Genomic DNA, 72,089 nt, shown 5'->3' with positions numbered 1-72,089 from the left:
CATATGAGTATGTCCATCTTCCAATCTTGTAGGTGTCATATCAACAAATAATGGATCAGAATAAGCAGGAATATATGGCATCTCTTTTCAACGCCCACAACAAGAAGTACACATTATATAAAGAGGACCAAATCCACATTGTAACCATACACCAAAGCTGGAGATCCATGAACCTAGCCTATGAGTTGTGTCATCAACAGCATATCCACTCATTGGGACAAAGCAGCAGCTGGAGTATTCAATATCTGGGGCACACCTTGTGTAAAAATAAGAACATACCTTCAAGAGAACATGGCGTGAAGCATTCACTATGCCATCCCTGCATGCCACCCATGCCTATATATGCACAGCTTCTACTAGACAAGGAAAGTGTCATATCCATAATGACTTACCCAACAAACAAGGACCACGGATAAACTCATATACGTGGTGTTAACCATATATCTGATGATCCCTGCGGCCAAAACGACCATGGACAGTCATTTATCTGTTAATACTCAGTTCACAGTATCCTTAGTACCAAGAGGTTACCTTTCCCATCAACCATGCCATATGGTGTCTCCTAAGTTTCCAAGATTATACAATTCCTATGAGTTGCAGCAAGTTCTCGTGATCCTAATTCCTACCATGCTTATCCAGCATATGATTTGAAAATGACTTTCCCAGGATTTTGTGATGCTTACTACATTTTTATTTTGTTATTATTTATTCATGACATACAATATCTTAAATTATCCAATAAATCCAAGAAATATGAACTCAAGAAGGTACCTCCACACGGGTTCTAAAGATGGAAGATCAGGCCACACATTCAGATTGCAAAAAGACCCACTTGAGATAGCAAGATTACTTTACCCTCTAAGGATTGAAAATTCTTATTATTGATAAAGAAAATAAAAGAGGCTTTCCAGACGTGGAGATTTCACTTGTCTACTAACTTGATACTTGGAAATTCAATTTCTGTTATCTAAAAGGCATTAAAATGCTTGATATGTTTTTTTAAAAATAATGTCTTTATTAAATAATTAAAAGTATAAGAAACTAAAATATTTGAGCTGTTATAGTGATAAGTTTTCAATCTTAATGTGACAAACACATTTATAAAATATTTGGCATAGGAAGAAAGGTTTGAGGCATTGCTATCTTGGAACATTGACATGGAAGAAGAAAGGAAATAAAGAAAGAAAAAAAGAAAGGACACATAAGACTGAAACCAATCAAGGAACATGCCCTAATGACTCCAAAAAAGGAAATCTTTAAAGAAACTATGGTGTTAAACCAACAAGAACAATCTCACTTGATCTTTAAATCATGAACATATTTTAGTTCTCAAGTTTCTCAAATTTTGATTCTCCCCTTCCTATGCCTTTCCCCATAAAACATGTCATATAAGCATGAGATTGCATGTGCGCAACTAAGCTCATACATTGTTACTCAAATCATGTGTGGGCGTGTCCATGCACACATTTATATATAGCTATTCAAACCTTCCGAAGAAGTTTTACAGAAATACAAATGTTAAGTACATCACTTGGAAAATACAGGTGCATGGATTTTAATTTCCTCCTCCATTCACTCCATCAAACCCCTCTTTATTTTTTTTATTTTCTCTTTTTTTGACAAGTTAATGGGTAGGAATGGAACCTTTGATGTCAAGTTGTGGCTCCTCCACCCTGACTGCACACTCAGCAACTAAATATTTTCGTAAGAAGCTCTTGGAATTTCTAGTGAAGCGATTTTCCTGGATAGTTTTACTTCATTTTTCTTTCTCATGGGTAAACCCTGAATGTCAATAACTTCTACAGTGGATGGAACTCAATGAGGTTCCACCTAAGCACTAAGAATCAACTCAAGTGGCTAATAGATTGGCAAATCAAGAAATGATTCTATGGTTTTCCATGGATCAAAAAAGATGGACCACATATACCATTTGAACAAAGACCATAAGATAAAAAAGCACGATCCAATAAAAAACTAAAATCCAATCCGGTATTGCATATTAGAGTTCAAAGATTCAAAGATCCAAAAGAAGTAAATAGAGTTCTAAACAGAAGACAACAAAGTCTCACCAAAATTCAAAGAAAAAATCCTGATAAGTAACCAAAAGCTCGATTCACCAGCTTAAATTCAGTTCCTAACCAGATGCAAAATGAAAATAACTTATAATTTGAAAAGGAAGTGAAAGCATAGAATAATTTTACAGATGAGAAAAACCTCACCTCAAGAAAAGTGGAAGAGATTCCCACAAGAAAGGTAGCAATAGCCCAGAGAAAAGCACCAAGGGCTATCACATGAGCTCGATTGTGATGAACAGCTAAGTAAGCAGCAATAGGATAACAGGAAGCCTGAACAATGGATCGAAAAAGAGTCAGCGATCCCAGACCCGTGGGCGAAGTGTGAAGAGCCAAGCCTACTTCTCTATACACACCTGGAAGCAGGGCTTCATCAGCCCGCTCCATGATACTAGCCAGGTTGACAAGGACCAGAGTTAGCGTTCCTTGCTTCATGGCGACTTCCGATCCTTCAGAACCAGACGCAAATCTGGCTATGTAAGATTCAGAACCAGGTTTCGACCTTGATTGAGCCTCTCAATCTTTTTGATCCAGAGGGACATCTGGTCAAGGGAAGGAGCAGAGTAAGGGTTTCTACCCTCATCGAGCCTTTTGGTCATTCCAAACCAAACTCGACTTGGTTATGGAAGGAGAAAAATTAGCGTTTGTTTGATTCTCCAAAAGGAGGAAATGAGAACGAGAGGTTCATCTGGCTATGGAAAATTCAGAAACAGGGGTTTTCTTAGACTTTTTGAATGGACCAGGGGTTAAACAACAAATTAAAGAAGAACAGGCGAATATGTTGACTCAGACAGCACACAAGGGATGGGTCAGGTCGGGTCAGGTCGCGTCAGGAAGGAGGAGAGTGTTGAAAATTAGAGAAAGAAGGAGGGGAGAGTTTAGAGATCGTTTTGAATACCCTTTAAGCTGGAAAGCCAACGGAGAGAGGAGAGGGGGTTTGGAGGGGAGAGTTTAGAGAGGGAAGGAGGAGAGTGTTGAAAATTAGAGAAAGAAGGAGGAGAAAGTTTAGAGGGAGAAAGAGTTAGATCGAGAGAGGGATTTGATTGGAGATTGATTGGGATCTGAAAGATGCGTATAATCTTATACGGTTTTTTTGCTGTCGCTTCACGATTTGTGCGAACTGTGCACTGAATTTTTGTCGTGAATTTATGGCATGGCATGGCATGGCATGACACTAGGGGATAATAAAATACCCGCAGAACAAAAACATCCACAACAAATCGATTTTCTTTCAAAAAGTCGGACCAAAAAAATGGATCGCCATAAGTTACATAATCATAAATATTTCCGATTTAGTTAAAAAAAAATGTAGTGAAAAAATTGTATACGTAAAGATGATAAAATATAAGATTATGATTTACAGTTATTGTATAAATATACTAAAGCCACTAAACAATAATTTTATAGCCTTATTAGCTTTATTAAAATAATACTTAATAATTTTTTGTTGAAACTTTAAATAAATCCAACAATAACGCTTAGTTTGTTGTCACGTCACAAAACATAACGTAAATCTATTACTAGCACATAATGAAACAACAACAGCAATACTAAACATAAAAACTAATTAGTAAATAACAAGAATCGTGAATCAAGGTATAGGATTATTTCTAAAAAAGACAAAAAACGCAGTCAATATAGAATTACAACTAATTAAAAAAAACGAAAAAGACCAAAATATGTAAAATAGTAGTCCATCCATAATGCTATGTTGTATATACCAATAAAATACAAAAAGTAAAAAATAAAAGATAGAATTAATCAAACATCTTTATGCAAAAAAAAAAATGCTTAAGAAAATTCAAATCTCGCACTGAATAGCTACCTAAATATGTAGTATCATTGAATATCACTTGCTCTTTGAAAAGATGCCATGGGTTTGAAGAAAAAGGAAATAGATTTTTCATTAGGTTGGTTTTCTTCTAGTTTTGCCTATTATTTTAAGATATACAATTGTTTTAATTGTTTTTTTTTTAGGAATATATTCCTTGTGTTTTTTGTACAATTTTTAAAGATAACTTGTTGGTGAATTTTTTGTTAAATCAAGAATCTTAATTTACTCCCGCCGTTAATGTATTTATCTTTAAATAAAAATTCAATAATATTAAGTTAATGAAGAAATAAAGTTCTAAGGAAGAAATTTTTTTGAAAAGCTTTTTTGAAAATAGATAAATTATATCGGTTCCATGAAAAAGTCGTGATTTGAAACAATCGGAGTTCTAAACGCATTAAAATAAAAAGAAATTCTGTTTTAATCATAGACGTGCTAACTATGACCTTGATTTCATATATGCCACGATGTGATAAGATTGGCCTTGAGCGTCATATATTAATCCGACGGCTCAAAGTTTTTTATTTTTATTTTTTTTATAAATTATTATGTAGCGATATTTGGGGGTGTATATAGTAAAAAATATTTCGTAAAACTTTTAAAGATATTTTGGTCATTTATATTAAGAGTGCAGTTTATATAAAATTGCAACCTTAAACAATCAAAGTAAATTCTACTTCCAAAGTTTATTATGAGATACAATTTTGGTGTTGAAAATTATTAGGATGGTATGATAATCTATTTTTATCTCTAATTATAAAATTTTAAGCTAAAAAAGTAGTTCAGATCAAGCAGATCTATAAACGTATGAAAATCTTGAAAATAAAAAGTCTAGATAATGTGTTGTGAAATGTACTATTTTTAGGACTTAAAATCTCTTTTTTTCTCCACATCTAGATGTCTAGATGATCAATTAGATATCTTTCAACCATCAAAACAACCTTTTCAAAGGACTTTATAGGTGCCGTTTAATTCTACATTCATTAAATTTTTTCCTTATTTTAATAAGGAACATTTTCTTTTAATTTTTGCTAGGTGCGCCCTATAAAGGAGATGGGAGGCCGCAAATTTCAGCTAAAAGGGCTTTTGTATAAAAACATTAAAAACCAAACAGTGTTTTGGCTTGATTTATGACATGAACAATCCTAGCCGTCAATTTAAATCAGCAGTGGATCACATATAATTATATGTAGTTGGAATCACACATAAATCCTTCCCTTAAATGACAAAAAAAATTATCAAATTAAGAGCCGAACAATTTCACATCTTCCCCATGATTTAATTTCAAAATGCCAATAAAAATATATGCACCGAGGTGAAATAGGAGGGGTCAGAGAGACAAGAAGTCGTCAATCGTTATGCGAAATTTGTGCAGCCTGTAATTTAGGGGATGAAAGCTTTTGTAACTTGTAGAACATGGAGCGGTTGCTTAGATTATTTCACCATTATTTTATTTTATTTTAGTTTTTTCAATTATTAGTTTGATTTATTTATTTATTTTTTTGGATAAGTAATTTTTTAATTAATTGCCTATATAGAAACACATATATAGGCTGATACTGCTATTGTGGTTTAATTTCACACTTTCTTTCATTGGATTCACATGATTTACATTTGATAAAAGTTTATACAAGGGTGGGGCCCCAAACAATCAAAGGCACATCTCAATAATTCATTAGAAGAGGTTTTGATGAGTAAACTATTAAATTTAATCATCTCAATCTCAAGATGCGTGAACATGAGAAAAAATAGATTTCAAGTCTTGAAAATAATGCATCTTGTTGTGTATTATCTAGACCGTCATATTTCAAGATTTTCAAGTGTTCATAGATTCGCTTGATCTATATTGTTTTCTATTATCTAAATTTTATAATCAAAGTTGAAAATAAATTTTCAAGCCATCATAAAAAATTTCGATGCTGACGTAATACATTTTGGTACTATTTGAAGGTGCGCCTTACTTTGATCGTTTAGGGCCTCCACCTTATACAAACCACATCCTTTACATTTAATTAACATCTTGACGGGAATCCTAAACGTGGGATACAATATTACAAGAAAAGATGGTTGGCAAAATTACAAATACCCCTCAAGACTAGATTTGCTATGCAAGTTACCCTAAGCAAACTTTCTTTCTCACGTTTTTTCCCAAAATGTACTTTTCTAGTAAATACACCTCCAACTAAAAAAAAGTACATTTTTTTTGACAAAAATACCCTTTTTCGTATATAAAAATTTAATTTTTGTTGGAAATTCACGTGGGCTTACATGGGCTACCGGACCGCTCTTTGACATTGCCAGACCCTGTTAATCTAAAAAAATGCTTGACCGCTCTTTGACATTGCTAGACTGCACTTTGGCCCTGTTGTTGGACCGCATGGGCCAGTTGCTGGAGCGCATAGGCTTGTTGCCGGACTGCTCTTTGGCAATGCCGAACCACATGGGCCAATTATCGGACCGCTCTTTGTCAGTGTCGAACCGCCACTTGTACTGCCAAACTGCAACTGTTATTTACTAGACCGACATTACACTGCTGGACCACCCTTTCGTGGGAAAGTTGAGAGAGAGGCATGGATAAAAATAAGGGTGAGTAGTTTAGACTTTTTTTTATTATTTATTTTTGGGTTGGGGGTATTTGCTAAGAAAGTATATTTTGGGGTAAAACGTGAGAAATGTTTTTTGGTTAGGAGTAACTTACAAAAAAAAGTCTAGTCTTGGGGGTTATTTGTAATTTTCTCAAAAGGGTTCTTTAAGCAAATATCGTAGGTAACATTTCTTTCTTGTTGATTTTTTAATGAAAAAGGTTTATATAGAGTCGAGGCTCAAAACAATTTAAATTAGAACACACCTCAAAAATTTCACTAGAAGAGGTTGTTTTGATGTCCAAATATCCCTAAATTGATCATCTCGACATGGACATGAGAAAAAAATGGATTTCAATTTTTGGAAATAGTGCATCGGCATTTTTGGATCGTCAATTTTCAAGATCTTCAAGTTTTCGATCGTCAATTTTCAAGATTTTCAAGTTTTCGAAGATTTGCTCGATCTACAATATTTTTAAGCTTTAACTTTTATAATTAAAAATAAAAAATAAAAAATATATTTTAAGACTATCCTAAAGATTTTTAATATTAAAACCATATTTTTCGACACTATTTGAAAGCACGGTTTGCTTTGATTGTTTAGAGCGTCAGCTCTATACAAACCGCACCCTTTTTTTAATTTTATTAACCAACTACAAGTATATACATGGCCCAATGTTGGGGTAACCTTTCTTTATACGATAGATTTTCTTAATATATGCTTAAAGGCTTTTAATCGTCATGTAGTTTGAAAATTAATCACGTTAATCCGTAGATTTAGACGACCATTGAGACTCTATAATTGAAAACATCACATGCTAATGTCATAGAACACCCTAGAAGCTCTTTATAAAAGTAATATAGTCCATACTTTGTGAGGTGTGAGATGGAAAGAATGTTTGTATTTTTATTTCTATCGTGTTTATAAATGCCTTAATTATTACGAAGAAGACAACTTTTTTTGTTTCCTTACTTGTTCTCGTCTAAATGGATTAAAATTTATTTTTCGATAAATATGGAATGGCTAGAAGAAAGAGAAACTCACATTACTATACCATTATTATTTCAATAATCTCATTTACCTAACATGACCGATATTTAACTAAATTTATTCCCCTCTAAAAGAGACAAAACTTCAAGGCTAAGTTTGTTGGTCAATTTATTCAAATAGAACCAGTCAACCCTGCTTTGACGTTAAAGCGGATGCAATATTGCGTTCTATAAGACCATTTATACATTTTTTTTTTTTACAATTATTTGAAAGTTTTATTAATGACTAAATAAAATATATTACAAGAGAAGGCAACGAAGCACCTCCCTTGGCCAAAGAATCGGCAATGCAGTTTGCTTCCCGGTACAAATGATTGAAAAAAAACAAATATAGGTTCAACCAAATCCATAATTTGTAACCACAATGACCGAAGCTCCTACGGAACCTTTTGTTCCTTATTGCACCACTTAATCGCATTCAAAGAATCCCCTTTAATCCACACATTAGCTCTTATTTTATTATCAATCATAATTTTCACCCCACATAAAAGAGCACTCAATTCAGCAAAATTCGTTGTTTTTACCCCAATCGGACCAGCAAAGGAGAAGACAATAGAACCCGAGGAATCGCCCGCAACACCACCAATTCCAGCAATACTTGGGTTTCCCAGAGAACTCCCAACAAAATTAAGATTAATACCACCAACTACAGGTGCCACCCAAAAATACTTTGATCTAGTACGTATATTCCCAAGGAGAAAGAGATTGCTAAGATTTGTCATGACATCAACTATTGAAATCCCCCATCCTTTTTTAGTCACAGACAACCACAACCACATAGAATGCTTAATTTTGGTTAAAATCTTCTCAAATGATAAAGAGTTCCCATCGAAGGTTCTTTTATTCCTCTCCTTCCATATTTCCCACAAGATAACCCCTTTAGATATCTTTCATATAACCTTACCAATCGCAGACAAATGGCCAACAGACAACTGAGAAACAATCCCTTCCACCGTTTGAGGAAGTACCAGATGTACCCCAAGAGTGGAAACCAACCAAAACCAGACACGTGCTGTAAAAAGACAATGAATCAACAGATACGCCCCTGATTCCCCATCTTCTTTGCATAACAAACATACATTGGGCAAAATTTTTCCCCTTTGCGTACTTCTCCTCTCTATAGCATCACGAATAGTCAAGTTAGGCTGGGTTACCAATCCAAAAAGATCAGGAAATGCAACTTTCAAAGGAAATTTCGTTACCTATTTATGATGCCATAAAGATACTTGACTGCCACACCTAATGTTCCACCTTGAATACCTTGAAACAATCGGTTTGCATCTATAGATTGCCTTCCACACCTGTGAGACCTTTCTTATATGCCCATTACCCAACCACTTTTGGAATCTATCAATCCAATACTTAGCTAAGAGAACTTTGAACCAAAGATGATTTTTTAGCTTTAAATTTCTCCACCACCACTTACATAAAAGTGCTTGATTAAAAATCTTAATCCTCCTTAATCCCAAACCACCTTCTTTCTTAGGCATACACACCTTATCACGTCTAAGCAAGTGAGACTTCCTCCCATTTGAATTAGAGCCCCGAAGGAAATACCGCATCATTTTTTCTAACTTTTGAACAACTGAAACAGGCATATTAATCAGAGACATTTGGTAAACTGAGATATTTGATAAACACGATTTTAACAAAGTAACCCTTCCACCAAAAGAGAGATACTCATACTTCCACAAATCCAATTTAGTTTGAATTCTTTCAAGCACTATATCCCAAACTGTAAATCGATAGCCATGAATCAGATATGGGAAGACCCAAATAAGTAACAGGAAAGGATCCAACCTTACAGCCCATAATAGCTGCTAACTCCTCTATCACCCCTCCATCACAGCTAATCCCAATCATGGAAGATTTATGAAAATTAACTTTCATGCCCAAGGCAGCTTCACCAGAAAATAAGGGTATCAACAACATATTGAAGATGAGATATTTGCATATCAGAATTAGCAAACCCGAAATCCATTAAAATAACTGTCATTCTCCACCCTATTTAGCTAAAGCATTCAACATAGATTATATAGAGAAAAGGAGACAAAGGATCCCCTTGTCGTAACCCTCTAGAGGCATTAAAGAAACCCATTGGACTACCTTTAAATAAGACTCAGAAATATGCTGAGGAGAGGCACCAAAAAATTCAGGAGCTCCATCTCTCACCAAAACCCATACCTTTCATAATTTCCAAAAGAACCCCCCATTTAACCCGATCATATGCATTTTCCATATCCAACTTAAAGAGGATACCTGGCTTCATACTAATAACTCTAGAGTGAATGCATTCTTGAGCCAACAAAACACTATTCGTAATTTGACGATCCTGAATTAAAGCAGATTGGGTATTAAAAATGAAAAAAGGCAAAACCACATTCAGCCTCTCTGCCAACACCTTAGCAACAATCTTATATAGGCTAGTCAACAAGCTTATTGGCTTTATATATGAGATATTAAAAATCATCACTTTCTTAGGAAACAAAGCCAAAAAAGTAGAATTTACACCTTTAAAAATCTGACCCCTGATCATAAAGCTTTTGACAAATTCTAAGACTTCTCCTTTAATCACCGACCAAAATTTATAAAAGGATGCCAAAGGGAAGCCATCAGGTCCCGGTGCTTTGTCACCAAGTAAGGAAAAAACCGCTTTTTGTAATTCCTCACTTGTGACCTCCCTTTCTAGTTCATTTCTCAACTGTAAAGAGAGCTTTTTGAAGGGAACTCTATTCAAATATGGGGTAAAATTAACTTCTTTGGTAAAAGTCTTTTTAAAATAGTTCACCATAGCATTTTCAAATGCACTTTCATTTTCTTAATCAATACAACAATTGATAAACCAAAAACATCATTTGGCCTCTTTCTAGCACTAGCAATTGCATGAAAATACTTGGTGTTGAGATCATTTTCTTAAGCCATTTTGTTCTAGATCTTTGCCTCCAATAAATCTCCTCAGATTTGCGTAGCTCTTCCAACTCCAAGCTCTTCAAATTATGCTCCAAAACTATTTGTTCAGAAATCACCTCTGACATTCAGATCTATCGCTTCCAATTCTAGCAAAACCCCATCTATTCTTGCCTTAACATCAAATATGTTTTCTTGTTTCCACCTAATCAGTTTCCGCTTGATATTTAGTAGCTTACTATGCAGTTGTAAATCCATGGAGCCTTCCACCACTGTATTCACCCAAGCACTGATAATAAGGTCAACCACCTGCTTTTCTTGCAGTCAACTCAAATCCAGCCTAAAAGGTTTAAGACCTCCTTTTAAGATCTCCGAATTAAGAAGGATGGGACAATGATTTGAGGATAATCTCGACAGTGCCCTCACCGAAGACAATGGGGACTCATACAACCATTCCATCGAGAACAGAAACCTATCTAACTTCGACATTGCCAAGTTAGACATACTATTATTGAACCAAGTGAACCTGGCCCCAATAATAGGGGGATCCATTAAAAAATGGTTATTTATAAACCTATTAAAACATCTCATAAAAGAATTAATACGATTACCCGATAAGCTCTCATCATGCCAACAAATCAAATTGAAATCCCCACCAACCACAACCGAAAATTCAAAAAAATGAATAAGAGAACTTAACTCCAAAAGAAAACCTTCTTTCAAAGCCACACTAATGCCCCATTGAAACCCAACTTTAGGACCACAAAAACCCAAAAGCAAAAAGAAATCATGTTTAAATGTGGCAAAATTTTGGATAACTGTTGGATCCCATAAGACTCACAAACCACTAGATGCTCCACAAGCATCAATGCCATCAAAAGCAACATCACTAGAGCCCCAAATCTCCCTAGCCCCTGCAACATTAGGACTAGGGAGTTTTGTCTCCTGGAGAATCAAAACCACTAGTTTAAACTTTGTAACAAGAAAAAGAACATCCCCTTTCCTAAACTGATTGCCAATCCCCTTACATTCCACGAAATTATATTCATTAAAAATGAGGGGGGTTAGAAGAAGAACCTGGTCCATCAAGACCAAAATCAGGGTGCAGCTCATCCACCATGAAATCAATAGCATGTTCGTCGTCACTAGAAGAAGAACTTGACTCAGTGTCCACATTGACCACTTAGTGATCACGGAAGACAATCGTTCTCGGTGGGCCCTTCTTAATAATACCTTTAGCTTGGAGTCTGGCTGATGAACAAGTATCACGAACATTTTTTTTTGCCTCCAACTTCTTCTTTTTGCCCTTGTTTGAAATTTTCACCGGCATTATGAGAGGACCTTTCAAAGGACAATCATCATTTGAAACCACTGAACCCCTGACTCGCCGCCTCTCCTTAATCCCATCCATCACATCTGAAAGTGGCACATCATCCATACCCATGTCGAAAAGCATCTTCTCAACCAACTGCGTATCATCCAGAGACTTCTGAACCCCAAACAACAGTTGAGTAGGACCATCCTCCAAAAGAAGAGGGGGAAGGACCTCGTCATCATGGGGCACCACCTCCTCAAAAGGAGTGGCTTCCGTTGAGTCTGAGGCCACCAATATACCATTTGCTACTTCATCATCAAAGCTTGGCTCAAGCGCCAAAAGAAAAGGAGAAGGCTCCGGCATGAAATCCTCTTCAACAACAACTATGGCCAAGGGATCTATATGCAAAGGATCAAAACGAGATCGAGGTTTCTTCCCCACACCCTTAGCAACAGCCAACCTAAAAACCCATTGATGCATCTTCGGTTTAAAAAGGATACCAAGGAACAAAGCACCGACCTTCTGTCGCACGCACCTCTCCAAGATTTTTCGTTGAACCAGTAGGCACCACAGGCCGTACAACACCACTAGGATTTGCAATAATTGACGAATGAGTTCAAATTCCTTCCAAAGATGCACCAGAGGCAGAGGCTATTTGGCTATTGAGGCTTTAATGTCTTGGGACGAAGAGTTCTCCCTTACAAGGCAGAAGAAATCAAAGATATCAATCCCATCAACTCCAGGGCTTCCTCCTGCCACCCCATCTAAAGTTTTGGAAGCAAATCCAACTGCTTGACCACCACAAGAAATAGGTGAACCCTCAGATAAATCACAGTTACGCGTAACCGCCTATCCTACTACTCCATAATTTTTTAACCGATTATCTTTATCATCAAAAAACATGTCTAGTCAATTATGAAACTCATCCGACAAACCTTCCGATGATTTAGGAAACCTACCAACCTGAATCCAGCGTTTTCTATTCTTGGGTCTTTCAAATTTTTGAAATTTAAAACTCCCATTTTTGCGGACATTCCAGAACCGTATACCAAGACTAGGGGTGCCAAAAAATTTTCCGGGCATCTTCTCCAGTTGCCTGGCTTGCTCAGGAACTCTTTCTCCAATCCATTCTCACTCCTTAACATCATAAAAAAGAGGGGCATTATCATCAACAATAATTGAAATTTGAAAGAAATAATCATTGATAACGATCACGAGAGAACCTGGTATAAACGTCTTAGAACCAATGTCTACTTTCACACAAACAAACCGGCAAAATGGATTGAGAAAGGAATTCCAATCCAAATCTCAATAAATACCAAAAGAACCTGTTATTTTCTTAATAATAGCTAAATACTAACCTACTAGAGGAATACCCCAAAACTTGATCCAAACTAACTTCTTCTCAAGAAAGGTAGCATGGTCCGAGGCCTTCCATAGGTCCAAAGAAAGCATGCTCCCTCTGACTCTACAAAATCTATTAGAAAGCGGTGTACGAACTTCCCCATAGGATCAAAGTTTGAACACCACTTTGTTAGGGCCAATAATCTTAACATCGGGCTGATAAGATAGCCTCCACCCCCGCTGGGCCCATTCAGCTAACCCAAAGAAATCCTTAATAGGGGAGGAAAAAGAACCAGTGACAGAGCGTAGTTTTGATCTCATATGCCTTCCATTCTACCTAATCAACCAAAACAACCTTGGGGAAGGTGTTTTCAACTCCAACACCTTTTTGAACATTATCTTTTGCAACAGCTCCACTCCACTCCATAATCTTGTCGAACATCAAATTCATAGAAAATTGATCAGCCAGTAGCTAACCCCCGTCCCAAAAAATATCGCCATATTCTTTTCTCTATTGTTGTGGCAGAAGATGACCACTTACACACTCTCTCTCTCTAACCACCCATGAACCTCTCTTTTTTTCTCTCTCTGGTGTATAGAATCAAAGACCAGCACTATCTTCAACCCTTTGATAATCAATAAAGGCTTTTTCGTATGCAGCCCAAAACTAGGGTCAATACTTCATACTTGTTAGGGGAGCATCATTTAATAATTTCATAATCGTATTTCAACAATATCTTACCTGCCTTTTATTATCATCCAATTTGATCTGACGACAGAGGAGAGGCGGCGAAAGATGGAGGAGAGGCATCAATGGCTTATGAGAAATCAAGACGGTTCACTAATCTTTTGACAGATTTGCAAGCTTCCTTGATCGAAGCAACCAAGTCCCGCAGCTTCTCAATATTGCACACAAACCCTAGTTTCGCCGTTTATGCAAAAGTAACTACCCTAGAATAAAGACCAACCGAGAAAAAAAATAATAATATTATAAGCACTCAAATGTGAGCCCTTCATATTTACTTATGTTATAATGAGGTTATAATTATTCTTAGCCATTAGATATCGAATTGGATGACTTGGGTGTGTCACAAAGTTCGAGATTTTTGTGATTAGACTTTGAGTCTAGTGAATGATATTCTTTCAACCATCCCGATTTGAAATCTGATTCAAATCTGATTCACACGAGTGATTTGTGACTTTCTTGTATCAGAAGTAAATATATCTTTGTATGCTTTTCCATATTATAAACAAGACCTTAAGGAGCTATTTGGTTATGCATAAGTAGTCATGGCCTTTGACACTGGCTGATAGCTACAAAGATGTGGATGCAAGTATAAATTTTCAAAAACTCAACTAGAAGGTCTCCTACTCCCATGGGAGTATACCATCTATCTGCTCTCTCAGGCAAATATTAAGCTAGGAATATATTTTATCTCAAAATTTTGGGATGCGATCTTTAGAACCTGCAACCAAGTTCGATGAAAAAAAAAATGTAAAACACTCACTCTCTATATGCCTTAAAAAAATGGTACCCTAAGATCGCACTATAACCATCCAATTCTTGTAGGGAATGATCTAGATCTTCAAGATCTCAAGATTTAATTTTTCATTAAAAAAAATTATCTAGTTATAATAGGATGGATCCCAAAGTTCCGAATCAAACAAATTCTACCATGTTTTTCTCCATAGAGTAAATGTATGGTATGTCTTTGAGGGAGCATACTATATGCACTCAAAAGCTATTTAGCTCCCAACTCAATAAGACTGGTTGGTGTGGCGGATTTATACATTACATGTGGACTAGGCCAAAGGCATTAGCGAATAATGATATATAAGTTAATATGGAAAGAGATGAGTGAGTTTTCAGCGACAATAGGTCTACATCAAGGGTCAAAATTGAGCATGTACCTTTTTGTCTTAGTTATGGATGACTTAATAGGCACCTACAAGATGAGGTACCATTATGTATATTGTTCACAGATGATATAGTTTTGATTGATGAGACTCGACACGGTATTAACACAAAGTTAGAACTTTGAAAGGATGCTCTAAAATCCATAGGTTTTAAAATTAGTCGAACTAAGACATGGTACATGGAGTACAAGTTTAGTAGTAATAAAAGTAGAGATGAGGAAGTAGTTAAGATTGACGGCCATCAAGTACAAAAAAAATTGTACTTTCGATATCTTGGGTTAATAATCCAATAAAATGGAGAGATCGAGGAAGATGTCACATACAAAATTAGAGCTGGGTAGGCGAAGTGGAAACGTGTAGCTGGAATTTTATGTGATCGCTGCATACCAATGAGGCTGAAGCGTAAGTTCCATAGGACGACAATGAGACCAGCTTTGTTCTATGGGATAGAATATTGGGCAAACAAAAAATAATATACACATAGAAAGCGTGTAACAGAGATGAGGTTATTGAGATAGATGAGTGGTAAGACAAGAAGGGATAGAATTTGAAATGAATCAATTTGAAAGAATTTAGGCGTGGCACCAACATGCGATAAAATGAGAGAGAGTTGACTTAGGTGGGCTGGCCATGTGTAGTACCAACCAAGTACAAAACCTGCTAGGAGGTGCAAGTTAGTCTTACTTCAAGTGGAAGGATTGAAAAGGGCAAGGGGTAGGTCCAAAATGACGTAGTTGGAAATGGTCCGAAAAGATGTGGGAAGTTATAGCCTCACTGAGAATATGATGTTTAATAAAGTAGACTGGAGAAACAAGATTCATGTAGCCCACTGTAATTAATTGAAAATAAACTAAAAGGATGATGATGATAGAAAGTATTCAAAGTGAAGTTTCCTGCAATAATTTATCAATACTCTAGTTGGCAGATACCTATTAAATCTGATACATCATAGCATGTGATGTTTTTGCTCAAAATCTGTCAAATTTGATGGAAATTTCAAGTACAACATCAATATTTAGGTCGATTTTAGCTGACTAGAAACTTATTAACTCCAAAGGATCACCATTAAATTTGACACGGATATCTAGAAAAGTCAAATCCCACACCCATGTGATAACTTGTTTAGAGATATGTGCCAAATTTAATGGTGATCCTTTGGGGTCTTACAAACATGGGTGTGAGAGGGTCTTATAGGATCATTTCTCATTAGATCAGCCTAAGAAAATTCTATAGCTTTAAAAAGACCTGCCAACCTGTCGAATTTTGTCAAACATGGGTGCGGATTCCATGCGTTATATTATTTCCCACTATATATGAATTAAGAATAAATTTTTGCTTCCTCATCAATGCAAGTGGAGCACCATACTCTTGTAAAAAAATAAAAATAAAAATAAAATAAAATAGTACAACACCATGTATTTCAAAAACATTTAACTAACTCACAGATAATTACGGACCTTTTGATAGACTTGAGTGACTTTGTATGCATGCTGGTATTTCTACTTCTGGGTAGGGTTGGCAATCGGTCAAGGCAGCTAAGGCCTACCTTGAAAAATTAGGGCCTCAACCACAAAATATAGCCCAAGGGTATGTCCCTAGCTAGCTACCAAGGACATGGATGGCTAAGCCAGGGCCTCCCACCTTGGCTTGGTACTTCCCCTTATTACAAATTTTTTTATTTTTTATTTAATGTTCACTTATTATTTTCATCAATGAAAGAGTCAAGCTCCGTAAGCACAACAATAAGCAAAGGGTGCAGTTTGTATAGAGCCTAAGCTCTAAACAATCAAATCTTGAAAATTAACGGTCAAAAAATACGTTACAAAATACACTATTTCCAAAACTTGAAATTCATTTTTTTCTCGTGTCCAAGCATCTTGATGTCGAGATTTCAAGTTTTGGAAATAGTGCATCTTGTAATGCATTTTTTAACGGTTAATTTTCAAGACTTCCATGTTTTCATAGATCTGCTCAATCTGCATTATTTTTTAAGCTTTAAATTTTACAAGAAAAGATGAAAAATATATTTTAAGGCTATCACAAAGATTTTCAATATTGAAACATCATTTCTCGACACTATTTGAAGGTGCGATTTACTTTGATTGTTTAGAGCCTCGGCTCTATACAAACTGCACCCATAGAAAAAAGAACTCCCTACTTCGGAGAAAGACCCATTTACACCATAGTTAGCAAATCACCGTTTAATCAGCGATTTTTTCAAAAATTAGCCATTTTTATGGAAACAGTTTTAAACGGCGACTTTTTGAAAAAGTCGACAAAAAATCGTGTCGTTTTTACCTTTTTTAAATCAGGCAAAAAAATCGTATCCTTTTTTACCTTTTTGTTTTTTGAAAGATTTTTTTTTTCCTGTTTTGTGTATTGCAGCCATTGCTACGTTCATGCTTTTGAAAAAAAATATTATTTCAAAAAAAAAAAACGTTAAATAGAAATTTTTATCCCCGCTGTATTCTTCAAAGCCACAGTTCTAGATTAATGGTATGAATTTTTTAAAAAAACTTAAACAAATAGATGCATATTTCAGTTGTTATTTTAGAAAATCATTGTGTAAATGAAATACTGTTTATGGCAAATCATTTTGTAAAGTAAATAATTGTGTAAAGAAATCATATACATGCATATTTCTGTGATTATTTGTGTTGATTGTTTTTATGAAAATAATGTTTATGACACAAATTAGAGCTCAAAACATATTCTTTTACTGACGAATGAGAGGCGAAGAGTGTGACTACAGGACCAAGTAATCAATATTTTGTTTTTGATTGTGTAAACTGTATGCTTACAAGAGGAAGCAATTGTATATATAGGATTAGTTCCCCAAACTTCATCTTTCAGCTCTGCTTGCTGTTTCCCCAAGAAATTGAAAAACACTCTTCAAACTATCCTAAATCAAAGAGAAAAACCCGCTTCAAATTATCCCAAATCAGCATTCCATCTTCATTTTCTCTCTTTAAAAATCAGTTAGGACCTCGTCTATTAGGGTTTTTCCTTTTCTCTCTCTAAAAATCAGGGCCTCTTCTATTAGGGTTTGTAGAGCCCACGAACGATTTCTTTTTCCTTCTTCTTCTCTCTATAAACCCAAATGGCTATGAGCCCAGCCCTATTTTTTTCTCTTCCTTCTTCCTTCTGCTTTCTTCTCTCTTCTCTTCATTCTTCCTTCTTCCTTATCGTCTCTAAACCGTAAACACAGATGTGAAACCCAAATTTCTACGAGCCTTCTCTCTCTAAACCGTAAATACAGATGTGAAACCCAAATTTCTACGAGCCTTCTCTCTCTAAACCGTAAATACAGAGGTGAAACCCAAATTTCTACGAGCCTCTTTTCAATTAAAGAAATTTATAGAATTTTAACCATAGTTATGGAGTGACCATAGTCACCCTACCATAGTTAAATCATTGTAATGAGAAAGCAAAAATCGTGTATTTTTTTTTTTGTACCTGCTAGTAGGTATGATGTTTAAGTATTTAATGAATAAATTTATATAGTATATTTGACACTATACCATAGTTAAAGTATTTTAATGAATAAATTTATATAGTATATTTGTTTTTGTATGTAATAAGTAGGTGCGATGTTTCTTAAAGTATCTAACGGGTAGATTTATATGGTACATTTGTTTTGGTATATAGTAGTTAATTATGTATTTAATATTGGATGATCGAATGAGAGTCACGAGGCATCTAAATTAAATGTCTTAATTATATTAGTCTAGTAAAGTTTTTATAGATAAATTAGTAATTGATGGCTTTGACATAATTTTTATTTTTTAGAATTTCAAATTTTCTAATGTTATAAATTTATCTAATTTTTTTACTTCGATTTTTTGAGCCTAATCCAATATATTAGCGATATCTTTATATGAAGTATTTTTACAAATCCATATTTTTTACCCGATTTTTTTAAAATAAAAAAGATTGTTTCCGATTTTATGGTGAGCTGATTTATTGATAGTCCCAACTTGCTAACTATGATCTACACTCCCAACACAGCTCTAACCCTACACCACCTACTATCTAAGAATCCCTACTTCCCAGAGGCTCGTCCTCTCCAATGTCCTCAACCCAACTTAGATTTCTCACCGTCGTGCTGCAGCATAACCATACAGTCCGGGTTGGGGTCCCCTTATTTTTAACATTTCAAAATAGAAAAATCTACTATCCTGCCCAGACTACACTGGATCGAACCACGGCCCTTCGATCCCATCCGAGACATACCGGGCCACGGCTAGCCCTATAAGGATTCAGCCTGGTTCAGTGTAGGGCCGACCCTGCCCATTGCTTACCATACTTCTGCACGTACACATTTAGATGCGATTTTCAAGCTGCTTTAGGTATTTCTTAAATGGCCGTCTGTATAAGTTTCAAGGAATTTGAATGTTGGCTTCTTACAAAGTTGAATCATGTGACTGGCTTTGTTACTAAAATCAGAATTATGCTTGAAATCAACCAAGGTACCATTGATGATGCCCCTAATTGCATCCAAATGAATAGTACAAATCTGCTAAATAGTCGACCTGAACTTCGTGAAGATGCTATGGTGATGAGCATCCTTACGCATATATTGTTTTTTCCATTCTAAAAATGGTGAAATTTAAACAATAAAAGTAGGGCCCATCTTTTATTATAAGATGTAATTCTGATCTGAAAATCTATTTTTACTCTTAATTATGAAAATGAAAGCCCCAAAAACACATATCAAGTAAATCTATAAATATTAGAAAATCTTAAAAATGGACAATCAGGATACTATACTATAAAAATACTATTTTTAGGACTTGTATTCATATTTGTATATCTCTCTCGAGGTTGAGATGATTGAAGACTTTTTAGCATTGGATGAACCTTTTCCGGTATCTGTTATCGTATAAGGTTGATGCCTGATACAACATTTTTTTCTTTTGAAAAGTCTTCTTGGAAGGAAAGTCCTTTTTTTCTTTTTAAGATTTCTTTCAGATCCTAACATTATTGAAAACCACGAAGGGCGTATGAGGGACGGGACCAAACAAAAATTTACCATATATCGATCATAGTACGTGCTCGTAAATCAACAAATGTTTTTCATATATGGTAGTTGTAAATAATGCATTGTATTTATGCCACAAATAAAGAAAAAAGGATTGTCCGTTCAAGACGACTCTTTAGAAGAAAAAAGTATAAAATGTAAATAAAAAAGAGAAATGAAGAAATAAGTCAAAATAGTGGCCCATCAAGTGCAACGCATAGGGTCGATCCGCTGAATAAATGACAAGCGTAGCAACCATTGGTCATTGTCAACGTAAGTAAAAGTAGTCTTGGATATTGGTTTAAAAAACTGATCGGTGCCCTGGATCTAGTATCCCAAAAACTCATTCAGATCGATGAAATGGCATTTTCGGATCAAGAATTGGTTGAATCGGTCGGATTCGTCCTCAAAAAAAAGTATTAAAAGCAATTATAAGTGTTATTTTTTTACGAATTCAATAAGGAATGAGGGTACTACATTAATAAATTTTATTTTTCTTCATCAATATGCGAATATTGATTTGTTCTTTCCCTATATGATGATTTTCATCAAACATTTATTAAAACCTGGCTAAATACAATATTATACATTGAAATTAGAATTATTGGTTTGTATTTTATTATTTTATGATCATTTTACTATACAAATAAAAATAAATTTGAAATTTGTTTTATAATATCATCTAATTTAAAAATCTAATTTACAACTACAACAAAAAATAATACATTATATAATTTATAATGTAAATAAATTAATAAATAAAATATAAAATTTTATTATCATTATAATTAATATAATTATTAATTACAATATTGTAATAAACATGATTCAAAAACCAAGGGTACGACCCGCACAATGAAATTGAAGGCCTCTTTTACTTACAAGATTTTAACCCCCTAAACTCATTTCTCTTCATATTTTCAAGGCAATGAAATTGAAGGCCTCTTTTGCCCCTTTCTCTGTCTTTCTCTTCATATTTTCCTGGCAATGAAATTGAGGGAATTCAGAGGATCTATAATGGAAAGTGGATCTCCTGGTACAGTATGCGAGAAATGTCCAATTTCTCAGTTAGTAGTGAGAGAGAGAATGAAATTTTGATCTTGTTCTTTTGTTCAATTTCTGCATATAAAAAAAAAAAAAATTCAATCTTGCTATTTTGTTTCTTCTCTGTGTCAGAAAGAAAACTTTCAATCCTGTTATTTGAATGCTTGTCCTCATTGCCCATTAATGTAGAGAGAGAGAGGCGAGAGAGATGGAGTTTAGAGAGAGGGAGAGATTGAGTTTAGAGAGAGAGGGGCGAGAGAAGAGAGAGATAAGGAGAGATGAGTTTAGAGAGAGGGGCGTGAGAGATGGAGTTTAGAGAGAGAAAGAGAGGGAGAAACTGAGTTTAGAGAGAGAGAGGGGTAGGTGGTTAGGTTTTGAGGGAAGCTAATTATTTCATAAGTTATTGAGGTCAATAATACATGGTCAAATGAATTTAGAAGGTTGTAAGATAAAAAAGATGGAAGCTTTTTGCTTACAAATAATATTTTTAATTCATGGGTCTCATGAGATAAAAGTTAAAAATAAGTGATAAGGGGATATTTTCCCAATAAATAAATCTAACAATTAATGTTGATAGAAATATCGAATTTAGTAACATAAATTTGCAATCATATTTTAATAAAATTTAAAAAATAAATAAATAAATTTATATTCACAATGTAAGATAATTGATAAAGCAACTTGAAATAAGTTCTATAGTGGTATAAGCTAGTGTTATTTTTCTCTCTTAAATATACTATAAACTAGTATTTTTTTTTTAATTTCAGTAAACCAGTATTAGCATTATTTTTTGTTTTTTTAATATCCTATGAGCTAATTCTAATTTTTTGGGTGAATGATAAGGGTGGTGGACCCTATCAACCAATTATTATTTTTAATAATTTTTCTCTTTTTTTTGCTGTTATAATTTAATACCACCATTGGGTGTACACCCCTCTTATACATACCACGCCCATCCCCACCTAAAAGTACACCTAATAATATTAGTTTATTAGGTATGAAATTTATTCAATGCAAAAGTTGAGAATTGTCCGACATCGAAGAGCTGTAGGAGGAAAAAGTTGTATAAAATAAATTGAACCAATGTGGTACTGTGATGATTGTTGGGGTGCAGGGCACGTGTGAAAGATAGTTGTGCACACTAGCGTTAGAAGTAGAGGGGTTGACTTCAGAGGCCAAGTGGTGACAACCTCTATTCTAGTTAGAGAATCATCCGAAGCCCGTTTCTTTCCCGAATCCGGGGACGGGCTGATCATCGATTTTTAAAACACTGCATCAAAGTATCAAACATTTATTAATTTTTTTTACTTATTAAAAATTATCACGACCTAACTAACTATAATATTACATAATTACATTGAAATTGTTGGTTTATGTTTTATAATATTTTACAATACAAATAATAATAAATCTAAAATATCTTATAATATCATCTAACTTAAAAAATCTTATTGATAACTATAAGAAAAAAAAAAAAAAAAACACTAAGTACTTAGAACCTCAAAATATTTTTTTTTTGTTTGTTCTTTTCATAAATATTGATATATTGTAAAGTGCAACACAATATTTTAAATCTTTTTTTATTGTTCAAAAAGAAAATATTTTATATCCAAAAGCCATAAGGAAGACTTTTCACCTAAGGGATTAAATGTCCATTGTAACCTACAGAACCATGATCTATACACTATTTGTTATGTCCCCACGACCCTACCACTTGTGTCATGTCATTCTTGAGTTATGCGCTTTAATATATTAGTCTGGTAGTGCTCCTATTTAAAGAAGCGAAACAATCCCACATCGAAGATTTAGGACTTAAACAAGTACATGTAAAAGAATTGATACATTATTGGGAGTACGTGCAAGAGGTGGGGGTCGTGCGCTTTTAAATTGTACATAGTATTATAATAAGTGACGCATCCGATCTGTGATGTCATGAAACGATATTGTGATGTCATCAAACGAAAAAAACGGCCGGATCCGAAACAGTCTAAACCAATACCCGATCCAGATCGCTCAATTCCGGATTAAACCACCGATTTTTAAAACATTAATCTTAATCTGGCCCAGAACTTGCATACCCCTATGAGGTGATGACACGAAGGTCCCCAACTAAAAATCGATGAATTATGAGATAGTTGCATGCTCAAATTGGCGGCCGCACTTTTCATAATAGAGCAATGGTTAAACTTGTCAAAAGTACTCAAGATGGCAATCCGAGCGTTTTGATATCATTTGCATAGCCATGCAAAATTAAGGCTATAGAGGGGTGCCCAAATCGGCCCTCAATTTACAAAAGAGCTCTAAAAGGCCGTGGCTAGGGGTGAGAATTGACTCGATCTGGATCCGAAATTTGAATTTCGGACCTTTTTTGGATCTAGCTATGGATCCAAAATTTGGATTCGAAATCCAGATCCGGACACAAAAGTCATGTCCGAATTGAACTCCGGATCGGATATGCGTGCAGGTGGATTCGATCTAGATCCAAATCTGTATCCAACCTCGTGTTTTTTTAATAGAAAATTTTTATTTTATATATACAATTTTTTTAATAGCGTATATATAGAGTAATCTGGATCTGGATCCGGATCCAATGTATACGATTCAGATCTAGATCTGGATAAGATGCATATTATTCATATACAAATCCTGTTATCCAGGATTCGATTCGGACCCGAACAGACCTAGATTCTATGGATCTATTCAGATCTGGATTTAAATCTAGTTGGATCCAACCCCGACCGACTCATTCTCACCCCTAGCCGTGGCCAAATTGTCTACAATTCCTTATGAAAGAAAGGAATTGTTATAAAAAAAGTCTCAAATTTGAACCCATTCCAACATCATAGGACCAATATACAACCTCTCGAATCTTTGTTTCGAAGTACAAAAGGGGGTTTCCCCTTTATAGGCCCCAAATTTACAAAAAGAGTTTGGTTCCTCTCAACTTCAAACTTCATAGTACTTCAAAATTCTAAGCCCCTCCAAATGTAATTCAAACTTCTAAGCGAAATTCGAAATGCTGAACGGTCATGCCAATGGTTTGAAATAGAGTTTTAAAAATCGTTGAGCCGACTCAAAATCGTCCTAATTAGTTAGGAATTCGTTGTGGGCAATTATGCCTTGAAGAACTCTAGACTCACCTGATTCCCTCAGTTTTTAAATTTTTCCTTTCAGTTTCTATTGTATTCACTATCTGACATAGAAATTGCTCGAGTCATATCAGTTGACTCAGAAACGAGGGTGTCCTATTAAGCTGTCGATTGAGAACTAGCTTCAAAGCCATTAGTTAATTAACCGTTCCCATTTAGTTAATGAACTATTTAGTAACTCTACCCCGTATTTTAACTACTAGAGCTTAAATCATCATCATCATCATCCAAGCCTTATCCCAACTACGAGAACTTAAACGAGACTAATAAATAGATTTTGGACACATCCTTGTAACAAAATGTTATGCAACTAAATTAGGCATTATGCAACTACCATAAGCAAGGCATTTCCGTAAATGACAATTGGAGCCGTTACAACGGGAACAATGTTGCAAATCAATGTTTAAAAAATCATCAATCTGATTCAGAATCCGAGTGAAAGAGAATGTTCCTACATAACAAAATAAAGAAATGAACAATAAGATGTATGCATCATTATTTACATGTGCGTGGACTGTGGAGAGAAATGCTCAAACATCATCCACGATATAAGTCTCCAATATCATGTAGAGGGGGCATATTAGGAGGCTATCGCTACCACCTAAATACATGGTCAAGCTCCCTCTCCGAGAAAACTTTTTGTTTAAAAAATTTCGGATCATCTTTAGTCAACACTAAAATCGATTTTATCAGAAAAGAACATTTGATTTGGAGCCCAAAAATTGATCACCTAAAAATTTTTAGATTAAAAAAGTTTCCCTCAGACAATGTGTCCTGTGGGCTAGGCCACCTAATATGTGGTTGGGCCAGATCATCTCATCTTTTTGAATCATAGATAACAAGGAAAATTATGGCACTTTTGCAGACCGCCATCAATAAATGTCATATTGTAGTTCTAAACAAAAAAAGAAGAAAGAAGTCATCTTAGCCCGATGAAGTCCCTAAATCTACTTGGGTACTAAGGCACAACCTCAATAAAAAAAGGATGCAATTTCTATAGGGCCTAGCTTTATGAAAACAAAGGAAAAGTCTCACCTCAAATTCTCGTCTGGAAAGCGCTTTGGGCATTCGAAATCGTTAAGATGGCTCCAAAATCAATTCTAACACCGATGATTAAATTCGAAGCTAAAACAAATTTGTACAGATCTTGTGAATTTATGAATATTTATTTTTAGGGTGAAATGGATGGTCTACATAATGTGTGTGTTACAATATACACCAATTTTAGAGCTTGAAATCCTAATTTTTTTTCACAATGATAATAGTCAATAATGAAATGGTTGATTTGAAGCTTTTCCGATGCTATAACTACAATTTCAGGTGAATTTTAAGGTGAAGCTTTAGTTTTTTTGAAAGAGCTGCAGCCCTATCAAAATACTTTGCATGAGTAAAAAACCATAAAAAGCTAGAGTAAGGACACATACGAAATTGGAAATCCGAATTTGCTAAAGCCAGGAATGACATGGAACTTTCAAGGTTATATCTAGAATTCGAGCAATCGTGGCTATAACCGAAATTCCAATAATTGTCATCGCGTTCTATGATAGGTTTTTATTGTTTATCGATTTGGGTTAGCTAGCTCGACAAGAGGAACAAGAACAAGGATTTTAGCCAAGTTCCAATTTGGCTAGCAAGAGTAACCAATTTTCTTGCCTTTGGACTGGACTGAAATTTCATTGTCTGTTGTATATTTCTTCTAGGGCGTGTTTCATTGTGGGAATCCATAAAAAGTGGAAGGCACGGGCATGGAAGCTGTCCCTTCTTGAAACAGAGATTTTAAGAGGAGCACGACAGCGCTCGCAAAACCGGCCAGGTCGAACCGGACCTAGCCAGGTTACCCAGAACTAGACACTGGCTGTGGCTGATTTTGGCCGGTTAGTGTGGTCAAGCTAGGAACTACAAAAAAATCAAAAAAATTATAAAAAATTCAAAAAGTAAAAAATGTGCAGTATTAAGATGTTTTGAAAAGATTGGGCATTATTTTGGCCATAAGTATTTATTTTTATATTTTATTTCTTTATTATTATTATTTTTAAAATACCCTTGGGTACTAATTTATTTTTCAAAATTAAATTTTCACTATTTTTGTATCTAATTTGGATGTATTTTGTTTAATTATACTTTAAACATACTTTTCATATTTTTCGATATTTTGCTTAAAAAAATTTAACCCTTTTTAGCCCGGCCAGGACCTGCCCAATTGGGGCCGTGATGAGGACCGGTTAACTGTTACCTTGACCCGGCCCATGGCCCAATTCCGTTCCTAGGTCAAGTTTTCTAACACTAGAGCATGAAACACCACACTTCCATATTGCAGCTTCCAGGCGATATTAGACGAACTTGGACCTCTTGCTCCCAAAAAAATTCTACCCATCAAACACGCCCTTAAGGATAAATTTAGAAAATTAGGAGTTTCCATTTTTTATTTTTTTTTAACAAGAGTAATATATTTTATTAAGATAAAAAGAGATTACAATGAACCCTAAAATAAAGAAGGAGATACAATCAAAGAGGCCAAAGCGACGCCTTTATCAGCCATGTCATCAACAACGGTATTAGCTTCTCTATAAATATGATTAAATGTAAATCTGCTGCCTAAAGATAAATCCCTCACTTTATGCGATAAAGAACGTAGCTGCCAGGGAGGTTTTGACATGCCTTTACTCCAATTGATCGCATTGTGAGAATCAGCTTCGATGACCACATTGTTTTGGAAGCCCATGTCTCTAAAGATCACCAGACTTTGTAATAATGCTGCCAATTCAGCATGATTATCAATCACTAAACCACAAGGACCTACATAGCAAAACATGAATTGACCTTCTATCTCGACATACACTCCCCACGCTTGACTCTCCTGGGTTCCCAACAGATGAGCCATCAAAATTAAATTTCATACAATCCTCATATGGCGGTTTCCACCTACATTGTGGTCTAATCTTGATAACACTATGCATAAATTATTTAGAAAAAATTTATATAAGGTTGCAACCTTAAAATGTAGAATTAAAGGTGCAGCTCAAAAATCCATCATAAAAGGTCATTTGGATGTTGGAAAACCCTCTAATTGATCATCGAGATGTATGAATATGTACAAAAAAAGATTTCGAATATGTGAAATAGTATATCTCCCAACATATTATATGGACAGTCCATTTTCAAGATTTCCAGGTGTTTATAGATCTACTTGATTTGAACCAACTTTAGAGTTTAAAATTTTATAAGTGCAATTTGTATAGAGCCTAGGCTCTAAACAATCAAATTAGAGCCTACCTTCAAATAGTGTCGATAAATGTGGCAATACTAGAAATCTTTGTAATAACCTTAAAATATATTTTAATCTTTATTTATAAAGTTTAAAGCATAAAAAGTAGTATAGATCGACAGATCTATGAAAACTTGAAAATTGACAGTCCAAAAATGAAATGCATTATAAACTACACTATTTCCAAAACTTGAAATCTATTTTTTTCTAATGTCCATACATCTTGATGTCAAGATGATCAATTTGAGAATATTTGGGCATCAAAACAACCCCTTCTAGTTAAGTTTTTTAGGTAGGCTCAAATTTGATTGTTTCTATATAAATTTTTCCCATTTTATAATTAGAGATAGAAATAGGTTCTTAATCCATCCTAAGAATTTTATATCTCAAAATTACATTTATGATAAAATTTAGAGGTGCGCCTTCATTGGATTGTTTAAGGTTGGCAACCATATGCTAATCACACCCTCTAATTATCCAAGTTATCCTTAACATCATGTCTTGAAGTACTCCAACCTTCCTTTGTAACTTTAAACCAACTCCAAGTACAAAACACGATTTTATTTTTTAGTTCATCGATACTTATACCCACACCACCGTCAAAAGTCCTTCTATTCCTTTCAAGCCATAATTCTCATAATGGTGCACCTCTTAAAATATCCCATAACAAGCCACCTATCTTTGGAACCCAGTGGTTTCCATTTTTATCAAAACTCATATCCAACACCTATCTTTGGAACCCAGTGGTTTCCATTTTTATCAAAACTGATATCCAACCTTTTTTTTTTGGAAGTCCGATAACTATTAGAATTAGGAGGGTAGTGGCTATAAGTAGGGGTTAGGAGTCTGGTTTTTTTATATCTTAGATCTTTTAGATTTGTATTGAAGTGAGAGCAGCACTGAGCCCTGACAATGAGGACTTGAACATTTCTTTACCTCTCGAATCATTTGTCTTATGATTTCCTTTCGTTCCGTGGGGATGTTCATATTCCACCTTGATCACATGGTCATGTGGGGTTTTTTAACCTAAAAGTTTTCATATTATGTTTACATATTCTTGAAATCAATTTTGTTTCGATAAATAATTTATATTTCAAGAAAATGCTCCCAAGTCCTATCCGTCATAAAAATCGACTCTGGCTTATCCACTTGAGGGAGGATCAAATGTAGGTTTGTAAAAGGCTCCCATCTTATACTATAGAAGTCGAGTACACCTCTAAATTCCGTGAGGAGATGTAATTCTGGTGTCGAACCTTGTGATGGCCTAAAAATTTATGTTCATCCCTAATTATGAAATTCAAAATTTAAAAATGGTCAAGATCAAGCAAATCTATAAACATTTGAAAATCTAAAAAATAGACACTTGTTGCAAGATACATCATTTTTTGGATTTGAAATTTTCTTCTTCGTGTTCATACATCTCAATGTCGAAACGATCATTTGGAGGGTTCTCCAACATTGGAACACAATCATCTAGATGATTTTGAGGTGCATCTTACGTCAATAGCATAAGATTGATACCTCGAATGAACCTTTTCCTTTCTTTTTTGTTATGAAAGAGTACATTTGATAAGAGATATTATTATGGTCGAAGAACAGGTTAGTAGCCATCGCAAATTAAGGTAAAAAGAAAATAATATTGAAAAGCACTTCCTATCACCTTGAAGTTGTTCTCATGGGTAAATAAATAGCACGAAAAAAATATAATACAGATGAAGCCAAGGGAAAGTATGATGACTTTAAGGTAAAGGTACTAGATCTTCCCAATACGAGCAATGAAGTAAGTAATAGTCCTCTTAGTCGTTAAAAATGTAGAGTTACCCCGTCATTCCTTTGCAGGGGGTCATTGTTTTGGGTACAGAAATACGGGTTAATATTAAGTAACATTGAGTTACTTACAATTGCTAACCCTAATAAAAAGCCAGTAAAATTGAGTTACTTGCTTTGACAAGTATTTACCTGTTTTTTCAAATAATTTAAGAAATAGTTTTTTTTGAAGTGTAAGTAGAGAGGTGTTAGTGAAAATGAAAACCACGATGTGGTGATTAGGGTATGGGGTACTACCACCACAACCCCATACCCTTTCCCTTGAGTTACTCACAATTGCTGACCCAGCTAAACATATCATTTGATGCATTGTGTACCAGGCATGTGCATGGCAGCCAAATACCAATAGTCCGTCACGCATATATATTGAGAAGGCCACTCCGTTGCTGACTATCCAGCAAAATATGGGGCTACATCTTTTTGTGTGTTACACCCCCTGATTTTTTAAGCCTCTTTTCAATTTATGGTGTTGCGAAGATCCTTTTCCTAAATTGGCCGAGTTATTCTGGCCCAGGCAGTGGTCGAGCCCGACTTGTCCCAAGTTTGGGTCCAATCGGGATATTAAAAAATCATAATATTTAAAAAAATCTCAAAAAAAATAAGAATTCAATTTTTAATATGTTTTTTTTTTTTTCCCTATCATTTTGGCAAAGGTTAGAAAGTAGGTTGCCATAACTACTTATTTTTATATTTTCTCATATTTTAAAAAAATTCAAAAATACCCCATTCACGAAATGATTTTTTAAAATCTATTTTTTTTGCTACTTTTTGTTTTTAAAAACCACATTTAGATGTGTTTTGTTTACTTTTGTTTTACATATATTTTTCCTCTTTTAATTTTTTTTAACTCGCAGCCCTACCCAGGCTGAGTTATTCGGATTTGGGCTGAGTACTCACCGTCGAGTAGTGGTTTCAAACATTGAATGTAACTTTATTTTGTTATTAATAAAAATGGGTAGGGGATCTTTTTTCCGCCGATTCACCCAAAATAAGAAAAAAAAATAATAATAATAAAAAAAAAAATTTCCTTTGGTGCAATATAATCTAACAATAAGGGATTTAAAACTGGGAATGTGTGGCCTCAATACTGCATCATCACGATTAACTCGCTTCATGGCGTGTGGATTTGCATTCGCTACAGTTAACATTCAAAGAAGACCCCGAACGAGCTTAGCCAAATAAAAACCAGAACTCAAAAAAAACTGAAATCTTTTAATAACTTCGAGGGGTTTTCACTGGTCAAACCGATTTGATGACTGGTCAAGCAGCTAGTAGCACGGACTTTTCGCATCTGCCTGTTCGTGATGACAATTAAAATCTTATTCCCATGAGAAAGCTAATCTTCTTTTTCCAAAGCTAATTTTCCCTCTATTTACCAGACTTAAATTGATACCAGTAAAGGAATGACCTCCAACTTTTAGCTAGTTACTTGGATTAGCATGGAGCGGAAAAAGAGCCTCAATTAGAGATTCCAGACATTGCAAGTCCCACGTGAGAAGCGATAGAGCTGAGAATTTACCCACTTTGGATCTCAAACTCTAATTTCAGATCCCATCTAGATCTAGGTATAGTTCCAAGATTTGGATTTGAATAGTAATTTTGATTTGGTCCGGGTATAGGTGGATCCAATCCCCATCCAACCTAGTTATTCATATATTATATATTATTTTATATGTATACATGTATGGTATGTATACTTTTTTTTTGTTATGTATTATTTATAGGATTATGTTAGGGTGCTTACACTATGGAGTAATTTACCATTGTACTCAACAATTTTTAAACATTTTTATACCCTTGTTTTATATATTGAGCATTTTTTTAAAAATATTTTTTGTCATTAGGAAGAAGTTATGTCATCTACATGAAGTGTAACATCACCTACATGGAGCACACTAATCGCATTTAATGCTCCATGTGGGTGATGTCACCCTTATGAAGATGACATCACACCTATCCTAATGACAATCGAAAATACCTCCGCTAAAAAAATTCCATGTACAAAATAAGGGTATATAAGCGTCCAAATTTTGTTGAGTACAATAATAAATTACTCTATAGTACAAAACTAAAGATACACCTGGAAAATGTTGTTTTAATGTTGAAAAACTCTTTAATTTATTATCTCAACATCGAGATGTATGAAAATGAAAAACAAAAACAGATTTTAAGTTCCATAAATAGTGCATCTTACAACACATTATCTAGACCGTCTATTTTCAAGATATTCATATGTTTTAGATCTACTTGATTTTAACCATTTTTTTAGTTTAAAATTTTATAATTAGATATGAAAATAAACTTTAAGATAACCCTATAAATTTTTACACCAAAACTACGTGTTATAATAAAATTTGGAGGTACGCCGCAATTGGATTGTTTAAGGTTGCAACCTTATAGAAACCACGCCCTTTATATTATTTTGTAGATATAAAATATATAAAATAATTTCCTTGGATATGATCGTGTTCGGATCCAGATTTGAATCCCATGTATACTTTTTGGATTCAGATCTAGATCCAAATATTTTGGATTTGATTGGATTTAGATCTAGATCCAAATCTCATATACTTTTCGGATCCAAATCCAAATCCATCGATCTGATTCTGATCTGACCCATTCTCAGCCCTAAGAAACGACGCTGCCTCCCAATATTTTAATTTAAAGTTTTCAATCTATCAATTCTTTTAGCAAAACCTAAGGAAAGAAGGAATTTAACCAAACTATTAAACAATATTTTGCCACTTCGTGGCATTCATTCATGTTTAATAATCCATCACCATTGAATCTCAACAAGTCCAAAAGAGGACGCTACGGAAAAACTTTCTAAGCAAAACATGGGCATCAGCCAAAGCATTTTGAATAGCGAATTTAGAGAGGTAACGCATGAAGGAGTTTGAAATCATTTTCTCTAAGACCGGATTTTGATTATTTCCTTAAGGGGCCGTTTCGGTACCTGAAAATCTATTATATTACAATATATTACTTACGTGGCAATAGATTACTTACGTGACAATATATTACAAGAAAATATGCATTGTTTTGACAAACTTATCTATGCACTTTCCATAATGTTGATGACACATCTATAAAATAAATAGCTCATATCTCTCACCCCCAAGTCACCTTGATCAACGGTCCATATTCAATCTCAATAAAATGGCAAACTATGAGAAACCATAAAAAACTCTAAATCTAATTTTTCTCTATAAATAAGAATGCATCATCTCCCTATTCTCTATATTTCTCTCTCTCCCACAACTCTCTCTCCTCTCTCTCATATAAGCACACCCCACTCTCTCTCCTCTGAGTCTCTCTCTCCAACTTCTCTTTAAGCCTCTCTCTCCTAAACCTCTAGAGGACACGCTCCAACTCTAAGTCTCCCACTTTCCCTCTCGTGCTTTAAAAATACTAAGAGTTGAGAAATTAAGTGTAAGCCAAAAAAATTTTGGAGGTTAGAGTTTTTCAAGATTTAAGGGTGAATACGCAGTTTAACCGAAATTTACTTTTTCTGTTCGAGATTGAAACTAAACCATTGATCCCACACTATCAAATATTAGTGACTCGTTGTGGAGTGTAATAAACCCGTTGTGAAGTGTAATAAGTTCGGTTGAGATAATCTTCGATACTCTTTTTTTTTTTTTTTTCTTGCTATATTTAATTATATTGATTTTATATTCAAAAGCATAAAAATTGTGGATATTTTCTTTGTTTAAAAAAAATTGGTTTAATAACATCAAAGTTTTTACGATCTTGGATTTGATAGTTTTATTTTCTTTGAAGCAAAAATTATTGTAATAAAACTACCGGTAAGTGATCTTTGTCAAAAGAAAAGAAAATGAGTGAAAAGAAAAAAAAATTAAAAACATGTATTCCCCCGCGAAATGGCCTTGGACTTTCTTTCAATGCTGGCATAACCAAATATAGACTGATAAATGAGTAGGGGAGAAGATGACAGCTAAACTTTGTTTTCCTATAAAATTTATGTGGGTTTTGTAGCTGACATCATGATAAAAGTTCCACTCTTGCATTTGAAGTCAATGAGGCCGCATGCTGTACAGATGTCTTCTAATTCACCTTCGGATAGATAGATGTGGCTGTTTGAGAGTCCCTCTATATAATGTAAGAGAAACCTATTCTTATCAATCACAACAAGAAATGTATCCATTTTTCTGAAACTACTATGAGAGGCCTGAAAAAGAAGGAAAACAAGGGAAATAGAGACATTTTGCTTAAAGGTCATGAGATCTTCCTCCCCATTTCCTATCTTTATTTCCACAATTAAAAAAATATTTAGAAATAAATGTAAATATAACTTCACAAGGCAGTACAAGTTATAGAAAACAAGCCAAAAGCGACGAGACAAAAGTAAAAGTTATATACATGTAAAAAAAAAAAAATTCTTTACTATAGGAAACATGAGTTTCCTTGTTTTTAGTAAGTTTCCCACTAAAATTAGCCAAGTGAATTCAAAATTCGTAAAGACCCCCTAGAGAGTAACTCCCAAAGAAGTAGAGAGTAACTCCCAAAGAAGATCACGAAGAATGGGATTTTTCATTTTTATCAGCAAGAGTTCCTAAAAATGCGATGTTAATTGGGAACAAAATCGAGTATAAAGGCGGAAACCCACGACTATGAACTTATGATCTGGGCCTGGGCCTGGGCCTGGGCCTAAGCCAAAATTAGCTCTTTTGTTTTATTTTTCGAATTATACGAATAAATAAATAATTGGACTTAAACCACATACCCGGCGTCACAACTTTAAAATCTGAGGTGGAATGAAAATGTTATCAAGAATGTACGTGGTTGCGACAAATACACCCCCAGGCCTTTGAATTCGACTGATCTCTGCAACCAGTAAATGAGTAGCCCCAAAATCGTCAAAGAAAAGCATAAGATTTGCGGAAGAAAATATATGCTTATCAAAGGATAAAATAATAACTACCCATATACACATTACTATGTATATTATACACTTTCCAACGTGTCTTTCAAGGTACTCTAATTCATTAGTTTTTTAGGTAAATATGCATCTCAAAAAGAAGGGCTACTATATAATTGGAAAAATTGGCTCAAACATAGTGAAAACAGGAAAACGGGTCAAAATAGGTTAGGAAGGGCTACTATGTAATTCTGGAAAGCAGGGAAGAGTCAAATCGCAACTGCAGGTGCCCATGTAATTTTACAAAAGTGGACTACAAAAACACAAAAAAAGAATAATACGACTACAAAAATTAGGAAGCTTACCTTGTCATAAATTTAAAGGATAATAAAACCCCATACCCCATATGTCCAATAATATAGTTTATTAATATCAAAGGCCCAAATCTCATTGCCGATGTTATAAGTATAGCGAACTTGAGACCCTGCTGCTTTTATTCAACCACATTCTTCACAAACTCCCCTAAAACTATTCAGTCATGTGGGGCCATAATACATATTGTAGAAAGGACAATTTGTTCCATTCACTATTAAACTAAAATGTAGAATGTTTGACAAATGAATAACAAGTACAATAAGACCACTGAATATATATGACTAATTTGAATAAACAGTTCAATTAATATGCCGGCCACAACTTTTTGCCTACTTAGACATTCAAAAAAATCAATTGCTTAAAAATAATCACTCATTTGAATCGAATATGATTGAACGTTTATGATACATAGAGGAAGTTTTAGCTTCTATTTACTAACACTGCCACTATAAGTAGTGCTATTAACGGGTTGTGCCTGCCCAGGCCATACCCCAGCCTAAATCCATGTACCCCGGCCAGAATTGTCGTAACAAGGCTCAAAAAAAAAAAATCTTGCCAGGCCGGTGTTGAGTGTATTTTTAATCATGATACAAGACTAAATGCATCTAGAGAAATATGCAAATCTGCCCAAGGGTGTAATGCAGGTGATAAGTATTGAACAACTGCCAGATCTATATACCTTGATAGACAATGGGTCACTATACAAATCAAATGTATATGATTCTTGGAAAACATTCACGAGACATGCCCCTAGTATGATAGTGGAGTATGATGTGCCTAGGACTCGTCATATGAGGGCCCCACTATGATTTAAAAGTCCTTGCCGCATGTTAACTCATGCACCTTAGCTAACGACCAATGATAACAAAGACTATCAAGTAATCTCAATTCAAGACAAGCTATGGGGCATATATCCCCGAGGCCACAATATGCATCTCTACACAATATTAGAAGAGTTTGGATAAGGTATGATACACCTTCAAACATATCACCGATCAAATATGTGCATCTTGGCTAACAACTGGTCATAAAAGACTATCAAGCTATCTCAATTTGAGACAAACTCTAGGTCATATATCCCCAAGGCCACAATATGTCTTTCCACACAATATTGGAAGAGTTTTGGATACGGCACGATACACCTTTAAACCGGTCGTTAGTCAAATATGTGCATCTTGGCTAACAACTAGTCGTAAAAGACTATCTAGCATCTTAATTCGAGACAAGCTCTGGGTCATATATTCTCGAGGCCACAATATGCCTCTCTACACAATATTTGAAGAGTTTGATTAAGGTATGGTACGTCTTTGAATCCGCCGTCTGCCAAAGAAGGAATGTTTGACAACTAGATGATAAGGAAACATCATCATACGAAATCACATTGAGGTGTGCCCTTGCATATATGTTCAATGAGGCTTCATATGCCTCTAGCCCAATAATCATACAAGTTGGACATCATTTGGCTCATCATCTGTAATTCATCAGTAGTTACAATATGCCTTGATTGACAGCGTCAAACATGATATTCTAAGGATTGGTCCAAAACTCTTGGAAAATCATATTTGAAGCATCATATCCCTCGTCCCAAAGTTCCAAGTCCTTTGGAGATGGTTCAACCCCTCATCAATATTCATTGGTAGCTAGATCATTATATATTGTTTGCCCCACAGATAACTAGGATGACCTCTAATCACCAAATTTGATATTTCTCCTAATCTATAAGTTTTCTCATGGGACTTAGACCGTTGGATTCCTGACTCAATGCCCTATCAGCCAAATAAGTGTCCATCTTATCAATCTTTCATATAAGAGTGGCGAGCTTCGCAACAGTAACCATAAAAATATGCAAAAGTTTGACCGTCGTTGCATGATTTCTCCCAATATATGGAAAATCTTGAGCACAAATTTTGTTAAGTTGTGTGTCATTGTCCTCTCTACAAAATTATCATACTCCCATGGTCTATAATCCCATGTGGTTAGAGCAATTGAGCTCACAATCCTCAGATCTTTTGTCGCAATCTGCAGCAGAAATATATTAACTTCGATGGGCCATATCTCCCTCATCTGTGATCCATTTAAGATGAGGTTTGAACCACTGTATTTTACTTTGATTCCTCTAGCACTCCACGAAATGTCATGGCCAAAGGATTCGTCATCAGAGAGGGGTAGTGACAATTATCGAACATGTTAGTATTGTTCTACAGACTGGTAGACGACGAATAAAGAATAACCAATTTCGTTGATTTTCTCATGGAATATTGCAATAATCTTTGCAGTTACACATTCAAATTCAAACATCAGGTCAATAACGAGATCAAACATGGAGAGGACGAAATTTACACACACCCCTTTTATATTTCCCATTTCGTACGTGATACATAAAGAGAGGAGAGATAAGAGAGTGATCACATACTCATTGCACCGGCAGTCAAAATACAGTTCCCCACTAATGTCATTTTTTATTCTATGTGAAAATCATCAAAGAGAGAAAAAAGTTGTTAATTACTTGACTCACTTGAAGCCTCAGTTCGAGAAGAAGCAGATCCGTGGACAACACCTCTATATATAGTCAGGTATACAGGTCCCTATATACCCCTCGGTATACTCTATTTGTTTGTATACTTTCTTTTAGATATGTGAATATGTAAGCTTCAAGACCCGAATCAAGGGTGTTTGACCCCGTAAAAAGGATTAATGTAAAGGGTAATAGGAATTAGAAGTCCCTGGAACTCCTCACGTACTCGCTATATATGTAAAAACCCTTCTTGTTTCCATAATATGAAACTTAGGGGCGAATTTAGCTCTAGTTGTGTTAGTTGTTTGGTTTATTTCTTTGCTAAGGAGTCAAAATATCATAAATCCCTTTCCTAACACATTTTCGTGCAACCAGCCAGGCCAGGCCGTATATATAAAGACAGGAAAAGGTTTTCAAAAAACTGTGCAAAACAAATTTCGGGCATCCCAAGGACCTTAAGAAGTGGCCCGAACCCAACATGAAAGCCCACGGGCTGGCCCAACCCATTAAAAGCTTTAATTGCAAGAATCCCACGTGTAAATTTATCTTTCCTTTTTTTTTCTATTTTCACCTTTTATTATCTATGACCCTTGTTAGTTTATTTTTCCTATTTTTTACAGCGGTGTACTTCTAAACAAAAAATATTTATGCCATATGACACAACTCTATCCAAAAATCTTTTACCCCTCACTTTACTTATCACAACCTTGTAAAGGACTTTATTGCAGATATACGGGGCAATATCGATCGAAGAATAATCATGAAATGTCCATAGTGAAAATCTACGAGATTGGAAGTAGGATAATTGACCGTAAGAAATCATTATATACAGGGTGTGGTAAGGTTGCAACCTTAAATAATCAAAGTAAGGCGCCCCTCCAAATTTTATCATAAATATAGTTTTTGTGTTAAAACTTCTTAGGATGGTTTGAGAATCTATTTTGATTTCTAATTATAAAACTTTAGACTCTAAAAATTGTTCAAAACAAGTAGATCTATAAACACATGAAAATCTTCAAAATGGATGGTCCAAATAATGTGTTGCAAGATACAATATTTTTGGGACTCAAAATTTGTTTTTACTTTCATATTCATACATCCTGATGTTGAGATGATCAATTAGAGTTTCCAACATCAAAACAACATTTTATGATGGATTTTTGAGGTGCACCTTAATTCTACATTTTAAGGTTGCAACTTTATATAAACTTTTTCCTAATATAAAAGACATCACTATATACAAATGAAAAGACTTTGTGCCCTGATGAATAAGTATAATGTTCCATCCCTTAAAAACCACTTTTGAAGTGCATGAGAGACCCTAAACGATCCATATCACTATCCTATACTCTGAAACAAACACCTCCAAAAACGTTGATATGAAGCTCCGAAAACTCAAATTTATTGCCACTGACAAACTCAAATCTAGGACATCCATTTGAATGGACAGTGGATCTAAGGGATTTGGAGCTCCAAATCAAATCTTGTTTGGAGAAGCCCCTCCAAAAACAAGCTCCTCAAAAAAATACATGGCTTAGGTTCCAAAAGTGCTCCAAATCGATTGCCAATCCAAAAATAAGGATCTAGGCCATCATTTGAATTGCCAAGCGACCTAAGGGATTCGGAGCTCCAATTCAACGCTTCTTTGGAGAAGCCACATTGAAAGCAATCTCCTTTGGAGAAAATGATAAAGGCTTAGAGCTCCGAACTATTGCCACCCGAAAATCAAGTCTGGGTCCTCCATTTGAATGGGCAATGGATTTACGAGATTTGCAGCATTTTGGAGCGCCAATTCAAAAGCTGCGTAGATAATCCACTCCAAAACGAATCTTCAAATGAGAAGAAAAAAAAAGGATTGGAGCTTTAAAAATGCTACAAATATTGCTACCCGAAAATACAATCCAAGCCATCCATTTGGAATAGAACGTGGATCTAAGGGGTTTGGAAATTTACTTGGAGCTCCAAATTAAATCATATTTGGGGGATTATGATTTGGAGGTGATTCTGGGTCCCTCACTCGCAAAAGTGGTTATTGAGATGGGGGAACATTATTGTCTAGTATTCATGAGGATATAGAAAGTTTATTTTAAATGAAAGGAAGTCTCACAGCAGTAGAAGGTGAAAGGCAACAGTGAATTGCAGCACCGGCATGTACAGCATCAACAGAACTCGTAACAAAAGGAAGCCTAGAAATATCAGCCCTCACCAACACAAGGTTCCTGGGAAAGAGAAAAACAAGTATGCTTTAACTATTTTTGCAAAGAATGTTTACCACAAAGACACTACAAGCAAAAAGGAATGGACGCTTCATTTATTCAGGATAAGATTCCATCCATGGAAAGTATGCTACACTTCAAGTAGGTTATGGGAAACATATTGGGTCATCTCCATCCAATAAAATGATGGATGTCGACACGGAGAGAGCAAGACAATAAAAAGACAAAGACATGATCCTGATAGTTGTCCCACAGTTTCTTCATTACCATTCACATTCTGATTTTCCCACCTGACCCATTTAAGGAAATTAACTTTCCATAAATAAATTAGAAAGCAAACCGTGAAAGAAACACATGCAACTTCTAATGCATTGTGACACATCCAATTCAGTTTATGAAGCAAAAGTAATTACCTTGTGGTAATGCTCTCCTGCTTCACAAAACCATAGCATTCTTTCAACATATTTTCTGCGAAGTCTAGAGCAACCGCCACAGAGTACATGCCATTCTTTGCGAATCTTCTTGAAAACACACAACTGGCGTCCACAACTGGCGTCCACAATAATACCACCTAAAGTGGGCTGAAGGTATTTCGTTACCGTTTCGAACTACATCCATATCAGAAACAGGACGTTAGGACTTGAACATGTAAAAACCATGTTAACCAATATCATTTTTGCTTCAAAATGAAACTGAAGCCAGCAATAACACTCTGCATTTTCAAACTTTTATACAAGAAACATAAGAAACACCAAATAACAATGCTGAGAGCATGCAGCACTGAACAATTTATACCTCAACCATATCCACAATACTTTTTGTTTTTTTATTTTTGGCTAGTTTAGTTGGAACTTACAGACCTTTATTGAACAGTGTGGTTACACACACGCACGTGCTCGTGCGTGCCCTCGCGCGCACACACACGCACACATGTACGCACGTACGTGCACACACACACACATATATATATAGAAAAAGTCTTCCCAACGCCTATAAGCAAAAATGAACAGTGATTTCGCCTACTCTCATCACCGTCCAAAGCAGCGTTTTAAAAAACGCCGAGTCGAACCGGACTCGCCCGGTTCGACTCGGAAATAGTAAAAAAGGAACCGGATCGCCCGAAAATCGGAAATCGTCCGGTTCTAGAGAGAACCGGACGATTCTGTACAGTGAATCGCCGATTCACTGTACGGAATCGGCGAGTCCGAACAGTGAATCGGCGATTCCGTACGGAATTTTTTTTTTTTTTTTTTTTTTTTTTTGGTAATCCATGATAGATTTTTTTTGTAATCCATGATCGAATTTTTTGGTTTTTTGTAACCCATAATAGAATTTTTTGTAATCCATGATTGAAATGTTTGTTTTCTTTTCTTGTAATCCATGATCGATTTTTTTGTTTTTTTTTTTTTTTTTGTAACCCATGATAGAATTTTTTGTAATCCATGATCGAATGTTTTGTAATATATGATCGAAATGTTTGTTTTTTTTTTGTAATCCATGATTGAAATGTTTGTTTGTTTTTTTTTAATCCATGATTGAATTTTTTGTTTTTTGCTTTTTTTGTAACCCATGATAGAGTTTTTTGTAATCCATGATTGAATTTTTTGTAATCCATGATCGAACTATTTTTTTCTTTTTTTGTAATCCACGATTGAATTTTTTGTTTTTTTTGTTTGTTTTTTTTTGTAATCCATGATCGAATTTTATGTAATCCATGATCGAATTTTATGTAATCCATGATTGAATTTTTTGGAAATTTGTGATTTTTTTTGTTTAATCCATGATCGAATTTTTTTTTGTAATCCATGATAGAATTTTTTGAAAATTTGTGATTTTTTTTTTAATCCATGATAGATTTTTTTGAAAATTTGTTTTTTTTTTTTTTTAATCCATATTATTCAAAGAGAAAACGAGAGAGATGATGATTCCGAGGCCACCCTATCCCAACCATATTATTCACATATCGAGTCCCAACAGCAACAGTGTAGGGATGAGCACGAAATACTGTAAATTAAATGCTGAACGGCGGTTCATGCAGGGAAAGAACATATCAATATTTGCATATTCATTCAAAAACATGAAAATTCTTAATAGAGTACCCTCATTTTTTATTGAATTCCTAAAAACCAATATTTATAATGAATTTTAATAATTTTTTCGGATTTTTTTGAAGCTTTATTCTGACCGATTCACCCGATTCCGATCCGGATCGCCGATTCGCCGATCCGGATCGCCGATTCGCCGATCCGGATCGGTTTTTGAAAAGCCCGATCCGGGTCACCGATCCGGTTTTTAAACCATTGGTCCAAAGTTTATCGCACAGCCATGATTGCCCGGTAGTGTTTTATTTTTTTATTTTTTTTTTCTCTAAATCGGAATGACCTGAAATTTGGAGCGTTTGTACATATTAGTGAGATCTTAGTGAGGCGCACCTAATAAAAATATAAAAAAAATAATTTGCCAAAAACAAATTGACCAAAATACATCCGAAATATTTCGGGGGTATTTTGGTTAAATTTTTCATGTAAAATATTTTTCTGATATTTTTCGTAGATTCGCTATTTTTGATGAACACACGCTCCAAATTTCAATACATTCCGAATTGTAAAAAAACAATTAAAAATAAAACACTACCAGACAATAGTGACTGTACGATGAACTTTGAACGGTGATGAGGGTAGGCGAAATCACAGTTCATTTTTGCCTCTAGGTGTTTTGTAGTATCTTTCATATATATATATATATATATATATATATATATATATATATATATATATATATATATATTGAGGTCAGCTCCTGAATCGATAAGGGCTGATGTTTCAAAACTATAATTTTTGGCAACAATGATTTTGACTTGGACAAACCATTTTTGTACAACTATTTTATTTATCAAATTAACCGAAGGATTTGGTATTGTTGGTACTTCTGAGGAATCAATAGTTTCTATTGGATCAATAGTTCCCTAAGCGGCTCTCCTGGCCTTGGCGGTACTTTTCGCATCGGCGTTCACTTGTCTCTTGTCTTAACTCTCGGACCAACTTTCTTGGTGGTCAATCTCACTTAATTTCTTATGGTAGAATGTATCTTTATCTTTAACTTATAAAATAGAAAGAACAGTTTTACAAATTCTACAGGTGTAACTGTTTGCACAGTTCCACTGTGGAATAGTTCTACTGTTGTAATTTGTCAGACAGTGTATCACTGTATGGCTCTGATACCACTTTGCGCCAGGATCTACAGCACTGTCTTTTTTATTTGTTTTGACTAAGTTTTATTTATTGGATTTTATGTTTCAGGTGTTGAAGTTTATTTGGAAGCGATTTTCAGGTCTTATAACAAGTATGTGAACAGTAAGCTGTTGTAAGTTACTATTGATTGCAATATTTTATAATAATTTAAACATAATAATAGAATTCCTATAAACGGAACTATTGATATATCAAGTACTATCCACTGTGCGTAACTAGTGTTACCTATCTTAATATTGAATAAAATTTTAAACTGCATAACGAGTAAGCATGAAATTTTACAGAAAATCACACTAGCATCTTATTTATATTCACATGTGCTTACAACAGGGAAATATTACAGAGGAAAGAAAGATATGAAATATTACAGAGGAAAGAAAGATATGAAAGTAAAACAAGATATTGCCTGGAAATATTATAGAGGAAAGATGAAAACAGGAGATGAAAAACAGGAAATAAAACTGAGAGTTGACAAAGAGATGACCGGAAGGATAAACAAAAAGATGAAGAACTTACTGAGCACACATACAGTAACTGGAAAACAGTTTCCAGTGATGAGGGCAGTATGATGGTAAATTTGTGAGATTACAATCACACATAACTACAGAGTGAGGTAAAGAGAGAACCTGTTTTGAGCTATGAGGGCGAAGGATAGCTTCAAAGATTGCTGTGATGATGATGAGTATGAATTCAGATCTGGGTGCAGAGGTTCAAGTCTGGGTACAGAGGTTCAAGTCTGGGTACAGAGGTTTGGATCTGAGATCGGAGGTCTGAGGTATGAGTTCTGAGATCTTAGGTTCAAGGTAATTAGCAAAGATAGACTGCAGAGGTTTCGGGTAGAGGCTCAGTGGTTTTCAGGTAAGGACTCAGAGGTAGAGGCTCAGAGGTTTTCAGGTAAGGGCTCAGAGGTAGAGGCTCAGAGGTTTTCAGGTAAAGGCTCAGAGGTAGAGGCTCAGAGGTTTCCGGTAAAGGCTGCAGAGGCTTAGGAATGTTAGGATAGGAGAAGATGAGAGAAGAGGCCCTACTTCAGACGAGGGAGGAGCCTTCCTTTTATAGGAGTTGAGGCCTTCGAAAGGTATCTCCATTATGGGCCAGCTGGCACGCATTAAGAAGAGAGGACAAGAGAGAGAGGTGGCAGATGTGGACAAGAGAGAGCGTCGGCACATATGGACAAGAGAGAGAGGTGGCAGATGTGGACAAGAGAGAGTGTCGGCACATATGGACAAGAGAGCGTCAGCACGTCTGGACAAAAGAGAGGGGCCTAGGTGTCGGCAAATGCGACAAAAGGGAGTGTCGGTGGAATACGACAAGAGAGAGAGAGATGCTAGTGGACAAAACATACGAGCATAGGGGGATGCTCTTTGTACAAAAAGTTAAAAATAAAAAGTAAAGCATCTAGGCTCTTTTGGCCTTATTACAATGAGTGCAGTGTTTGCTGTCTGTGATGGAAGCTTGCTATTGTCGTTATCATTATTGCTCCTGGATGGTGATGGATGATCAGTTCATGGTCTCTGGCTGAATTCGTCTGGATCATCTTCTTCCGGATCCGTTTCGTCTGGATCTGTTTCTTCTGGATCCTTCTGGCTGAGTTGGAGGTATCTATTGATGTGTAGTGGAGAAGACTGGACTGTTTCTTCGGAAGAGGTGGGTTTTCTTCCTGCTTCAGCAAAGATCTCTTTCATCTGTTTTTCCAGTTCTTCCTTGGAAGCATGTGGGTTGGTTTGAAGCATATTTCTCAGGTAGGTAGGAAAATCAAAAGAAGTGTTTGGAGTATTTGGGTTTTCCTGGTATATAGGTGCTTTGGGGGGTATTCTTTTTGGAGTGGCTTTGGTGAGATCCATTTGGAAGATATCTCACCATTTTACAGAGATGGTTTTTCCCAAACGAGGGATGTATGTATAATCGTTGGCAGTATTGGGTGAGATGGTATAATCCCATTTCATAATCCAAGGGATTTGGTATAAAGCCATAAAGTAAAGGTGAGTATCAACTGTATTATTGATATTATTGTATTGTATAAATTGCTCCTGCAGCTCCTTAAAAGCAGGAGGTAAAATCATAGCAGTTGATCCCCACACGAAATACCAGTTTTGAAACCAAGTGGGGAACCTTTCAAAAATTGGTAGCCAGAACTGTAAATACCAGCTATGAGTATTGTTAGGGTTTAGATAATAGAAAAATTTGTGCCAAGCTTCTATATACTCAGCATATTTGAAATATTTATAAGAAAATTCAGGATTTTGTAATTTCTTCCCTTGTGCGGGATTAGAACCCCACTCAGTATAAGGAAGAAGCTTTTTTATCTGTACCTTTGAATAGGCTATGATTCGGGTATTTTGTTGAAAGTAGTGGACAACAGAGATGGACCCTGTTTCCATTAGAATGGCTTCATAATACTCTCTGGTCTTAACCCCATTGATAGGATTAAGATGATTTAATAGGTATAATGGTGCAAGCTTGCTTGGATCCATGTGAACCTGATGTTCATCAATGGTAATATCCATTAGAAAGGCTCTTTCGATATATTCTGATCTTGGAATATTGGTAGGAAGAGTGGACTTGGATTGAGCAGGTGAAAATGTAGGAGTTGAAGTTCGAGCTTCTGGGTATGTAATTTGATGAACTGGGGATTGAGATGGTGAACGAATATTCAGGGGTGAAGGTTCCCCTTCATATGGAACTAAAGAGTGCATGGGTTGTTTTCCCCGGCGAGTATTGCCTCGGGAGCCCATATTTAAGGATGAAAGATCCTTATCAGAAAGATTATCTTGGAATAATTGAAGTGCAAGTGAAAGTGGTGAAGTGCAAGTGAAAGTGGTGATTCGTCGTTGGCGTCAGTGTTGCCCCCCCTGCAAAAATTCACGGGTCAGAAAATCGGGTAAAGAATTAGAAGACCCGGGAAGATGTTCAATTGAGAAATCAAAGGCAGAGAGAATAGCCTGCCATCGGGCAAATATTTGTTTAGAAATCAAATTTTTAACATCTTTTTGCAGAATATCTTTGGCTGCTTTGCAATCAGTTCGTATAAAAAAATGTTGGTTTAAAATATCACTTTGAACCTTTGTGACACAATGAACAATAGCGAGTAATTCTTTTTTTGACCATTGAGTAATTCAATTGGGTTGAATTCCAAGCCTTTGATGTATAACGTAACAATTGTTTTTTGGAATCTATTTGTTGTTTTAAGATGCCACCAAGTCCTTTATCAGAGGCATCACATTCAATGATTTTAAAAGCAGTAGGATGTGGAAGAGAAAGGCATTCAAGGGTTTTGACCTTACTCTTTATTACCTTTATTGCTTGAGTATGGATGTCAGACCAAGGAGGAGGATTCTTCTTGAATCTATCATATAATGGTTTAGAATCCAAAGCAAGGTTAGGATAGAAATCACTTACATAATTGAGGCATCCTAAAAACCTTTGTAGTTCAGTTTTATCAAGAATTTTATCGGGAAATTTATCAGCAAAAGCTATGGATCTATCTATTGGGATAATAGTATCATGGTGTATCATATGTCCTAAAAATCGGATATTGGTTTTGAAAAGTGTAATCTTCTTGGCAGAAACAACTAAGCCTGCTTGGCTTACAGCATGGATAAATGTATTTATATGTTTAATGTGTTGATCGACAGATTCAGAGAATATTAAGACATCATCAATATAGACTATCATGAAATGATAATAAGAGTTGAATACATCGTTCATGATTTTTTTGGAATTCTGATGGTGCATTTTTTAAACCGAAAGGCATTACATTCCATTCGTATTGTCCAAAGGGAACGTTGAATGCGGTCTTGTATTTATCTTGCTCTTGGATCTGGATTTGCCAGTATCCTGATTTCATATCAAATTTTGAAAATATACATGCTTGAGCAACTCTGTCCATTAAATCTTTTTTATTTGGAATTGGGTATCTTATCCATTTTAACACTTTATTTAATGGCTTATAATTTATAACCAGTCGAGGAACCCCTCGTTCTTTTTCAGCATTTTTATTGACATAAAAAGCTGCACAACTCCAAGGTGAAGAACTTGGTCGTATGAGCTTTCTCTGTAGGAGTTCTGCTATTTCTTTTCTACACATTTCCAACAAAACAGTATTCATCTGTATTGGCCTAGCTTTAGTAGGGATTTGGTTTTCATTGAAGTTTGATTCATATGGTAGGCTGATACTATGTTTTTTCCTATCCCAAAAAGCATTGGGATGTTCGCTACATATTGATGTTTCTATTTGTTTTTGTATTGATAGAATTTTTTGTTGTATTGAAGGCATTTGTATTTGGTCTTCAATGATTTTATATTTAACTTCTTGTTTAAGAGTACAAAGAAATTTTTCTTTGTCTTGTAATTGGCTTTTGACATTATTTAATTCTTTTAATTTAGGTTTATGTATGAAATTGAAATGTATTGGAATATTTTGAATTGTTGATGAAATTCCTTTTTCATCAATGGTTATAGGATAAAGCAATGTTAGGAATGGGACTCCTAAAATTACTGATTGGCTTAATCCTTTAACCATAATAAATGGTGTATCAATACATTGGTGATTATTACATACAGAAGCATTAGATAATTTATATTTAATAAATAATCTACTGCCATCGGCCGTATTTAATATCTGAGTAGTTTTATCGAAATATTTTGAAGGTACAAGTCCTTCATTTATGCAATTGAGGTCAGCTCCTGAATCGATAAGGGCTGATGTTTCAAAACTATAATTTTTGGCAACAATGATTTTGACTTGGACAAACCATTTTTGTACAACTATTTTATTTATCAAATTAACCGAAGGATTTGGTATTGTTGGTACTTCTGAGGAATCAATAGTTTCTATTGGATCAATAGTTTCTATTGGGTTATCTGTTATCAGGTCATTGAATTCTATTTCATCGGTCTCAGAATCTTGTTGAGACATTTGTTGTAATTCTAATATTTGAATTCTTCCTTTCAATTGTACGATTTCAGTTTTTATTTCTTTAATCTCTTTTTTGAGATCAGAGATCGTAGGTTCTTTTTGAGAAGTGTGTTGATCATTTACTCTTTTGATTATAGCAGAGAAATTATATTCATCTGGATTTTTGATAATAGATGATTTTGATTTATTTTTGGTAATATTAATAAATTGAGTAATGATAGCTCTTTTTTTATCAGGATCAGTTATTTTATCTATAATATCTAGTATAAAATTATCTTCCTGAGTGAGTGTATGAACATTATGCTGAGGTAACGGACAACTACAGTCTTCTGATGATTCTGTAGTAGTTTCAGTATAAGAACTATCGGATCCTATAAGATCAAGATCATTACTATCTATTTCTTCAGTATAAGAATCACTAGAAGCAGAAGAGGAAGAATCATATGATATTATACTTTTTAATTTTGATTTGGTTGTATCATCTAGATTCAATGAGTCTATTTTCTTTTTTAATTTACATTGGTGTTTATAATGTCCTATTTTACCACACTTATAGCATACTGGGAGTTTTTTCCTTTTCTTTGTATTTGGGGAAAATTTATTGATTAATTTTCTCTTTGACTTTTTATAATATTCTTTATCCTTATTCTTCTTTTTGGCTTTAATATATTTTTCTTTTTTGTATTTTTTCTTCTTCTTTTTTACGTAGTCAGGCATATTTTTTCTGTCTAGGTAATAGCCAAATTGCTCACAGAAATCTCCAAGTTCTTTTTTCTTTGTGAGCTTTTGCTTATCTATTTGTCTTTTTAATTTCATGTCAGTGCATAGGGCTAAGCCTTCTACACATATTTCTGCGGAGAGTTCTCCAAGTGTATACGATGAATATACTATTATTCCATTATGTTTTTTGCGAAGTCTTTCCTTGACTTTTTCTGCAAAGAGATATGGAAGACCAGCTATGAATTTTTCCTTTCAATGGTCTAGCTGGCAATCTTCACGTATTAATAGTCTTGAAAAGAATACATCTTTATACCATTTATAATGAGAAAGAGTAGGACAGCGTAAATTACATAGCAAGTCTTCTGATCTTGCTGCTAGTAATGAAGTACTGCCTACAAAATGTAAAGTGATTGTGTATATTAAGGTATTGACAGCATCGCTTTCTGTATAGATAACTTCTTGATTTTGTTTATTCCTTCCTGTCCATTGTCTAGTATTGTTTAAAATTCTTTGTTTGGTATCATCGTCCACATAAAAATCCCACCATCCTCTTAACCATCCTGTAAATCCATTTACTATTGCTTTGGCAACTTCTTGATCATGGTTGCCTGCCATTTTATTTGCAGAGGCATACATGGTCATATGTCTCATGACATCTAATATTTTAATTCTGATAGACCATCTATTTGCCAATTAACTATTGATCTTCCAGAATAAGATACTGCCTGTTGTATTGAATCTTCTTCCATTTGAATATCAACAGGAGTAGGTCTCTTATGATATGGTAAGGTTGTTATGGGTTTCCAATATTTCCCATAAGCTATTTTATTGATGGTATCCATTAGAGGTGTAGTATCTATAAAAGCTTTTTCCTGATTTTGGATTGTATTCTCTATTATGGGTTCTTCCTCTGTGAGTATCATGGTTTCATGCTCAGGTATGACAGCTTTGCCTTTGTCAGATGACTCAGGTATTTGAGAAGTAATGGTCGGTGGAGGAATATTGATTTGAGGTGAAGGTACTCCTTTAAGATCTAGTTGGGATAATTTGGAGATTAATTGATCCATAAGGGATTTATTATTTTCTCCAATGTGGAATTTATTTTCTCCAATGTGGTTTGAATAATACTGATTTAGGAATGGGAGATATAGTAGGTGTTTCCTTGGATACTATTCTCTCTATTCTTTCAGTTTGCTTTCCAAGCGATTGTAGATATAGGTTGGTATAATTATTCTGTTCTACAATATGAGGTATGTATTCTTGTTTTTTATTTATCTCCTTGGGTATGGCTTTATATGGTGTAGCCACTATATCATAAAAGGATGAGGAATGTACAGGCTCATTCTTTTTTGGAATGCCTGCTTTAAGTATAATACTTTTTTCAGGTGGATGTGTACTAGCTGTTGTAGTACCATCAGTACTTATATATGTCTTTTCTTCTATTGTTTGAATTTTTTTCTCAAATGAAGGAATAGTAATGTTTCTTTTCAAACATAGATCTCTTAGCCAGTGAAAAAATCCTATATTTAGTCTTTCTTTATGTAAAAATTTATTATATTTTTTATGTAGTAATTCCAAAAGTCTAGGTGGCTGAAATCTCTTTAAATACCATTCTCGGATATCTTTATTTTCTTCTGATAAATAGTCTTTTTTAATAAAGGCTTTATTTAATTTCCTTTGTTTCCGTTCTAGCTTGGCTGCTAGATAGGATGCTATATATTCATCTGAATAATGAGTATTATCAGTGTCTTCTTCAAGTTGTAATGTACAAACTTGGAAGTCTTGTAATTCTTCTATACTGGGTTCAGTATTAGAAGTTGTAGGATGAGATGATGTATATGTTGGAATTACAATATTATCTCTGGTTCTATGTGTTCCTTGAAATTGTATATCTGAATTGGATGAAGAAGGATGACTATGACTAGGAGGAGGTGGTAATATAATAACATTTGGGTTATGAGAAGTTGATTTCCTACTTGGTATGTTTTGTTTATTATTTCTCTTCCTATTGATGTTAATATCATCTTGGACTTGTAAATTTGTATTTTGAAATTGTATTTCGACATTTCCATCAGTATGTTCTATTATATGATTGGGAATATGATGTTGAGGAATTTCTCGTGGTTGATTGACATTTTGTAATGCCCATGATTGAGGTAGAATTATATCTGACCATTTTATGGTTTTTGGAACTATCATATTAGATTTTTCAATATTTGTCTGGAACAAAATTGTTTGATCCTTTTGATCAAGTTTTAAGGTATTGGGACTTAGTGTATTCATGACTTTATAGTATATTCTATAGATTATAGCAAGATTTTGTGAACCATGGACCATATTGAATCCATGTGTTTTGAGATTTATTGTCAGTATATCTAAAATATTTGGATTGTTTAAAGAAACAGAAAAATTGGGAAAACAGTTAAAATAAATTGGACCGCTACAGAGGCTGGATTCAACCATGCCTAGTAGAGAGTCAGTGAATATATTGTGTCTTGTATCTATTAGGCATACAAGCACAGAAGTGTTCAACCCTGGTCGGGTCAAAGGTTTTACGGCTATTTGAATGAGGCCAATGTGTAAATATTTGTAATTATTTTCTCTATGTTTTTCTATGACTTTTTTCGAGAGTAGGTGAAAGTCTTCTTGATTTTGCGTGACTGATAGACTTTCTTCTACAGTCTTGATGGCATAACCCATCTTAAGTTTAAATGATCCTTTATTATAAACATCATGAATTGGTACCTTTGGAATATTCCAGTTTTGAATATTTTCTTCAATATCATTTATTATAATTTGTTCTTTATTCTTAACTCTAAGTTTTGAAGATGAAGGTACAGTTTTACCAGTAAGATTTCTTATGAGATTTGACATCCGTAGGTTGCGCAAAGTGGTATCAGAGCCATACAGTGATACACTGTCTGACAAATTACAACAGTAGAACTATTCCACAGTGGAACTGTGCAAACAGTTACACCTGTAGAATTTGTAAAACTGTTCTTTCTATTTTATAAGTTAAAGATAAAGATACATTCTACCATAAGAAATTAAATGGGATTGACCACCAAGAAAGTTGGTCCGAGAGTTAAGACAAGAGACAAGTGAATGCCGATGCGAAAAGTACCGCCAAGGCCAGGAGAGCCGCTTAGGGAAAAAAGCTAAGGCCACTGAATGTCCAATTTTAAACCAACATTTTCTTATACGAACAGATTGCAAAACAGCCAAAGATATTCTGCAAAAAGATGTTAAAAATTTGATTTCTAAACAAATATTTGCCCGATGGTAGGCTATTCTCTCTGCCTTTGATTTCTCAATTGAACATCTTCCCGGGTCTTCTAATTCTTTACCCGATTTTCTGACCCGTGAATTTTTGCAGGGGGGGCAACACTGACGCCAACGACGAATCACCACTTTCACTTGCACTTCAATTATTCCAAGATAATCTTTCTGATAAGGATCTTTCATCCTTAAATATGGGCTCCCGAGGCAATACTCCCCGGGGAAAACAACCCATGCACTCTTTAGTTCCATATGAAGGGGAACCTTCACGCCTGAATATTCGTTCACCATCTCAATCCCCAGTTCATCAAATTATATCGAAAGAGCCTTTCTAATGGATATTACCATTGATGAACATCAGGTTCACATGGATCCAAGCAAGCTTGCACCATTATACCTATTAAATCATCTTAATCTTATCAATGGGGTTAAGACCAGAGAGTATTATGAAGTCATTCTAATGGAAACAAGGTCCATCTCTGTTGTCCACTACTTTCAACAAAATACCCGAATCATAGCCTATTCAAAGGTACAGATAAAAAAGCTTCTTCCTTATACTGAGTGGGGTTCTAATCCCGCACAAGGGAAGAAATTACAAAATCTTGAATTTTCTTATAAATATTTCAAATATGCTGAGTATATAGAAGCTTGGCATAAATTTTTCTATTATCAAAACCCTAACAATACTCATAGCTGGTATTTACAGTTCCGGCTACCAATTTTTGAAAGGTTCCCCACTTGGTTTCAAAACTGGTATTTCGTGTGGGGATCAACTGCTATGATTTTACCTCCTGCTTTTAAGGAGCTGCAGGAGCAATTTATACAATACAATAATATCAATAATACAGTTGACACTCACCTTTACTTTATGGCTTTATACCAAATCCCTTGGATTATGAAATGGGATTATATCATCTCACCCAATACTTCCAACGATTATACATACATCCCTCGTTTGGGAAAAACCATCTCTGTAAAATGGTGGGATATCTTCCAAATGGATCTCACCAAAGCCACTCCAAAAAGAATACCGCCCAAAGCACCTATATACCAGGAAAACCCAAATACTCCAAACACTTCTTTTGATTTTCCTACCTACCTGAGAAATATGCTTCAAACCAACCCACATGCTTCCAAGGAAGAACTGGAAAAACAGATGAAAGAGATCTTTGCTGAAGCAGGAAGAAAACCCACCTCTTCCGAAGAAACAGTCCAGTCTTCTCCACTACACATCAATAGATACCTCCAACTCAGCCAGAAGGATCCAGAAGAAACAGATCCAGACGAAACGGATCCGGAAGAAGATGATCCAGACGAATTCAGCCAGAGACCATGAACTGATCATCCATCACCATCCAGGAGCAATAATGATAACGACAATAGCAAGCTTCCATCACAGACAGCAAACACTGCACTCATTGTAATAAGGCCAAAAGAGCCTAGATGCTTTACTTTTTATTTTTAACTTTTTGTACAAAGAGCATCCCCCTATGCTCGTATGTTTTGTCCACTGGCATCTCTCTCTCTCTTGTCGTATTCCACCGACACTCCCTTTTGTCGCATTTGCCGACACCTAGGCCCCTCTCTTTTGTCCAGACGTGCCGACGCTCTCTTGTCCATATGTGCCGACACTCTCTCTTGTCCACATCTGCCACCTCTCTCTCTTGTCCATATGTGCCGACGCTCTCTCTTGTCCACATCTGCCACCTCTCTCTCTTGTCCTCTCTTCTTAATGCGTGCCAGCTGGCCCATAATGGAGATACCTTTCGAAGGCCTCAACTCCTATAAAAGGAAGGCTCCTCCCTCGTCTGAAGTAGGGCCTCTTCTCTCCTCTTCTCCTATCCTAACATTCCTAAGCCTCTGCAGCCTTTACCGGAAACCTCTGAGCCTCTACCTCTGAGCCCTTACCTGGAAACCTCTGAGCCCTTACCTGAAAACCTCTGAGCCTCTACCTCTGAGCCCTTACCTGAAAACCACTGAGCCTCTACCCGAAACCTCTGCAGTCTATCTCTGCTAATTACCTTGAACCTAAGATCTCAGAACTCATACCTCAGACCTCCGATCTCAGATCCGAACCTCTGTACCCAGACTTGAACCTCTGTACCCAGACTTGAACCTCTGCACCCAGATCTGAATTCATACTCATCATCATCACAACAATCTTTGAAGCTATCCTTCGCCCTCATAGCTCAAAACAGGTTCTCTCTTTACCTCACTCTGTAGTTATGTGTGATTGTAATCTCACAAATTTACCATCATACTGCCCTCATCACTGGAAACTGTTTTCCAGTTACTGTATGTGTGCTCAGTAAGTTCTTCATCTTTTTGTTTATCCTTCCAGTTATCTCTTTGTCAAACCTCAGTTTTATTTCCTGTTTTTCATCTCCTGTTTTCATCTTTCTTTCCTCTATAATATTTCCAGGCAATATCTTGTTTTACTTTCATATCTTTCTTTCCTCTGTAATATCTTTCTTTCCTCTATAATATTTCCCTGTTGTAAGCACATGTGAATATAAATAAGATGCTAGTGTGATTTTCTGTAAAATTCCATGCTTACTCGTTATGCAGTTTAAAATTTTATTCAATATTAAGATAGGTAACACTAGTTACGCACAGTGGATAGTACTTGATATATCAATAGTTCCGTTCATAGGAATTCAATTATTCTATTTAAATTATTATAAAATATTGCAATCAATAGTAACTTACAACAGCTTACTGTTCACATACTTGTTATAAGACCTGAAAATCGCTTCCAAATAAACTTCAACACCTGAAACATAAAATCCAATAAATAAAACTTAGTCAAAACAAATAAAAAAGACAGTGCTGTAGATCCTGGCGCAAAGTGGTATCAGAGCCATACAGTGATACACTGTCTGACAAATTACAACAGTAGAACTATTCCATAGTGGAACTGTGCAAACAGTTACACCTGTAGAATTTGTAAAACTGTTCTTTCTACTTTATAAGTTAAAGATAAAGATACATTCTACCATAAGAAATTAAGTGAGATTGACCACCAAGAAAGTTGGTCCGAGAGTTAAGACAAGAGACAAGTGAACGCCGATGCGAAAAGTACCGCCAAGGCCAGGAGAGCCGCTTAGGGAAAAAAGCTAAGGCCACTGAATGTCCAGATTGTCATTATCCGCAACCTACAGATGGCAAATCTCATAAGAAATCTTACTGGTAAAACTGTACCTTCATCTCCAAAACTTAGAGTTAAGAATAAAGAACAAATTATTATAAATGATATTGAAGAAAATATTCAAAACTGGAATATTCCAAAGGTACCAATTCATGATGTTTATAATAAAGGTTCATTTAAACTTAAGATGGGTTATGCCATCAAGACTGTAGAAGAAAGTCTATCAGTCACGCAAAATCAAGACGACTTTCACCTATTCTCGAAAAAAGTCATAGAAAAACATAGAGAAAATAATTACAAATATTTACACATTGGCCTCATTCAAATAGCCGTAAAACCTTTGACCCGACCAGGGTTGAACACTTCTGTGCTTGTATGCCTAAGAGATACAAGACACAATATATTCACTGACTCTCTACTAGGCATGGTTGAATCCAGCCTCTGTAGCGGTCTAATTTATTTTAACTGTTTTCTCAATTTTTCTGTTTCTTTAAACGATCCAAATATTTTAGATATACTGACAATAAATCTCAAAACACATGGATTCAATATGGTCCATGGTTCACAAAATCTTGCTATAATCTATAGAATATACTATAAAGTCATGAATACAATAAGTCCCAATACCTTAAAACTTGATCAAAAAGATCAAACAATTTTGTTCCAGACAAATATTGAAAAATCTAATCTGATAGTTCCAAAAACCATAAAATGGTCAGATATAATTCTACCTCAATCATGGGCATTACAAAATGTCAATCAACCACGAGAAATTCCTCAACATCATATTCCCAATCATATAATAGAACATACTGATGGAAATGTCGAAATACAATTTCAAAATACAAATTTACAAGTCCAAGATGATATTAACATCAATAGGAAGAGAAATAATAAACAAAACATACCAAGTAGGAAATCAATTTCTCATAACCCAAATGTTATTATATTACCACCTCCTCCTAGTCATAGTCATCCTTCTTCATCCAATTCAGATATACAATTTCAAGGAACACATAGAACCAGAGATAATATTGTAATTCCAACATATACATCATCTCATCCTACAACTTCTAATACTGAACCCAGTATAGAAGAATTACAAGACTTCCAAGTTTGTACATTACAACTTGAAGAAGACACTGATAATACTCATTATTCAGATGAATATATAGCATCCTATCTAACAGCCAAGCTAGAACGGAAACAAAGGAAATTAAATAAAGCCTTTATTAAAAAAGACTATTTATCAGAAGAAAATAAAGATATCCGAGAATGGTATTTAAAGAGATTTCAGCCACCTAGACTTTTGGAATTACTACATAAAAAATATAATAAATTTTTACATAAAGAAAGACTAAATATAGGATTTTTTCACTGGCTAAGAGATCTATGTTTGAAAAGAAACATTACTATTCCTTCATTTGAGAAAAAAATTCAAACAATAGAAGAAAAGACATATATAAGTACTGATGGTACTACAACAGCTAGTACACATCCACCTGAAAAAAGTATTATACTTAAAGCAGGCATTCCAAAAAAGAATGAGCCTGTACATTCCTCATCCTTTTATGATATAGTGGCTACACCATATAAAGCCATATCCAAGGAGATAAATAAAAAACAAGAATACATACCTCATATTGTAGAACAGAATAATTATACCAACCTATATCTACAATCGCTTGGAAAGCAAACTGAAAGAATAGAGAGAATAGTATCCAAGGAAACACCTACTATATCTCCCATTCCTAAATCAGTATTATTCAAACCACCTCCTGAGTTAAATAAGAATAAATTCCACATTGGAGAAAATAATAAATCCCTTATGGATCAATTAATCTCCAAATTATCCCAACTAGATCTTAAAGGAGTACCTTCACCTCAAATCAATATTCCTCCACCAACCATCACTTCTCAAATACCTGAGTCATCTGACAAAGGCAAAGCTGTCATACCTGAGCATGAAACCATGATACTCACAGAGGAAGAACCCATAATAGAGGATACAATCCAAAATCAGGAAAAAGCTTTTATGGATACTACACCTCTAATGGATACCATCAATAAAATAGCTTATGGGAAATATTGGAAACCCATAACCGCCTTACCATATCATAAGAGACCTACTCCTGTTGATATTCAAATGGAAGAAGATTCAATACAACAGGCAGTATCTTATTCTGGAAGATCAATAGTTAATTGGCAAATAGATGGTCTATCAGAATTAAAAATATTAGATGTCATGAGACATATGACCATGTATGCCTCTGCAAATAAAATGGCAGGCAACCATGATCAAGAAGTTGCCAAAGCAATAGTAAATGGATTTACAGGATGGTTAATAGGATGGTGGGATTTTTATGTGGACGATGATACCAAACAAAGAATTTTAAACAATACTAGACAATGGACAGGAAGGAATGAACAAAATCAAGAAGTTATCTATACAGAAAGCGATGCTGTCAATACCTTAATATACACAACCACTGTACATTTTGTAGGCAGTACTTCATTACTAGCAGCAAGATCAGAAGACTTGCTATCTAATTTACGCTGTCCTACTCTTTCTCATTATAAATGGTATAAATATGTATTCTTTTCAAGACTATTAATACGTGAAGATTGCCAGCTAGACCATTGAAAGGAAAAATTCATAGCTGGTCTTCCATATCTATTTGTAGAAAAAGTCAAGGAAAGACTTCGCAAAAAACATAATGGAATAATAGTATATTCATCGTATACACTCGGAGAACTCTCCGTAGAAATATGTGCAGAAGGCTTAGCCCTATGCACTGACATGAAATTAAAAAGACAAATAGATAAGCAAAAGCTCACAAAGAAAAAAGAACTTGGAGATTTCTGTGAGCAATTTGGCTATTACCTAGACAGAAAAAATATGCCTGACTACGTAAAAAAGAAGAAGAAAAAATACAAAAAAGAAAAATATATTAAAGCCAAAAAGAAGAATAAGGATAAAGAATATTATAAAAAGTCAAAGAGAAAATTAATCAATAAATTTTCCCCAAATACAAAGAAAAGGAAAAAACTCCCAGTATGCTATAAGTGTGGTAAAATAGGACATTATAAACACCAATGTAAATTAAAAAAGAAAATAGACTCATTGAATCTAGATGATACAAACAAATCAAAATTAAAAAGTATAATATCATATGATTCTTCCTCTTCTGCTTCTAGTGATTCTTATACTGAAGAAATAGATAGTAATGATCTTGATCTTATAGGATCCGATAGTTCTTATACTGAAACTACTACAGAATCATCAGAAGACTGTAGTTGTCCGTTACCTCAGCATAATGTTCATACACTCACTCAGGAAGATAATTTTATACTAGATATTATAGATAAAATAACTGATCCTGATAAAAAAAGAGCTATCATTACTCAATTTATTAATATTACCAAAAATAAATCAAAATCATCTATTATCAAAAATCCAGATGAATATAATTTCTCTGCTATAATCAAAAGAGTAAGTGATCAACACACTTCTCAAAAAGAACCTACGATCTCTGATCTCAAAAAAGAGATTAAAGAAATAAAAACTGAAATCGTACAATTGAAAGGAAGAATTCAAATATTAGAATTACAACAAATGTCTCAACAAGATTCTGAGACCGATGAAATAGAATTCAATGACCTGATAACAGATAACCCAATAGAAACTATTGATCCAATAGAAACTATTGATTCCTCAGAAGTACCAACAATACCAAATCCTTCGGTTAATTTGATAAATAAAATAGTTGTACAAAAATGGTTTGTCCAAGTCAAAATCATTGTTGCCAAAAATTATAGTTTTGAAACATCAGCCCTTATCGATTCAGGAGCTGACCTCAATTGCATAAATGAAGGACTTGTACCTTCAAAATATTTCGATAAAACTACTCAGATATTAAATACGGCCGATGGCAGTAGATTATTTATTAAATATAAATTATCTAATGCTTCTGTATGTAATAATCACCAATGTATTGATACACCATTTATTATGGTTAAAGGATTAAGCCAATCAGTAATTTTAGGAGTCCCATTCCTAACATTGCTTTATCCTATAACCATTGATGAAAAAGGAATTTCATCAACAATTCAAAATATTCCAATACATTTCAATTTCATACATAAACCTAAATTAAAAGAATTAAATAATATCAAAAGCCAATTACAAGACAAAGAAAAATTTCTTTGTATTCTTAAACAAGAAGTTAAATAATAAATCATTGAAGACCAAATACAAATGCCTTCAATACAACAAAAAATTCTATCAATACAAAAACAAATAGAAACATCAATATGTAGCGAACATCCCAATGCTTTTTGGGATAGGAAAAAACATAGTATCAGCCTACCATATGAATCAAACTTCAATGAAAACCAAATCCCTACTAGAGCTAGATCAATACAGATGAATACTGTTTTGTTGGAAATGTGTAGAAAAGAAATAGCAGAACTCCTACAGAGAAAGCTCATACGACCAAGTTCTTCACCTTGGAGTTGTGCAGCTTTTTATGTCAATAAAAATGCTGAAAAAGAACGAGGGGTTCCTCGACTGGTTATAAATTATAAGCCATTAAATAAAGTGTTAAAATGGATAAGATACACAATTCCAAATAAAAAAGATTTATTGAACAGAGTTGCTCAAGCATGTATATTTTCAAAATTTGATATGAAATCAGGATACTGGCAAATCCAGATCCAAGAGCAAGATAAATACAAGACCGCATTCAACGTTCCCTTTGGACAATACGAATGGAATGTAATGCCTTTCGGTTTAAAAAATGCACCATCAGAATTCCATATATATATATATATATATATATATATATGAAAAATGAGATTAGCTCATTAGCTCATATGAACATATGAGCCCAACGGCTCGGATTGAATCTAAGCCGATCTGACGATTACAACCTCATTTCATGTTTGAATTTTAAATTTTTTTTTACAAATCCAAATCACCTGAAATTTTAGACTTGCGTTTTTCTCATCAAGGCGCACCTAATAAAAATTTATTCGTAATCAAAATGACCAAAATACCCCCTAAACTTTTCGGAGGTATTTTGATCAATTTATTTCATGTAAAAAAAATTTTGATATTTTTCGAAGATTCAACTATTTTTTGATGAACATACTCCTAAAATTGCAAGTGATTTGGATTTGTAGAAAAACAATTAAAATTCAAACACTCCGGGACATCCGTGATCGTCAAATCAGCCCAAATTCTATCTGGGCCGTTGGGCTCATATGTTCATACGAGCTAATGGGCTAATCCCAGCTTTTTCCTATATATATGAGAAAGAGAGAATAGAGACAGGAGGAGATAGGTTACAATTTTTTTAGACATTTGAAGAATGGAAACCATTATTTAAACGGTACATTCATGGAGCAGTCACCACCGCATTTATTGGCTGCATGTGCCATCTGTTTTGCAACAGACGACCCTGATTTCCTCACACACCATCAGGTCAGGAGAGCACGGCAGCGGCCGAACTCCAATAAATAAGGTCCCGGCTGCACGCGTCATCCGTTTTCAAAAGGATACTCCGGACTGTGACTGTGTGAGGAAATATGGACCCTCTTGAACAGTGAATGCGGCGGAGACTGCATTTATTGGAAGCAGCCACGGCTGCAAGAAACCATTCATGTTAGCTAAATCCTGCTATTGAAGAAAACAAAAAAATTTCTTAGTTTTAATTTATTTTTTAAATCCATAAACCAAAAAGTAGATTTCGAATTAAATAAGACTAATTTTTATTTTTAAGATGATGGGAGATCCAAGTATGGTTGTTTTCAGCAGGAGTAAGTTTGATATTTTGTATTTTAAATAGGGTATTTGTGAAATAAACAAATTAAACCAGGGATGGCTTGAAATCTAATGCACGACCACCCTTAGGAACCCATATTTAGCATATGCTCATAGATATATACAGTTGAGAGCAATAATCCACCACATTAGCCCATTCCAGAGGGCAGAAAAAAAAAAAAAAAAAAAAAAAAAAAAAAAAAAGAAAAAAGAAAGAAAAAAGAAAAGAAAAGAAGAAGAAGGATGAGAACACCTCTTTGTCTAGGCCAGAAAAACCACTCCATGTAAAATTTTTTCCGTAACCTCTTTCATAAAGATAAGATACCAAAGGATTCCTGTTCCAATGCATGAGTCACACAGTAAATAAACTAGCTAGGGTCATGTCACAGTCTTAAAGGAATTTGGAAGGAAGAATGTTCAACTTGGTTTCCATATTATGATATAATTGCTTCACAATAATAGCAAACTCCAGTGATATTCCGTTAGACAGCTTCATAAGAATCCTTGAAAGAACATATCAATTAACAATACCCAGAGGCAAGTTACATCAAGGCATGCCTCATTTTCCTCAACAAAAAGCCTATAAATTTCGTCCTAAATGTAAAGCAGTGAGAACAGTTTATATTGAAGTTTTATTTTCTTTTTCTTTTTTTTCACTTCTGAAAAAGAGCACGTATCAACATGAGATGAAAAATTAACAACTTGACCAGTCACTAAAAATTTATAAATTTTGACTTCAAGGAGATATCAAGCTTGACCAGATCCAGTCAAAAAAAAAAAAAAAATTCAAGCTCAATCAAATTGCAATTATATATTACACGAAACGTGGGGAAATGCAGAAGCTATCAGAAGCTTAATATCTACCAGAAAGTTATATTCTTTTGCAAAAGAATGGATACAAAAAATCAGATCAAAACTGAGTGCCTTGAGCATTCCCAAAAAGAAGTATTGGACATCTTGGAAGCAAAGATGCAGTGGAATCCCTGATAGTGTTAGAATATAATCTCTTATATCACAAGGGATATAACAACAAGAATTGGATATATTCAGGAACAAATAGGAAAGCTGTTCAACTTCAAACCATTAACATGCATTCAACAATATACCACTTTAGACCATCACCAATAAACTTTTGAAGGGTCATTTCCAAATCTAAAATCATTCCACAGTCCAACTGTACATACTCTGATGCCTAGGTTGTTTCTGGATGGTAGAAGTTATGCCTAGGCTGTTTCTGGATGGTAGAAGTCCAAATGAATTCAAGGATATTACTTTCTTAGGTCGAATTCATACATCCAACTTATTCACAAAACATTTTTGGAATATATACTTAATGCAAATCCTCTATTCGACTATTACAGCCTCCAGAATATTAATACATCTGATTAAAAGCCACATCGAGAAACGAGTACAAGATGCTTATAGCCTTATACTCTCTTGTTTACAGAGAATCTATTATTTGATCTAAAAATACATAAAGAGAATGATACAGCCAGATCTTAGAAAATTAACCTTAAAAGGTGAACATAAACCTGAAGACCTCAGTTGCGGAGGGCATCGCTCCAACATATTCATTGGAATCATCGGTCACAGAAAGGTCTATATATTCCTCATAGTTGGAGTAAGCTTTCTGGCAGTTCTGGCAACGAAAATTGAGCCCACGAGGAGATAATCTATATCATGCACGAATTGACAATGTCATGGACTATTTAAAACAACGATATCAGATTAGCTAGTGCATTTAACGACGAAGCCATTACTCATAAGGCCTCATAACAGATTACATTTTTGGATTTGCACCACTATTTCTGATCAATGGTTGATAACAGATTGGGCAAGCTAGACTATCCAAACGTGTCACTACATCATCATTTAAGCTCAGCTCCTAAAAAGAGAATAATCAGCATAGAAGAAATACTAAATAACATACAAAATTGATTTAGATATAAAAGCAAATCAAGATAGCTAATTTCAGGTATCGAGCTACTGTGGTCACCATAATCAGAAAAGAAAACCAGTAATATTGTACAAGCTGTCAGCTTGAAAATGAAAAAATAAAAAAAGGTTACATACAAATGAAGCTCAAAACCCTCTTTGTAGGCATTACCATTCAAACATCACAATGCACAATGTTGTTTATCTGCAGAAACCACTATCTTGTGTTTTCCTGAGCAAGCAAAAGGTCCGATTCTCTGTAGTCGCTGCATGTAGACTTCCTAAGAAGACCCATGCTATCAAATATGAAGGCCAGATTGTTTAAGATCAGCCAAGTAAAAAACAAGCCATACATCTACGATCTGGAGGGTGAAATTCTATTTAACTAAAAAATTTTGCAGATACCCTTATGGAACCAAGTGAGGTTTCTAATATTCATTTCACAATATTCAATGATTTTATTGTTTTAGAAATTTATGGAAAGTTTTAGCGAAATTTTACATTTGGCTGCCTACCTAACAACCCACCTCATGTACCCGGGCTTGAAACGGGTTAAGGGAAAGTTTTACATGCAAAATTTTACGTTGAGTGATTTTACAACCCCTTCTTTAGGTGTCTACCTAACAACCCCTTCTAGAAGAGCTTCAAAACATCATCCGGTGAGAAATCAAAATTTCAGAAGAACATACCAGACTTTAAGTGAAGGATTAAAAATATATATATTAAACATCTTCTTCCTCCAAACTTCGGCCCCAAAATTGGGATCTCACCTCCCCAGGAGCATTAGCATGAAAGCAATAATAAAATCACTCAATTCATGCTTACAAATACACAACCCGATCATAAACATGAAAAAATTTCATGATCAAAACATCTATGAAGAGCATAAACCCTAAAAACTATCAAAGTAAAGTAAAGCTGAGTACTTTTGGTTCAGTTAAGGCAGATCCAGTTGCAGATATCCGAACTCGGGTTCGAAGATTAGGGTGTTGATGAATCTTTGAAAGTGTAATTGGGACGGGGAAGATGCTGAGGCGCGTCGTGCTACGTGGTACTACGACGGACCTTGGGGCGGGCGCACCAGCTTCCAAGCACTGGAGCTGCCTGTTCCCTCTTCATCTTCCACACCAGACTCTGTTCGCAGTTTCGCACTCGTAACTCCTCACGAAATTTAGGCGCAATCTTAAGGAGGGGCCACTGTTTGTTTCAGTGATTCTGATTCCGTCGCCATTTAAGATACCGGTTAAGGCCGCTATGTGGTCCAATTTCAGGTGCCATACGAGGAATTGTGTACAGACACTGCAAAGGCCTCCATGTGAAGTCCGCCTCCCATGAGGTAAAAATAACGTGCAAATTATATACCCAACCACATTTGGTCTCTTATCATTGGGTGCCGTTTGCATAGAGCCGAGGTTCTAAACGATTAAACCAAAGTAAAGTAAAGCACACTTTTAAATAGTGTCTACAAATTTCGTTTCTATGTAATATCTTTAAAATATATTTTCATTTTTAAGTATAAATATAAAATTTAAAAAAAAATAAAGATTGAGCAGATATATAAAAAATTGAAAATCTAAAAGATCGAAAGTTTTAAAATGCGTTACAAGATGCACTATTTTCAAAACTTGAAATCCATTTTTTTTCTCATGTCCATGCATCTTGATGTAGAGACGGTCAATTTGAGGATCAAAACAACCTCTTCTAATGAAATTTTTGAAGTGTGCTCTAATTTGATTGTTTAGAACCTTAGCTCTATATAAATATTTTCTGTTAACCGTTGGTATTCACCATGCCCAATATGGCACAAAAAGAACATTCCAATTCTTTTTTTCTAAGTTATCCCTATCCAGCAATAAAAACACTCAACATGGGCTATACTTTTCACAAAAATCTTGGGTGTTAGCGTTCCCACTCATAAGTGACTCTCTCTTTTTATCTCTCTCTTTTTCTCTTTCTCTAATTATCATTCTCTGGCATAACTACCTCTATCTCAGCCCTATTCCATCTCCACATGATAAGTTTTGAAGGCATAGCCCAAAAAACCAGATTATTTTTAAAGGAAAGAAAAATAAGTCTAAGATACAAATGCTGAAAAGAGTACCCATTTCAATTAAGAACTTAAATCTTTGTCTCTCCGAAGTTGCAGGCTTCCAAGTTCTACTCAGCATATCAAAAATGCAACGTTCTTCTTCCACTTCTGAGCTCCTCTCTTTTTCGAAGCTTCCAGCTGATGAAAATAGTTAAAAAATAATAATAATAATAACTTTATTGACAAATGGTAGAGAGAAAAATAGTTATGGAGAATGGAACGTTGATGTAAAGCTTATGGATAGCAAGAGGGATGGGCAGATGGCTATGAGATTTTCTGTATTTTCCAATCGGTTATTGAGCCTTTTTTATAAACGTTTCAACTTATCCCCTTTGCACATAGAGGTTTTACATTTAATGGTCTAGATTGTTTTATGCCCATATTAATAACTAAGCCTTATTTCTCTATTTTCCCTCTTGTTTTTTAAAGAAAATGTCTTGATACAAAAATGACTGTATTATTAGGTGATGCAGAAAGAAAGGAAATGACTTTTACTTTAAAAAAAGAAAAAGTCAAAAAATCTAAAAAAAAAAAAAGTTATTATATAAAATTATTTAATGTATTTTAAAATAGTAAGAGAGAGATAAACCACAACTAAGTGATAATTATGAAGCATTAGTGGCCTTACTCCAATATAACTCTCTCTCTCTCTCTCTCTAACTTGGGCACTCTCTCTTCAATCTCTCAACTAAATGATGGAGCATTTACAGGTCCCATTATGGCAAAGACAAAGAAAGGAGGGCTACGATCTCACTCGATTGGATCGGCAAACTTGCAAATTTTCCTGCAAATCCCACCCTTGAAATTGTATTTCCTCTTATAAAATATCACTTCCACTCCAAAAATTCTCCAATTCTTCCTTCTTTTAAAAAAACAAAGCAAGAGAGAGAGAGATTCAGGATCAATGGGAAAGAAAGAGAGGGTGAAAAAGAGAGAGAGAGAATTGGAAGTGAGTTAGATTGAGAGGGAGAGCATGGGAGAATGAGCTAGAGAGAGAAATGGAAGAACTAGAGTGAGAGAGAAGCTAGGGTTTCAATAAGGCGAGCGATCGGTGGCCCAACTATATGTATCAGGTAGCAACTGCACCCTGTTCAGAAGGTTGGGCGGAAGTGAATGGAAGAGAGGAGCATTCGGATCACTCAACAATTGTTGCTACCTAGACCGTGACTGCAACTGAGGTCCCCCTCCCGGAGGCACCATCCCACCACCGCTGCCGCCCCCACCGCCTCGTCCTCATCCAAAGGCAACCTCTCATATGCCACGTTCCCAAACCATGCTACCATAGTGATGACAGGACCCGAAACCACCAACGCCGCCACCACGTTGCCCCCCACCACCTGCCCAATCTTCTCGCTGGAATTTGAGGATACTAGATAGTTGTAGTAAAACACCGGATAGCAAAGAACTAGGAAATGAAAGAATAGCATAGAACTAGAAAAAGTCGCTCTCGGTTCTTTATTGACCAACAAGGCTAACTTGACCAAAAAAAAAAAAAAAAAACCATAGGCATGGGTAGTTCTTGTAATATTGAGCAAATTGGATACCAAAGGGCAATAGACCCCCAATAAGGGTTGCTCCAGTGTTTGTCATATTAGTTTCATAGTCTTCTTCGGTTTGGTTAATAAAACAACCAATTTGGTGCTTTGACTGATTAGGAGGAAGACTTCCAATTTTTTTAAAAAAATTAATATTAATAAAATATATATTTATACATAAAATAAAAATTAATAAAAAATTTAAAATAAAAATTCAATAAACAAAAGATAATTATATACTTCAGTCGAAGAGGCCATAGCACAGTTCTAAAAGACAATTTTGTGCTTCTACCAAAGAGGCTGAAGTGGGTCGAAGCGGTCCAAAGCAGATGCATTGGAGCTTTGCTTCGCTTTGGTCTAGGCCGAAAATCTAAAAACTACAACCGAAGCAGCAAATTTAACAATATTAATTCGTATGTAAGTTAGTCACATTTCAAATGAGGAAAATGGTTTGATAAGGCTGCAACCCAATCAAAATAAGCATAGCCTCATCTCACCTCATAACTTATACTTATTAAATATTATAATTGAAGCAATGAAAAAACTCTACATCAATCATCTCGGCTTGAACATTCAAAATAAGCAAAGCCACACCTCAAAACTTATTACTTATTAAATATTATAATTCAGGCATTGAAAAACCTCTACATCAATCATCTCGGCTTGAACATTATGGTTGTGAAAAAAAAAATTAGGATTTTAAGCTCTAACATTGATCAACAAAATTTCTTAATTAAAGCAAAAAAATTTGGTTTTTTTTCTTGCTTTTTCCACCATTTTATTTCCTATTTGCTTTTTATTTTATTTTATTTTGATTTAAATCTTAGAATATAAAATAGAACTTTTGATTTTGACTAATTAGATTTATTTAACTTTCTGTATTTTTTGATAATTTATCCCTTTTTTCTCTTTTAGATTTTTTTTTAAAATATTGTCTGAGCTGGCTGCCCAGCGTTGACTCAAACGACACAGACCTAGGATGCAACCGGTCCGGATTCCCAACTGGGGTTTTTAATCACTGATATGGCAAATGCTCTATCCACATTACCACTCTGTACCAGACGCAAATGGAGATCCTGATCACACCAATCCAAGCAGCCAGATGTGAGAATGCCAAACACGTACGTGCACAGGGAGAGGGGGCGCCCGGCTAGGGAAGGTACAATGGTGGCTCCTCTTTTTGCCATAGAAGTGAGGAAATTGTTGGATTTGGTACTATTTAAAATCATCCAAAAAAATCTCATATTTTGTGAGATTGATCGAGATATTTTCATATTAGGTGAGATTGATATTGATATTTGATGAGTTTCTTAAAAGAAATATAAATCCAAATGATTAGGACGATTTTATATATCTCTTGGTCTTTTAAAATATGTATAACATTTATAGGAAGTTTCTTATTTATAAAATGAAAGTGTAGAGAATTTGTGTGCCCAATTAGTGTTACTATATGGGAATGGTAGTGCTTCTAGAGAGATTAGGTTTACCCTAAGGGAATGGTGGTTCTTCTAGAGAGAGGTAGAGGTAGAGTTTCCTATGCATTGGTGCCTCCTGAAGACTCCTTTAGAGTGAGATGTTGGTTCGTGATAGTGCCTCTTGAAGACTCCTGTACAGTGAGAGGTTGATGTTGGTTTTTTGTAGAGAAGCGATTCTTATAGAGATTTTGGGTTGTTTTTTCTTTTCCCTTTTAGTGAGATAACCCTCTCAAAATCGTTCTCTTCTTAGACATTGGTCTAATTATGGAATAGATATTAAAGATCGACATGTTGTCGTTTCGGATAGCAGGTTTAAAAGAATTTGCTCGACTGTGTTTCTGGCGAGGTTTGCTCCAAAAGTTTTGGATATCAATTTGTCATACCTCTTGATGTAGTCCTTTTGGGGTGAATCACGTAAATATTTGTGTTGTTATTGTATGTGTTTTATGCTTTATTTCATATATTTTATTTACCAATATTTGTATTCTTGTTGTATGTGTTTCATACTTTATTTTTTATATCTTATATCTTGCTTGGGAGGTTTTTTCATTTAAAATTTTCTAGATCTACTTTTGAAAATCCGTCACAGAAAATAATTGATTCTGAGTCTCTAAAAATTACGATTTGATCGACTAAAAATTGATTAGCCTACGCATAAATCTTATATGAATTTTTTCATGCACTTCTGTGGTGCGTATTAAAGATTTTCATTTCTTTTTTCTTAGGTCAGTCGCTTAGATTCAGTAGATTATATCCCAAAATTGTCTTAATAATACCCATAGCTAGTATTCTACTCATCATCGTCCTAGCGTCTTAGAATCGAAGCATAAGCAGATAGCTTGCATTCAATATTCTTAGAAGCTTTTGGCTAAGGTTTACGTTCATTGCCTATCTAACACAACCCAAGTCCTTTTCGTTGGTTGCGTACCTAACACAACCCGCGTCTTTTACCAGGGCTTGGGACAAGGCTATAAACAATCAAAGTAAAGCACACCTTCAAATAGTATCGAGGAATGTGGTTTCAATACTAAAAATCTTTATGATAGCCTTAAAATATATTTTTATTATGAAATTTAAAGCTTCAAAAATAGTGTATATTGAACATATCTATGAAAACTTGAAAGTCTTGAAAATTGACGGTGCAAAATGCATTACAATATGCACTGTTTCCAAAACTTGAATTTTTTTTCTTTTTTTTGTCATGTCCTTGCATCTTGATGATCAATTTGAGGATATTTGAGCATCAAAACAACATTTTTTAATGAAATTTTGAGATGCAGGCTCTAATTTGATTTTTTAGTGAAATTTTTAGATATAGTCTCTAATTTGATTGTTTAGAGCTTCGGCTCTATATAATCTTTTTCCATTATCTATTAGTATGGATTATACTAAAGACCATGGTTATTGGTGAGACCAGTGTTTTAAAAAACGCCGAGTCGAATCGGACTCGCCCGGTTCGACTCGGAAATAGTGAAAAGGGGACCGGATCGCCTAAAAAATCGGAAATCGTTCGGTTCTAGAGAGAACCGGACGATTCTGTACAGTGAATCGCCGATTCACTGTACGGAATCGGCGAGTCCGTATGGTTTTTTTTTTTTTTTTTTTTTTTTTTTTTAATCCATGATAGATTTTTTTGTAATACTTGATCGATTTTTTTGTAATCCATGATCGAATTGTTTTTGTTTTTTTGTAATCCATGATCGAATTTTTTGGTTTTTTGTAACCCATAATAGAATTTTTTGTAATCCATGATCGAAATGTTTGTTTTCTTTTCTTATAATCCATGATCGATTTTTTTGTTTTTTTTTTTTTTTTTGTAACCCATGATAGAATTTTTTGTAATCCATGATCGAATGTTTTGTAATACATGATCGAAATGTTTGTTTTTTTTTTGTAATCCATGATCGAAATGTTTGTTTTTTTTTTTGTAATCCATGATTGAATTTTTTGTTTTTTGCTTTTTTGTAACCCATGATAGAGTTTTTTGTAATCCATGATTGAATTTTTTGTAATCCATGATCGAACTGTTTTTTTCTTTTTTTGTAATCCACGATTGAATTTTTTGTTTTTTTTTGTTTGTTTTTTATGTAATCCATGATCGAATTTTATGTAATCCATGATCGAATTTTATGTAATCCATGATTGAATTTTTTGAAAATTCGTGATTTTTTTTTTTTAATCCATGATCGAATTTTTTTTTGTAATCCATGATAGAATTTTTTGAAAATTTGTGATTTTTTTTTTAATCCATGATCGATTTTTTTGAAAATTTGTTATTTTTTTTTTAATCCATATTATTCAAAGAGAAAATGAGAGAGATGATGATTCTGAGGCCACTCTATCCCAGCCATATTATTCACATATCGAGTCCCAACAGCAACAGTGTAGGGATGAGCACGAAATACTGTAAATTAAATGCTGAATGGCGGTTCATGCAGGGAAAGAACATATCAATATTCGCATATTCATTCAAAAACATGAAAATTATTAATGGAGTACCCTCATTTTTTATTGAATTCCTAAAAAACAATATTTATAATGAATTTTAATAATTTTTTCGAATTTTTTTTAAGCTTTATTCTGACCGATTCACCCGATTCTCGATCCGGATCGCCGATTCGCCGATCCGGATCGGTTTTTTGGAAGCCCGATCCTGGTCACCGATCCGTTTTTTAAACCATTGGGTGAGACCATAGGTATACAAACAACGTGACACATGGGGCTCGTGACATGTATTTTTCGTGTGACAGGTGTGCACCAACTCCTTTGTGTTTTATATATCTTCTATACACTCCTTTGTGTTTTATATATCTTCTATACATAGACAAGGTGTCAATACGACTAGGTATCAATCAAGAATTCATGTTAGGTTTGGAGTTTGGTTAGGGGGGAGAAGAGGTAACAAAACATAAAAATTGATCTTATATATCCAAGGGTGTATTATCTTCATATTTATCATATATGGGGATCACACATTTTTATATATCCCAGGGTGTATGATCTTCATATTTATCAAAGTTTGTGCACCACAAAGTTTTATTGAGAACTCAAAATTTAAATTTTTTTATTTTTAAAATACAATTTTAAAAATAAATCCCCGTATTTATCATATACCGCATACTATTAATAAATATTTTTCTTGATCAAACAAGTATACAGTTTGTCCCCATGAGGGCACTCACTTTAGAAAATATAATTATACATCATCGTCTTATGGTGGAGTGGTATACAAGCCTTAAATGAACGTAAAAAGTCGATTTTATTTTTCCAAAATAAACAATACTTTTATTGTAAAAGACAGTACTTTCATTTTATTTAATAATATATTTATATACAAGTATATAATATTTTCTTTAATTTTTCATTCCATTATTAAATTCTTTAACTTTTCATTCTATTGTTATTATCAAATATACAAATATACAGTATTTTATTTAATTTTTTATTCTATTGTTATTTTCAAATTGATTCATTATTAATTTTCATGTAATAATTAAAATCATGAATATAACTCAGAATTACAAATTTTATGCAATAAAATTAGGGCAAGCTTTCTATCCCCTACGGCATAAAACTTATATACTTCCCCTTATCCAACCCTCCATTCTAAATGGAGGGCTAAGATTGCCCCAATCACAATGTCACGCTTCCATAAACTATTTTGACACCAAATTTTGGATGTCCAGTCCTCTATTAAACTCTCACTAGCAAAAAATATAAAAAAAATAGTTCCAATAAAATAAAATGACCAAAATACCCCTAAAAATTTCAAGAGGTATTTTGGTCATTATATGTTATCAAAAAAATATTTTTTAATATTTTTTATAGATGAGCCCCAATGAGAAGGTGGCATGTATTAAATTTCATATTCATACAATTTGTATAAAAAAACTAAAAATAAAATACTTTGAAACGTCGGATGGCTCTCTTGATCAAAATTGAACGACTGGATGGTAGGGGGAGGATAGTTCTTCTATGCTATAGGAGAAGTATAGAAACATTTCCCATAAAATTAAGACACATTTTTCATATCTATTGTACTTTTGGAATTCATAATTTCACTTAAAAGCTAAAATAAATTAATATTTATAATTTGGTATTAAAAACTATACTTTTACTTTGATAAAATACTTAACATATTTAAAATGAAACAACATATTTGATTTAAAAAAATTATGCAGCCATGTTATAAATTTTACATTCATGTTGTTTACTACTATTTGATTCCAATCAATAAATTAGTTCACACTTTAGTGGCATACTACATAGGTTCATTATTACATGTAATATACAAAAGACATAAGTGAGAGCATCCAAACAACACAACATAAAAGGTGATCTTATATGCACAAGGGTGTGTGATCACTGACCACAAATTTTTACTAACACAATTCAAAATTTGTATTTTTTTTAAATAATACATTTTTAAAAGTTAATCCCCATATTTTGTATAAATAAACTACCGTTAATAAGTATTTTACTTGATGGATCAAGTATACAATGTACTCTTATGGGTGCACTTTAGACAATATATTTTCCATTCTTCCAAATAACCAATACCTTTATTATAAAACACAATACACTCATTATACAAGTATATGGTATTT

General features: G+C 34.5%; 2 protein-coding genes across 11 annotated transcripts in view; both read right to left on the bottom strand.

Annotated features, from left to right (window-relative positions):
- Positions 1-2,763, bottom strand: part of UNE2 (Major facilitator superfamily protein) — a 5,913-nt gene extending 3,150 nt beyond the window's left edge. Inside the window, exons 1-2 of one of the 2 annotated variants that reach the window (XM_020665598.2) lie at positions 2,429-2,763; positions 2,220-2,345 (exon numbers count right to left, since the gene is read on the bottom strand). In XM_020665598.2, the coding sequence (XP_020521257.1) occupies positions 2,220-2,345; positions 2,429-2,446 (144 nt within the window). In that variant the 5' untranslated portion in view covers positions 2,447-2,763. Of the gene's footprint in view, positions 1-2,219 lie in introns of both variants that reach the window. The other variant, XM_006826864.4, reaches the window with a different exon arrangement.
- Positions 2,764-33,275: 30,512 nt separating this feature from the next.
- Positions 33,276-63,606, bottom strand: LOC18422450 (putative methyltransferase At1g78140, chloroplastic). 9 transcript variants are annotated; one of them, XR_016054805.1, is made up of 8 exons: positions 63,310-63,606; positions 62,233-62,333; positions 61,981-62,121; positions 60,702-60,783; positions 39,725-39,919; positions 39,203-39,314; positions 34,071-34,171; positions 33,276-33,515 (listed from the first exon to the last, which is right to left on the bottom strand). XR_016054805.1 is itself a non-coding variant. In XM_088865658.1 (7 exons), exons 3-6 carry the CDS (start codon positions 62,004-62,006, stop codon positions 34,085-34,087), a joined length of 390 nt encoding a protein of 129 aa, XP_088721784.1. In that variant the 5' UTR covers positions 62,007-62,121; positions 62,233-62,333; positions 63,310-63,606; the 3' UTR covers positions 33,276-33,436; positions 34,071-34,084. The 9 variants fall into 9 exon arrangements, 4 of the variants coding, with proteins under 4 accessions (XP_088721784.1, XP_088721786.1, XP_088721783.1 ...); XR_016054803.1 differs by having other exon boundaries at positions 33,276-33,436; XR_016054802.1 differs by lacking the exon at positions 62,233-62,333.
- Between the last annotated feature and the right edge of the window lie 8,483 nt (positions 63,607-72,089).

The sequence above is a fragment of the Amborella trichopoda genome, chromosome 4 (genome assembly GCF_054954075.1).
Source record: "Amborella trichopoda isolate Santa Cruz 75 chromosome 4, AtrichopodaSantaCruz75HAP2 v2.0, whole genome shotgun sequence".
Classification (NCBI taxonomy): Eukaryota; Viridiplantae; Streptophyta; class Magnoliopsida; order Amborellales; family Amborellaceae; genus Amborella; species Amborella trichopoda.
This window is presented reverse-complemented; position numbering and strand designations above follow the sequence as displayed.

Bases quoted from the DNA above. Each gene is read 5' to 3' on its own strand.
- LOC18422450 (XM_088865660.1), bottom strand. From the start codon at position 39,813: ATGTACTCTGTGGCGGTTGCTCTAGACTTCGCAGAAAATATGTTGAAA. The intron at 39,315-39,724 runs GTAATTACTTTT...TCTCTTTCCCAG, and splicing joins CAGGAGAGCATTACCACAAG to GAACCTTGTGTTGGTGAGGG. The intron at 34,180-39,203 runs TGTGAGACTTCC...TACTCATTTACT, and splicing joins TGCCTTTCACCTTCTACTGC to GGTTGCAGAGATCAGTCGAA.